Source organism: Lathyrus oleraceus, chromosome 3 (assembly GCF_024323335.1).
Source record: "Lathyrus oleraceus cultivar Zhongwan6 chromosome 3, CAAS_Psat_ZW6_1.0, whole genome shotgun sequence".
Taxonomy (NCBI): Eukaryota; Viridiplantae; Streptophyta; class Magnoliopsida; order Fabales; family Fabaceae; genus Lathyrus; species Lathyrus oleraceus.
Genome location: NC_066581.1, coordinates 207885395 through 207957483, shown reverse-complemented (window position 1 = coordinate 207957483; position 72089 = coordinate 207885395). Strand labels below are relative to the sequence as shown.

Sequence of the window (72089 nt, the reverse complement as noted above, 5' to 3'; positions counted from 1 at the left end):
GCATGCATCTCACCCGTTCGATTGAATGTTCTAAATTTTAAAGTAGATTTTGATTTGTAATTGAAAATACTGAGTTCAAATTGGAGTCATCTGAACCTGATCATATGAAGATGCATGGGACTTCACATAATCATGATCTTCAATCCAAACATTCACTATATGATTTAAAGCATGTGAGCAACATTTTATTAGCCTCCCTTTTAACATCATTACACTGAAAAGAATGGAAATCTAAACTTTTTACAATCTTCCTCATCAAACCAAGGTATGGTTGAATTTTGTTTGTTGAAAACATTACATAGCCTTTTAGTACATTAAGCAAATCCTCAAATTGAATATTCAAGAAAAATGGTAGGCTTTTGGTAACTTTAGGGAGGGAAATTCAGAATGACTTTCTCTCTATCTCTTTCTATCTCTCCTATATTATTTTCTCTCATCATAACTATTATTATTTTTTCATTTATTTATTTCATAAATCACACTAAAATACATTTAAATCGCCATAACTTTTTATCTTTAAAGGCACTCGATTCATTTCCAAAAATAACATGTAGAAAAACTCAGAACATTTCTTAGTCTTAATGTTTAGGAAGCCTTAGGTTATGTTTGGATACGCCAAAACGAACGGAATGCAGCGAACACGTATAAATTTATACCGTCCCGCACCGTCATGTTCCATCATGCCAAAACGAACGGAATGCAGCGAACACGTATAAATTTATACCGTCCCGCACTGTCATGTTCCATCATTCCAAACATAATCTTAGGGCAAATCCTCAATATTAATGCCTTAGCAATCTCAACATCATTTGGAGAATTCCAAACATAATCTTAGGACAAATCCTCAATATTAATGCCTTAGCAATCTCAACATCATTTGGAGAATTGAATTTTATCCAATACTCTTTCAATTTAACATCATTTGGAGAATTGAATTTAATCCGATACTCTTTCAATTTAACCTAATACTCCTAATGTGTACAATTTTATTAAAATATCTCTGATAAAAATATTTGAATTTTTAAAATAAAAGTTAATTTTCTAATTATTGGATTAATATACCAAAATTTTGCAAAATCCTTTTTTTTGGTTTTCTATTTAAGCTTTTACTATGAAATGTATCGGATTTTTGGAAAATTTATGAATATTTACTGGATTTTTGAAAAATTTATGGATATTTACTGAATTTTTGAAAAATCGGTCTAAAATTTTAGATTTCATCTAAAAATTCTGTGTAAAATCATAATTTATTTTAAAAAATTGACTTAATTGCAATTTTGGTCATTCTATTTTGTTTTTTCTGGACATTTTGATCCTCAATTTCAAAAATCACGTTTTTTGATTTTTTTAAAGTTTGTGTTGGATTTTAGTATCTAAAAAGGGAACAAAATTCAATACAAAACTTAAAAAATAGATCAAAATCATAATTTTAAAAATGGGGGATCAAAACTCAAAAAAGATAAATAGAGGAATCAAAATTCCAATTAAGCCTAAAAATTTATAATTTTATACCAGATATTTTAAAAAAATCGATATAAAACAAATTCTTTTATATCAGATTCATAAAAGATATTTGGTAATATTAACTTCGTTTTCGTTTTTTTATTGGTCTATGGAATTTTTTTAAAAATTTGAAAATCAATATGGTTTTACTGAATTTTAATATGTATGTTAAAATGCATACCTGATATTTTATTGACCTACCAAAGTTTTTGTTGGATAAGAAAACTTTTCAGAAAAAAAAAGAGAGATATAAAAATTGAAGATTTCCAAATTAAAAAAAAAGTTGCATGGATAAATTCTCCATCATTTGAGCGGAATATATTCCAGAATACAACATCTATAGCATTCCATTTTAACCTCTTACAACCGCGCCAATGTACCATTAAGGAGATGAGAAGAGACAATGCGGTAGAAATCATAGAGGATTTCTTAATGAGTCATACAAAAATATTAAAATGCTTTTTCAGTTTCTTGAGATTCATCTTCGGACGCATCCCAACATAAACACAACATAAGCCATTCCGACTGATGCCCTATAAGTTGAGTTTATCTTACTCCAGAGATGCATCTCCGAAATATTTCATGTAATATATTCATAATTGATCAGTTCAGTAGAAATTTCGGAGCCACATCTCTGAAAATTCGGGTGCGATTTTGAAATACTGTGTCACCTTTGCATGTCAGATATTTTCGAAGATGCATCTCCGAAATAATCTGATAAAAGACAAAGTTGCATGATCACACAATCATTGTTGCAATTATTTTTCAACACAAACCCTCACCAAAACTCCCTCTATTCTCAATCCATTTTTTCAACCAAAATCTCCAATCTTATGGTTCATCACATCGAAGGGAGCAAAAGAAGATAAAATTTTAAGTAAAGATTCTTTATTTCACACTGCATTGCTCACATTAATCATGCATTTTATCTGAAAAAATGATCATTGTGTCCAGAAATGTAACTCTGGAACGAGTATGAACTTTTTCCGGAGATGCATCTTCGAAACTAGTATGTGTTCATTTTCAAACTCTGTTTTTAGCAATGACGCTTATATCTTGTTATGCTGTCATTTTCAAACTCTCTCTCTCTCTCTCTCTCTCTCTCTCTCTCTCTCTCTCGCAATGACGCTTATATCTTTATCACCCCTCACACACACATACATACACACGCATACTCACACACACTTACATACTCACGCGCGAACACACACACACACTTAAAAATAGTTTTAAACTCTCATTTTGCTAAAATATATTAAAATATCTTGAAAACCTATCAAGATCTGTGTTGGATTAGTTGAAAAGTATTTCTAATTAATTATGGACGTTTTTACATTTCCTAATCGACTAAGGACTTGCTAAAATTGACTAGAGCAGTGAAAAAGACTTCTTTACCAAGCAAAACACTTTTAATTGATTAAGACAATATCCATTATATGGTTTCCTTTTTGAGAATAAAGGTTTCCATATTTTGAAGCTCATAATCGATTAACCTTATGATATAATCGATTATATTTAATTTGGCCCATGAATTATTTTCTTTTTGAGTCAAACTATTTCCTATATAAAGGAGGTTTATCTTCATTCCAAAATACACTAGCATTTAGATTTCTACTACCATTTTCTTATTATTTACTATTTTCATCTCCTTTTTATACTTTAACTAAATTTGTCTTAGTGCCTTATGAGTGAAAAATACTTGTAAGAGTTTTGATTGTATTGTTGTTTGTTCTTAAGTGTTCTTCATCAAGAGTGTGATTCTTATTATGGACCGTCCATAATTTTCAATTGACCAAAGGTCCAATCCATCTCAAAAACCCACTCTACTCGACCCAATATATAAAAACAATTCACATGCTATGAGAAGATGCACAACCTCTGATCTTCAATTTCACTTTACTTATCTTGAATCTTGAACTGACTTAGGCGTTAGAGTGCTAAGGATGCAGGTCCACCCTATTACACCATAAAAGAGATCAAAGCCATCGTCCAAGATCAACAGTTATCCACCTCTCATCATTCATGGTTTCTTCGTGAAGCTGGAACAACCATTTATGGTGCCCAAACGGAACAATGCTTATGTATATGGGAAACGACTTCTGATTCATGTGTTTTCCATGAAAATCATGTTCTCTTTAAAAACGCCATTGAACAAACACAAAAGTTTAAAATTTTGATTCTTGAGGTTCTGATATAGATATTTGATTAACAGTTTGTAACTTCCTTAAGTTACCGAGTTAAAAGCGAATCAAGAGCGAATCAACTATATATTCTTATGTTTTCCTCAAATTCACTTTTATTTTCTGGCTTCGCCATTCACAAATTCCCCAGATCTCAAAATAAAAAAGTGTTAAAGAGCGGAGACGAATATCGATCAACCACCAAATTCGCTATACTTCTTCAAAAACTCAATGAGATAGCAAAAGTAAGAATCTCAACCCCAGATCCAAGGTTACGCCGGGGTCCAAAGACAATTTTCATGAAAGTCTGAATGATGCCTCACAATCCACCATCTAACCTGGTCGGGGTGAATACATCAGAAACTTTAGGAGGATACCATAAGTTCATAGTTAATGACGCTTGGATACCGCAAGTTCGTAGTTAATGTCGGGCGTCGATCCAATACTAGGATGCATATTGTAGATGCTACAGATTTCCACTTGACACACTATGGACCCCTAAGACTAGGTAAAAAAGAAGAGGTCCACCAAGCATACCCGAAGAAAGATACCCCGGACTCTAGCTGCAGGGAGAACGATCAATATCAGAAGTCGGGCCGAAGCTACACTCCCTGTAATAGTCGACCTCCCAAACATGCTTCAACAAACAAATGCAAAACGAAACACTTCGAAACCCTATCCAACCCAAGAAGGTGATATAAAGTGCTAAGTACTCTCAACCCGAAACCCCAGGAAAGGACAATGGCCAAACCCCAAATGTCGTCCGTCGCTCCAAAATCGCCATCGAATTATTTTCCCTGCTATCTCATTATTTACAGCAGTGTTCGCTCCGTGTTGCGATTCTTACCTTTCATTTATTCTTCAACCATTTTCAAATTCAAATCCGATCATTTCTTATTTCAAGTCAACATGAATCAAACCTTGATACATCGAGTGTATTTTCTTAATCAAATTAAAATACCTATTATCTTTTTTATAATAACTTGGATGTAAGTGGATCGATTGGGTGTAGACTTTTTGTTTCCCCGAGTGTTTGGACACTGTTGTAGAACTCCATGTTCGAACACCCGTTTTCCGTATTAAAACATAAAATTTAATTAAATTCAATTGGTTTTCCTATAGAAGAAAAAGGATTGGTTGGATGTAAACCTTCTACTTTCCCAATTATCTGTGCACTGGTTATAGAGTTTGCTATGTGGATAATCGTCTTCCGTTAGCGAACCTTGACTTAATTCGCCATACATTTTTTACAATAAATTGAAAGAAAAAGGATTGATTGGGTGTATACCTTCTCCTTTCCGAGTATTTGGAAATTATTATAGAGCTCATGTTCGAATGGCCGTCTTCTGCTAAAATATTAAACACATCCAACATATCTTTTCTCGCCCCCGCGCGATCGAGAACCTTTTTCATAAACGAAATATGCTTCGTCCATTCCGAGAAGATGAAAATAATGCTTCATTCCTACCATGCGCCAGAAGATAAAACACTTTTCGCTCGAATGCAACGAGAGCACAAATATGTGAGAATCCAGATTGTGTTATCCATTCTGATGTGATGCCATTATTCACCTTTCCATGTTTTGGGTAATAAGTAATGTTTTTTGTTTGAATGCGACTAAGTTCCTTTCGCCAAAATCGACCAACAAGTAAACCTTTTCTACCTAGAACTATAAAACCTTGAGTTCTCCATCGCACATGGAGATACGTAGGAGCTAGACCCGCAATCTTGTCAGGCACATTAATAAAAAACTCTTTGCGACCCATTTTTCTTTTTCCTTTTAAAGTCTTTATCACTCGAATAAAAAACATAAGTTAACATTTCAATTACAAATCTAACTAAATGGTTCCTGTTTAGTATAACGAATGTGAGGGGTAGTAATACCTTTCACTCGCATAGTCGACTCCCGAACCCGAATTTGGTTACGACGATCATTTTCTTTTTCTTTTAAGAGTTTTATAGATATTTTCCATTTCTTTTTGGAATAAATAAAGTTCGGTGGTGACTCTATTATTTCGACCGTGCGAGTATTCGTGGTCATTTTTCCCGCCACATTACCTTAACAAAACAACAACATACCTTAATAATAACTCAAACCCTCTACTAATCTCTACTAAAACAACAATATAAAAACTACAATCTCATCTTAACAACAAGAAAATAATAAACCCTATATTTCATGTATATTTTGACCAAGAAAAACAAGACAAAATATTTTAAAAATAAAAACATCAACCCAAAGAATGTTTCACGAACATATGTTTAATTGAAAAGATATGTGGATAACAGCCAAAAAAATGAGCTACTTGTCTCGCTTGCAATGATTCATGAAATATTTCCTTGATTCATAATAGTGGGAGAAGTTATATTGGAGTTTTGAGAGATTGAGATAAGATGAGAGAAGTTAGGATTTCCTTTGAGCTCAGTCTGTTATGAACTGATATTAGTTAGCTTTTATAACTAATATATTTCACGACGGTTGACAAAAAGAACTGTGGTGAAATGTCATTATATTTAACTACAGTTCTTTATATAGATTATGGTGAAAAGTGTTTAGTTTTTAGTTATAAATAGAAATTAAGGGAACACACCCTTTTTAATGAAAAAAATATAAAATTGAAGGCGTGGGGATTCGAAGCGTGTCACTGCTTCATATATCACAACGTTGTTTTTATGAACTATGGTTATATGTAATTTACAAATAAAAAATATAAAAGGCGTCTAATGAACATACATTACTTCGACTAGTTAAGTGGTTGTAGCAATATATTGTTACAAAATGTGATTTTTGTAATAGTGTTAATCCTAGGGCGTCAGTGGTGGAACCTGAATATGTCCACCTAAATCCAAGCCAAACCTTGGGGGCGGGGATGGGGATCCCACCCTTGGTCGGGAAACAGTTCTCTGTGATGCAGAGCAAAGTACAAAGTATGAATACATAAACTCGAATTTGCTTCACATGTATTGCCCAAGAAAGGGCAAACAAATTGCCAAATGTGGTATATAAATCAGTACACTGCTATGACAAATTCTAAATACATGGAACCAATGCATCAACTAAAAAAGGTAGTTAACATTATTCAATGCACCAAGTTACAAAAAGCTGGAAAAATCTAGGGGCATATCGGCCACCTAGTTACTATCAAATATGATGTTTTTTCCATAAAGTGAACAATAGATGCTCTCACACTCAAAGCAGACATCTCACCTTGGAAATGAACATCAGTGGTCCGACCTAAACTCTAAAGTTAATAAAAACATCACAGATAAAATGAGCAAGTCCGAAGGTATAACAATTCGTAAATAATGACAATATTAAAAAAAACACCGACACAAAGCTCTAAAGTGAATAATATTTGAAGCCTCAAGGTAAAATATCCAATTAAATATTAAATATCGTTACACCCAAGGAATAATAGTCTGGGAAACATTGCAAGAAGTAAATAATTCACAAAATGAAAAATCAAGCCGAGGCACCGGGTCTACCTCCTTGAATCACCCCGGGAACATACTTAAAAGGATCCAACGATTCAGTAGAAATCACATCATCATGGCACAACTTCATTGCTTGATCCACAAATCATTCTCAAACTTTAAGCAAATCCCGCATAGTCTAATCAAAAGCATCAAGAAACACCCACCTTAGGCTGAACACCTCTTCTTGGAGAGCTTTCAAGGCCTATGCATTTTTATGGTACTTTTCCACTTTGAGAGCCTTCTCTTTCAACTCGGTCATGTGAGCTGCCAAGGAAGAAGGAGAGCCTTGTATCGTCATTGCCTCTTGCAAAGAGTTAGCGGCCTTAACTTCCTCCTACAGTGCAAGAAGCTCCTTCTGAAGCTTGGAACACTTTAGTTCCATAGGTTCGTCCTTACCTTTCCCAGTATCCCTTTATTTGAAGGGACTATCTGGGGCCAAGACATCACCCCTCCAGCAGAGATAAGAGAAAAGATAGAAGCATTTTTGAACATTTTGTGATCAAGCTCATAATCCATTTCCATATCGTACCCTTCAGGAAGCTTATGTACGAATGATAAATCTGACGCAAAGACAATATCAAGAATCTCTTTAGGAGTGCGAGGAAGTCGAGATGATAATTATCTAGTATCTTAATGAAAAGATTCACCTACTCAGAAGCATTATCCTCAGTGACACGAGTCCCTTTAGGAGGGGTCTCACCCCGAGAATAATGTTGTCCCTCATCCCAAACTCTCTTGATCGAAGTCAGATGCGAAGTTGGTTCCTTCATTGAGAAAGTGGATGCATCACCCACAAGATGATCCACTTGTAGCGCAGGAGCCGAAGCTTCTACAATTGGGGTTGAAGACGGAATAAGAGAAGTAGCCGCAAAAGGAGCGTGGAAGTAGCAGAAGTACTAGTATTCACTGCATCTCGGATACCCTGGGCATCTGCAAGGTAGTAAAGCATATTTTTCTTTCTTACTTTGTCCATGCTATCTGTAAAATGCAGTCACGCATGTACCAAAAAAATCATGGAGACTCATTTCCTCTCTCACCAAAGATTTCCATCTTCTCCTCAAAATTAACTACACTCGAGATAACATGAATATCAATCTTCCTTTTCCTCACTTCGGTAGGGTACCTCACCAGAACCAAATCCTCCCTCATAACCAAGTCCTAAAAACCAAGATTACATTTCCTACTTCATGTCACCTCGTTAGGAGAAAGAAATCTTGATTGGGTACAATAGTAGCCAACATCTCGTCCAAAGTGGATCTTATACAAGTACTTCGGGTACAAAAAGTGATAATAGCGAGGAGAGTCGAAAAGGGTGTAATAGAAAATAGACTGAGTCATAGAAGTGAGGGGCTTCACCAATGCAAAACGCCTAATGAAATCTCCCCAATCTAGAGTGAATGGTTCGAACAAAGAGAGGGCCGAATAAAGATGAAGGAGTACATGATTACAAAATTTGCCAACGGAAGTATACTTCAGATGAAAAGGATTAAATAAAAAAGCTAAAAGAGGGCTTCCAATATTTGTACCCGCCGCACAGCTGGAAGACCCTCACATACGCCTATGACCTTAGATGAAGATGGAAATGGGCAATCTTTAAACATTTACAGAGAAGCCATGACCATTCAATCATCAAAAGAACTGCATATCATATCCTCATCTAAACACTCTGAAGGATCACTAACCATATTGTCAACATTACTAAGGGAGAACTCAGTGATCAGAGCCGAGGAAGTGTCAACTACCTCTGTGTCTACCCAATCGTACTCCAGTGCATCCGACTGACTTCAAAGATACAAATGTTCCAACACCTCAACATCACTAGTATTATAACCTAGCGTCTATAGGAAAGCCTGAATGATATCTCTTTAAAGATCCCTCCTTTACATATTGGAGCATGCCTTCCCTTTAAACAATATATGAGGGTGAATATGAATCTCAGCATGATTAATTCTCCCACAGACATTGATATAAGGGCGTCTAACAACCCGAAAGAAGAATTGTCTTCCTCTAAGGAATCCCCAAATACCCTTTTGTGATTCAAAATTGTCAGATATGATTGTGAATTTTGGTCCCATGGAATCATTACTCAGATAAGGGTGAAGAGAATCACGAGATGGACCTATTAAGGTTTCCGCCTTATAATTCCTCGCTAAGTTGACAGTGTTGTCACTCATCCTAACTAAGGAAACATGGAATGCTGAAGTAAAAAGATTGAGTTAAAAAGGTACCTAGTTATAGGAGATCGACAAGCAAGAGGAATAAAGGGAAAAAGCTTTAAACAAAAATTTGAATCACTTCTAATGATGTTCTCAATAAAAATGAATGAAGACGTTTTCTGGAAAGTGACTGAAATCTTGAAAACTAAAATGTTGCAAAAACTTATAAATATTTAACTCACCCTACTTATAAGCAATGGAAGTTGAAGAATCAATACCAACTATGAATAGAAATCACAAGATCAACATCTAGAATTCCAATCATGGAAACATGCTAAACTCAAGTGCACTTAAGCACTCTATGAACTGTGCCACACCCTAGTTGGCCACATCATTGCACATGTCATAAATAGGTGATGAAACGTCTAAATGATGAAACCGCATTAAATGTATATACTCCGCATTACTTTTTCAAAAACTGATCACAAACGATTTGGTTCTATTCCACACCGGATTACGACATGGATGCCAATCAATGACACTAAAGGCTTCACCTGATCCTTCTAGTTCCCGATAAAGCCTTGAGGGCAAGTGTTATGGACTAACCATTAGATCCAATTGACTAAAGGCTCAATCCATCTCAAAACCCCACTTTACTCGACCTAATATATAAAAAGTTCACATGCTATGAAGGTACATAATCCATGATATTCAATTTCAGCTTACTCATCTTAAATCTTGAACTGACTTGGACATTGGAATGCTTGAAGGAGAATTGCCATCCAAGGCGCAGCGGAATTTAAAAATTTCTCCATTTAGTGATCCTTACGAATGGGCATGATCAGTGATAGAATCGTTACCTCTTGTGGCGATCACGAACGTTGAACGATGACAACGTCTCTACCCAGTCCACACGAACAGATTCCTTCAATCTCAGTGCTAGCTGGTACGAATGAAGGCTTTGAGTGTGAGAGAGAGAGAGAGGGAAACAAAATTCCAAGTCTTCACTTGAGTTGAGTCTGAGTGACAATGCTTCTACCCAAGGGTTTTATTTATAGAACCACTTGTGTGGGCTTCAAGCTAAAAAGCCCACTTAAGTGTATTTTGGCCCATATCTCATAATATGCCAAAATCACTTAAGTATTTGGTACCTTACCATATTTCGTCTTCCACTTAAGTGCACCGTACCTTACGGTATTCCTTAGTTACTCTACTTCTCATCAATCCGTCCTTTGTGTGTGACCCTGTAGGTTTTCGTGACGTTGGCAATTATATTAAATCACGCATTTAACATAATAAACAGTGAGCGGTATCTAGCAACACATCACTGCTACCCAAGACACGAAAATGTCATGTGATATGACAAAACCTCATGTGATAATGATTATGTGTATAATTACCTCTTTGCCCTTATGTCTATATTGAACACAAGGTATAGACCGTGTCATCCTTGTCCAGTTCAATATTGGGCCCATAGACATTTATCCTGTTACGCAGGATGGGAAAATTCCATCTAGGACACTCATGTCCCTCAGCATGCTTTGTGGAGTACCCATCAACTGTCTTTATGGTTATCCAGTTACGGACAACATTGGATCAACAATAAAGCACTCAACTCTACATCTAGGATCCATAGTGGTTTTAGGTCGAAGAGTGGTATACACCATTATCACCATGAGAATAACTTATGACACTTTGCATAACTTTCTATATAGTATTCTCATAGCGGGTCAATCCGATATAAATATTACTCTTAATATTCATACCTATGTTTAAGACTTGATAACTCTTTATCCATGATCCATGAGATGTGATCATCAGTCTACAAACATAATAGTCTTAATGCTTTAATGTTATCCCACTTCACAATAAAGTTCGACTACGGATACTTTAATAATAGTGTCCCTATGTTTAATGTGCTCTCATGATCAAGTCACACTTGATACATTAAACGGACTATCTATTCCAGGGACTTTATTAAACAACCATAATAAAGAAAAAGCCTTTTATTATTAATAAATAATTCGATACAAGTACCAAAAGTATTGGCCTCTAGGGCTTACACCAACAATCTCCCACTAGCACTAGAGCCAATCAGGCATACCCCTAATGCCCATTGATCTAGTATGACCATCATGCTTCTGCTGCGCAAGAGGCTTTGTCAGTGGGTCAGCAATATTGTCAAGTGTAGGTACTCTACATATTTTCACATCTCATCTATCTATTATCTCTTGAATGAGGTGATAACGCCTAAGTATGTGTTTGGATCGTTGGTGAGATCTAGGTTCCTTAGCTTGTGCGATAGCACCATTGTTATCACAATAGAGACCAATGGGATCCACAATGCCAGGAACTATGCCAAGTTCACTAAGGAACTTCTGATCCAAACAACTTCCTTTGCTGCACTTAAGGCAGCAATATACTCGGCCTCGGTTGTAGAATCAGCAACTGTATCTTGCTTTGAACTTTTCTAGCTCATAGCGTAACCATTTAAGCAAAACACATAACCATTGGAATCATGCATATTAAAGCGTCTCAGCACTTTGTCTATGTATGTACTCTGACTTAGGCCAAGCATTTTGTGATCTATCTCTATAGATTCTGATTCCTAATTTATAGGCTGCTTCACCTAGGTCCTTCATAGAAAAGCATTTCCCCAACCAAGACTTTACTTGTTGCAGGGTAGGGATATCGTTTCCAATGAGTAATATGTTATCTACATATAATACCAGGAAAACGATCATGCTCCCACTAACCTTCTTGTAGACACAAGGCTCATCTTTGTTCTTGATGAATCCATATTGTTTTACTGTTTCATCAAAACGAAGATTCCATGAGTAGGTCACAGGCTCATCTTGATCCATGAGTAATACATCACCTTGATCTGTTATGAGATATTCATATCTCAGGTAGGTGACGTATCCTGCTTGACCTACGTTGGTCTTGTTCTACTTGAGCAGGTTGCTCTTACACAACTACTTGTGTTTTCTGCTCTAATTCCTCCATAGGTGTATCGATGCTTTGTGATTCTTGAATTTCTTCAAGCTCTACTTTCCTCCCACTGATTCCTTTGGAAATAAAATCCTTTTCTAGGAAAACTCCAGTTCGAGCGACAAACACTTTGCCCTCAGAAGGATTGTAGAAGTGATACCCTCTTGTTTCTTTAGGATACCTCACAAATAAGCATTTGTCAGATTTGGGCTCAAGCTTAGTTGAAATTTGTCGTTTCACATAAACTTCGCAATCCCAAATCTTCATGTAAGACATATGTGGTTTCTTACCACTCCATATCTCATATGGTTTCTTCTCAACCTTTTGGATGGAACACGATTAAGTGTATAAGCTGATGTCAATAGTGCATGTCCTCAAAAAGGGGTTTGGAAGATCGGTGTGACTCATCATGGATCGGACCATGTCTAACAGGGTTCGATTTCTTCTCTCAGATACACCATTCCATTGGGGTGTTCCAGGAGGAGTGAGTTGGGATAGGATCCCACACTCTTTTAGATGATCATCAAACTCTAGGCTTAAATACTCACGACCTCGATCTGATCGAAGAGTTTTAATATTCTTACCTAGTTAGTTTTGTACTTCATTCTTGAATTCCTTGAACTCTTCAAAGGACTATGATTTGTGTTTCATTAAATACACATAGCCATATCTACTGAAATCATCAGTGAATGTGATGAAGTACTGAAAACCTCCTCTGGCTGGTATGTTCAGTGGTCCACATACATCAGTATGTATGAGGGCCAAAAGATCATTATCTCTTTCACCTTTTCCTGTGAATGGAGACTTTGTCATCTTTCCAATTAAACAAGATCTGCATGTCTCATATGATTCATAATCAAAAGAGTCCAAGAGTCCATCTTTATGGAGTTTGGAAATGTGTTTCTCATTTATGTGGCCTAATCGACAATGCCAAAGGTAAGTTGGATTTAACTCATTAGGTTTCATCCTTTTAGTATTAATGTTATAAATAGGCATTTCAAGATCAAGGACATATAGTCCATTGTTCATTTGTGCAGTAGCATAAAATATATCATTCAAATAAATTGAGCAACAATTGTTCTTTATTATGAATGAAAAACCGAACTTGTCCAAACAAGAAACGAAAATAATATTCTTGCTAATTGCAGGTACATAATAACAGTTCTCTAACTGAATTATTAAACCACTAGGTAAAGTCAATTCATAAGTTCCTACGGCTAAGGCAGTAACCTTTGCTCCATTGCCAACTCGTAGGTCGACTTCACCTTTTTCCAAATCTCTACTCCTTTTTAGTCCCTGCACATTTGTACAAATGTGAGAACCGCATCCAGTATCTAATACCCATGATGCTGAAGTAGATAAATTAATTTCAATAACAAAAATACCTGAAGTTAAAGTCTCTACTCCATTCTTCTTATCTTCCAGGTACTTTGGGCAGTTTCTCTTCCAGTGTCCGGTCTTACCGCAATGGAAGCAGGTGCCTTCCTTTGCTATGCCTCCACTAGGGTTTAAAGCAGCAACAGTGGGTTTGGGTTTGGCAACTTCCTTGCCTTTCCCTTTATCACCCTGCTTAGTGGGCCTTTTGTTCTGTCTCTTTCCATTTCCGATCATCAGAATGGACTTCCCTTTTGACTTCAGATTCTGCTCGGCAGTTCTTAACATGGCGAGCAGTTCAGGAAGCGATTTGTCCATATCATTCATATTGAAATTTAGGACAAATTGACTGAATCCATCTGGCAACGATTGCAAGATTAAATCAGTCGCAAGTTCCTTTTCGAGGGGAGAACCCAATCTCTCAAGGTTTTCCACATACCCAATCATCTTGAGTACATGGGGACCTACAGGGGCTCCCTCAGCTAACTTGCTTTAAAAAAGGGATTTTGAAACTTCAAACCTCTCATGTCTTGCTTGCTCTTGATAGAGCATCTTCAGGTGTTCGATCATATCGAACGCTGACATGTTCTCATATTGCTTTTGTAATTCTGAGTTCATGGTAGCTAGCATGAGACAAGCAGTTTCATTGGCATCATCGACATGCTTCTTATAAGCATCTCTTTCTGCCTTAGGTGCAGAACAAGGAGGTTCCTCTTCAGGAACAGGTGTCTCCAAGACATACAACTTTTTATCATGTTTGAGGACAATCCTCAGGTTTCAGTGCCAATCCAGAAAATTTATCCCAGACAAATTTTCCTTATCAAGGATTGATCGCAAAATGTTGTTAGAGGTGTTTGCTGTCATGGTTATCTACATAAGGATTAATGAAAATATAAGTATCATTGACATATTTAATTAGGCCTTTAATTAAATATGCTTCCACTATTTTACTCAAAACAAATGACCCTTATCATTTGATTCGGAAAATCCCGTTGGAAGATTTTCTAGTGGGTCGAGATCCATATTTCACTTCGTTCTAAGTCCGCGTAGGCGGATTACACAAAACTAGGTTATTTAGGTAGGAACTCCTTCCAATTGTATCTCATACAACTCTCGAAAATTTCAGTTGGGTGAATAACTCCTTATTCCAATCCATCATATGGATCATTCCCAACTCTTGCTTCTAAACATATATAATAAAATTATAATTAAGTTTGACTCATCGTTTTAGTAGTTGGATATTACAATTATCCCATCGCACCTTAACTAATACAAAACATGCACCTCGCGTAGGCGAAACCAACATTATTCGATACTAGTCTTGATGAGTGCTAAAACTTGGAAAGCAAACATATATAATATTCTTATAATTTGTTTAGTTAAGTTTGACCCATTGTTTTAACAGTTGGATATTACAATTATCCCATCGCACCTTACTAATATATAGATCATGCACCTCGCGTAGGCAAAACCTACATTATCCGATATTAGTCTTGATGAGTGTTAAAACTTGGAAAGCATAAACTTAATATTTAATTTGAGGGAATTGCAATTTTTCTGATCTCACCGGCTTGTTTATCATATAAACCGTCTCTCACATGCATCAACATACATACATACATACATAATGAAACAGTTATGGCCCCTAGCGCAATTGTTCTCCCAAGCCAATGAGAGAACCTAAGCTAACCTAACAACGATCTAAGCTTCTCCAAGCAAGATCTTCAAGGTTGTCCTCTTTTGGCATTAACTTCTTTGCTTTCTTCATATCATTACATTATATAAAAGAAACTCGTTTTACATACGAGGGAGTGAGATGAGAAAAGAAGTTATATTTGGGAGATTAAGAGAGAGGCACGACACGCAGGTCGTATTTTAAAACCCAAAGCAAAATAAAGGAAAACTAAGGCCATAACCGATCACCACAAGACAATAATAAACACTTTATTATTATTATTAATTCCTTTAATTAATTAAAATTAAAGTAAATTTCGACGACCGATCACACTACGCAGAGTTAGCCGGGGGTCCGCTGCCCGGGCAGCGCCCCTGGCCGATAATTTTTAATGAACAATTCATTTAAAATCGACGTTGCTTTTCGCATCAACACTTGATACTTTAAAGCACTGAGTTAGTGAATTTTGCCTTGCGTTAACCGGTTAACCAAATGCGTTAACCGGTTAACACTGTTTGAAATCTGTTTAAAAAATTGTTTTCTGCCTTGCGTTAACCGGTTAACCAAATGCGTTAACCGGTTAACACTGTTTGAAAATCTCTTGGAAAACTGTTTTCCGTCTTGCGTTAACCGGTTAACCAAATGCTTAACCGGTTAACACTGTTTGAAAAGGTTAAAAAAATTTATTTCGTATTGCGTTAACCGGTTAACCATATGCGTTAACCGGTTAACACTGTTCCAAAAAGTGTTTAGAAAGCACAACTCTTGTGCAGTCACAACCCCAATCGCATAACTCTCCGACAACACAACCCTTGTGCCGTCACTAACCCTGATGCACCAATTTCAGACCGTCAAACACATCTCGATTGTTAATTCAGTATGATTGATCAACACGTCATTGCTTCACCATACTAATGTCGGATCAAGAAGCAAACGACCATTCATCGCTCAAAGGAAAACAATCATTGAGTGTTTGAATGAACGAAACGAGAACACTATATCATATATAATGTATTTTGCATCAGGATTATATATATCATATATATAACTTGATCGATCTAAATTTAATATTTGATTCATTCTGTTTTAATCATATTATTACAGAACAAAAACAGTAATCCGATTCATGGTTTCGTAAGTGGCTCTGATACCACTAAAGGAGAATTGCCATCCAAGGCGCATCGGAATTTAAAAATTTCTCCATTTAGTGATCCTTACGAATGGGCATGATCAGTGATAGAATCGTTACCTCTTGTGGCGATCACGAACGTTGAACGATGACAACGTCTCTACTCAGTCCACACGAACGGATTCCTTCAATCTCAGTGCTAGCTGGTACGAATGAAGGCTTTGAGTGAGAGAGAGAGGGAAACGAAATTCCAAGTCTTCACTTGAGTTGAGTTTGAGTGAGAATGCTTCTACCCAAGGGTTCTATTTATAGAACCACTTGTATGGGCTTCAAGCTAAAAAGCCCACTTAAGTATATTTTGGCCCATATCTCATAATATGCCAAAATCACTTAAGTATTTGGTACCTTACCATATTTTGTCTTCCACTTAAGTGCACCGTACCTTACGGTGTTCCTTAGTTACTCTATTTCTCATCAATCCGTCCTTTGTGTGTGACCCTGAAGGTTTTCATGACGTTGACAATTATATTAAATCACGCATTTAACATAATAAACAGTGAGCGGTATCTAGCAACACATCACTGCTACCCAAGACACGAAAATGTCATGTGATCTGACAAAACCTCCTGTGATAATGATTATGTGTATAATTACCCCTTTGCCCTTATGTCTATATTGAACACAAGGTATAGACCGTGTCATCCTTGTCCAGTTCAATATTGGGCCCATAGACATTTATCCTGTTACGCAGGATGGGCAAATTCCATCTAGGACACTCATGTCCCTCAACATGCTTTGTGGAGTACCCATCAACTGTCTTTATGGTTATCCAGTTACGGACAACGTTGGATCAACAATAAAGCACTCGACTCTACATCTAGGATCCATAGTGGTTTCAGGTCGAAGAGTGGTATACACCATTATCACCATGAGAATAACTTATGACACTTTGCATAAATTTCTATATAGTATTCTCATAGCGGGTCAATCCGGTATAAATATTACTCTTAATATTCATACCTATGTTTAAGACTTGATAACTCTTTATCCATGATCCATGAGATGTGATCGTCAGTCTACAAACATAATAGTCTTAATGCTTTAATGTTATCCCACTTCACAATAAAGCTCGACTACGGATACTTTAAGAATAGTGTCCCTATGTTTAATGTGCTCTCATGATCAAGTCACACTTGATACATTAAACGGACTATCTATTCCAGGGACTTTATTAAACAACCATAATAAAGAAAAAGCCTTTTATTATTAATAAATAATTCGATACAAGTACAAAAAGTATTGGCCTCTAGGGCTTACACCAACAATGCTAACCATTCAGGTCCACCCCTAGTTAACATTCCATAAAGGAGATTAAAGTCTCTATCCAAGATCAACAATTATCCACCTCTTATCATTTATGGTTCCTTCGTGAAGCTGAAACATCCATTTATGTTTCCCGAAGGGAACAATTCTGTTGTTTGATTTTGTGGGTTCTTGAGATTGTCTTGTTAAAATATATGTTTGGTTCTTGATATTGTCTTGGTTAAATATTTGTTTAGTTTTGAGATTAGCCGATAAAATATTTTTTTGGTTTGTGAGCTTAGCCGTCAAAAGCTCTGCTTAGTTTGGGGTATTAGCTTGTATAAAACTCTCATATTTTATAATAAGGTTTATGGTCATATCCTTAAAAGCTCAAAATATTAATTTAGTGGAACTCTCAAAAATAAATTTTTAGGGAGAGGAGTGGACCAAGTGGTAGGCGAACCTCTATAAATCATGGTGCAATATCTCTAACCCTATATCTTTAATTTTTGTTTAATTTTATTTCTTCTTTGAATCTTTCTTTCTATTTCCCTCTACTTTATATTTGTGTTAACATAAATTGTACTTCAAAGTAAAATAATTTTTAAATTAATAACGATTTATACACTTCACAATTCATCTCATCCTCTTGTGTTTGGAAACACTTGTTCAACAAGTGGTGTCAGAGCCTAACTCTTGTTCAAAACTAATCTTTCCAGGAGAAAAGGAATGAATTCAAATGATTCACTTACCAAACTCTTATCCTTTAATGGAGAAGGGTATGCTTTACAGAAAAAGAAGATGAGAATCTTCATAGAAGGGATACATTTTGAAATGTGGAAGGCTATGAAAAATGGTCAATTTGTTTCCACACAAAAAGTTAATAATGATATGGTTAACTAAAAGGAAGATAGCTAGAGAAAAGAGGAAAGAGAAAAAGTGCAGCGCAATCTGAAATCCAAAACTATCATCATTACCACTCTTGGTCTTGATGAGTTTTTGTGTGTTTCACACTGTGATACCGCTAAAGAAATATGAGACACCCACAAAGTTACCCATGAAGGTATAACTGATGTAAAGAGGGCAAGAATGAACACATTTACTCATTAATATGAAGTCTTTAGAATAAAACTTGAATATAATAAATATGATATGCATAAAAGCTTTCTCAACATTGTAAATTACATGAGAACCCTTGGGTTTTTTTTTTCAAAATGAGAAATTAGTTGTAAAGGTTCTTAGATGCTTAAATTGTAATTGGAAATCTATAATAACCATGATTTATGAATCTAAGAACTTATCATCCACGAACTTGGCTACTCTATTTGGTAAATTACAGGAACATGAGATGGAGTTGAAGATACTAGCTTATGATGAAGAAGGTGACAAGAAGAAGAAGAAAAGTCTTGCATTAAAACTTACAAACATAAAAGACATGGATTCAGAAGATGAATACTGCCAAAGTTAAAGTAATAAAAACATGGAACTCATGTTTCAAAAATTCAAGGAATTCCTAAGGCACAAAAAACAAACTTTAAAGCTTTAGAAGCAAAGTGAATAAGGATCTTCATTCATTCCTACACGCCATCAATGCGAAAAGAAATGACACGTAAGACCATATTTCCCTCAAAACTAGAACTAGAGAAGAAACCAACATTAAAATCAAAGAAAACTTAAGAAACGTCAAAGATAAGCAAAGAAAGCATATATATCTTAGGATGACAATGCCATATAATCCTCATATAAGGAAGCAACAAACATTTATCTCATGGAAAATCATGAAGAAGATGATGTAACATTAAATTTTTCTTATCATGATTTATTTCAAATTTGTAAGAAATTAAATAAAGAAATAAGTAAACTAAACCATCTTGCCTTTACCTCTAAAACCACTATTTCTTCCCTTGAACTTGAAACTAAAAACCTATTGGAAGAAATATTAAAGAGAGATAGAATGTTTTAATTCAAAACTCTTTCTCTTCTCACGAAGTCTTAGCTTAATATACCAAGTGTGATCATGCAATATTTTGAAAAGTAAAAATGTTGATTTAAAAAACACACATGATAAATTCACGAAAAGAAGATATAACTTGAATATTCTCCTAGGTAATCAAACAACACCATATAATAAAGTTGGTCTAGGTTATGAATCTAAGAACAATGTTAAAAAAATTGGTAACATATGTCATTCCAATAAAACCTCAACATAAAAATATATTGAATGCAATTACTGTAAGAAACATGTCCACGTTGCCCTGGTTTGCTTTATTTAGAAAAGTCATCAGAACAAACATGTTTAATTGATAACACGAAATTATATCACATTTTAAGACTTAATTCAATTAGATTATATTATCATTTACTTTCGGTTTACTGCATTTTATGGGATATTACGTGGTATTTTCTTCCTAATTGTCGCAGGTAGTCTATTTTGAAGAACAAGTGAAAAAGGGAAGAAAAGGAGGTGTAAAAAGGAATAAAAAGGAAACAAATAACAAAGACCAAGCCCAGCCCAAAGAAAGTGCACGTTATGCCTGTGACGGGCGTCACAAGGGTTGTGACGAGCGTCACACTAAAAGCACTCCTGTGACGAGCGTCACACATGGTGTGACGAACGTCACACCAGTCCTCTATATTTTTGGCGCAAGGAACTCAACTGACCACGTTGAAAGCTATTTCCACGCACGCTTAACCCTCGGAACGAGACCACGCACACGGAAACCCTTGAAAAGCAGTTACACCAGCAGCTGTATAAATAGCAGCTAATGGGGAAGTTTCAAAGTCTCGGTTTTTCCACGCTCATATTGCCGAAGCTCTGCCAAATTTTCTTGTCACACCTTTTGCTTATTTTTTCCTTTCCAGCACTTAACATTGTTTATTTTATTTATTTCTTTTGCAAGCTTTACATTCTTTTTCCCTTGCAAAATTTACCTTTCCCGTTTCAGCTTCTAGATATTTTTCGCATAATAGTTTCTACACCGGAAACTATTGTGCAACTTTATACTGGATTTAACCTTACGTTATATTCCAGTTTTATTTCCTTGATTTAATTTACTGTTTAATTGAAGAATCCAAGAACAAATCCTACCGGCTTGTGGTGGAGTGTTCAAGACTATTGTATTACGCATTCAGGTTCTTTAATCATTATTTAATATTTTGTTTTATTATTTATCTATATTATCCGCCTGGAATGAGTCTGTTTATGCATGATATAAATTCTTATTTGTTTAGCATGTCTGGCTAATTTGCCTAGGTATCGGTATGTAAAGTAAGCAGAATAAGGGATCAAGACTGAGTCGGTCTATCTAAACTTAAAATCAAAATCAATCTTTTTACGGTCTCAACTTACAGGTTTAATAACAAGATTTTTTACAAAAGTAAAAGACATAAAGAAGTTAAAATCAATAGAGCGAGAGTTTGAGATTTTAACTGGACAGTGTAAGTTAGGCATTAATTCTAGATCAGGGCGAGAGCAAGTTTTAGAGTTAATTAAATTCTGACCTTTTCCACAAAGTATTTTTAAAGATTGAATGTGAGGACGAGAGTTAAGCATTTGGATTTAATTATATAACCTAAGTCAACAGAGCGAGAGTTTGAGATAAGGGTGTTTAAAACGGTCAGTATTTTCTTAAAAAGAGTTTCTGCAACTTTATTGCTTTCAAAATATGGTTTTTGACTTAATTATAAGTGACAGCAACATTAATATAAAATCATGGTTTATTCAACAGAGCGAGAGTTTGAGATAGAACCTTTAACCAATAAAGTTAACCGAAACGATTCATTTTAAAACCAAGAAGCCGACAAAGACTTGATTCCCTAGTTTTGACGAACTACATACCGATATCCGTTTTATTGATATTTAATCTAGATATTAGTTTAGCTCTTAGTTTTTTCCCAAACAATCAAACATTTTCACCTTAGATTTACGTAGTAACCTTAGATAACGTTATATCGATTCATAAGTCCCTGTGGGATCGATATCTTTTAAAACTACGCGATAGAACTGTGCACTTGCAGTTTGTATCCCAATTCGACTCATAAAGTCGCGATCAAGTTTTTGGCGCCGTTGCCGGGGATTTTTATTCAATCGATATCGTAACTCTTCCGTTACGTTGTAGAGACTAAGGTTTCTTTTCCTTCTATTTTCTTTCTTTCGTTGATTTGTATGCCACGCACTCGCTCTCAAGGCGAACCGCTCTATTTACGAATCAACGATATCGAACTATATCTCCGAGTCTTACGACGAATTCGGGAATATCGTGCTGAAAACAATCTCCCTCCTATAGACCTTCCTGATCTCAAAGATTTTCCTTCTTTAACCGAGATGGCAGAACCAGCTCGTGCTCTTAGAGATTACGCCGCTCCATCGCAAGATGAACCGCATTCAAGTATTGCTCCGCCCGCAATCGAAGCAAACAACTTTGAACTTAAACCTTCGTTGTTGCAGGCTGTGCAACAGAACCAATTCTCTGGAAATCTTACCGAAGATCCAAACCTTCATTTATCCGTATTTGTCCAATACGCTGATACTGTTAAAGCTAATGGTGTCACTTCAGAGGCAATTCGACTTCGTCTTTTTCCTTTCTCATTAAGAGATAGCGCTAGAAGATGGCTTCAATCTCTTCCTTCCAACTCAGTCACCACATGGAACGAGTTGAAGAAAGTTTTTCTTGCCCGATATTTTCCACCAAGCAAAACAGCTATGTTAAGAGCCCAGATAAACGGATTTAAACAGAAAGACAACGAGTCTCTTTTCGAAGCATGGGAAAGATACAAAGACATGATGAGACTTTGCCCACACCATGGTTTGGAAGACTGGTTAGTAATTCACACATTTTATAATGGTCTCTTATACAATACAAGGTTAACAATAGACGCCGCTGCAGGTGGTGCACTAATGAACAAACCTTACGCTGATGCTTACCAGCTTATCGAGAGCATGGCCCAAAACCACTATCAGTGGGGAACCGAACGAACAACGGTGGAAAAACCTCAACCGAAAACTGGCATGTACGAGATAAGTAACCTTGATCACGTCAATGCAAAAGTGGATGCTTTGGTCCAGAAAATTGAAAGTTTAAACGTATCACCTCCAGCCGCCGTGGTTGCTGTAACTCAGAATTGCGAGGTCTGTGGAATCCAAGGCCACACTCCTGCGGAATGTCAACTCTTGACTGGAATCCAAACAGAGCAAGTAAACTATGCTCAAGGAAGCCCCTATTCGAATACCTATAACCCAAATTGGAAGAACCATCCAAACTTCTCATATAAGAGTAATAATGCTTTATACGCACCTGGACAGTCTCCAAATCAAGCCCCATCTATACCTCCGGGATATCAGAAACCGAATCCTAACAATAATACCCCTAGAAAATCCAACTTGGAAATCATGATGGAAAACTTTATAGCTTCCCAACAACAAACCAATAAAGATTTCTTAAACCAGAACATACACACTGGCGAACAACTTAAACAACTAGCAAGCAAAGTAGATGCCCTGGCTACCCATAACAAAATGCTGGAAACGCAAATATCTCAAGTAGCTCAACAACAAGCACCTACTGCTGCACCAACTGGTACATTCCCTGGACAGCCCCAACCCAATCCGAGAAGCCAAGCTCATGCAATTATATTAAGAAGTGGAACGGAAGTGGAAGGACCGTCTGACCCAAGGATAGAAAACCAAAACCCTAAGAAATCTACTGAGGAAAGTGAACCTAAGGAAAAGGAAGAGAGTAATAAGGAAACCCTAGAAAAGAAGGAACCTTATGTACCTCCACCACCTTACAAACCACCTATACCTTACCCTCAAAGGCTTGTTAAAACCAAAGATGTAGGCCAATTTAGAAAATTTGTTGATCTCCTTAAACAATTAAACGTTACAATTCCGTTTACCGAAGCTATTACGCAGATGCCTTCATATGCTAAATTCTTAAAAGAAATTCTTTCTAATAAAGGAAACTTGAGGATAGCGAAACCGTTACACTCCCTGCCGAATGTAGCGCTATAATCCAAAACATGCCCCCTAAACTCAAGGATCCGGGTAGTTTCTCTATACCCTGTCACATAGGAAAATTTGTCATCGACAAAGCCTTATGCGATTTAGGAGCCGGAATTAGCGTTATGCCTTTATCCATATGTAAGAAACTGGAAATGGGAGAATTAAGACCGACCAAAATGTCTGTGCAATTAGCAGATCGTTCCATCAAATATCCTGTAGGAATCCTTGAAAACGTTCCCGTACGCATAGGTCAGTTTTACATTCCCACTGACTTCACAATTATGGACATTAGAGAAGATGATACGACACCTATTATACTAGGAAGACCATTCTTAGCAACTGCCGGTGCAATCATAGACGTAAAACGAGGACGACTCACCTTCGAAGTAGGTGAAGAGAAAATTGAATTCATTCTTTCCCAATTCTTGAAAGCACCTGCAATAGAAGATACATGTTACTTCATGGATATCATCGATGAATGCATAAAAGAAGCAGAGTCAGGAGAAGACAAAGCATCAGACTATCTTTTAGAGGACAAATCTAAACAATGCCTAGCAACAACACCGGATCCTACGCAGTGTCTTAACAAACCAACCCCTGATTTGAAAACACTTCCCAAAAATCTGAGATATGAATTCCTAGACTTAGAACTTGAACGACCTGTGATAGTTAATGCAGATCTAGGAAGACTCGAAACAGAAAAACTCCTACATATCTTAAGAAAATATCCAACCGCACTAGGATACCACATCACCGATCTTAAAGGAATAAGCCCTTCTATTTGTATGCACCGCATCATGTTAGAAGAAGACTGTAAAACCTCTAGGGAACACCAGAGAAGACTAAATCCGATCCTAAGTGAGGTAGTAAAGAAAGAAATAACCAAGTTATTAGAAGCAGGTATTATATATCCTATATCTGATAGCAAATGGGTTAGTCCTGTACACGTTGTACCAAAGAAAGGAGGCATAACCGTTATTGAAAACGAAAAAGGAGAAACTATAACTAAACGAATCGAATCGGGATGGAGAATGTGCATTGATTATAGGAAACTAAACAAAGCAACCCGAAAAGATCATTTCCCTTTACCATTCATTGACCAAATGTTAGAACGATTAGCTAAACATTCACATTTCTGTTATTTAGACGGTTATTCAGGCTTCTTTCAAATACCAATTCACCCTGATGACCAAGAAAAGACAACATTCACATGCCCTTTTGGTACCTTCGCGTATAGACGAATGCCGTTTGGTCTGTGTAATGCCCCTGCAACTTTTCAAAGATGCATGATGGCAATATTCGCCGACTTTCTCGAAAACATCATGGAAGTATTTATGGATGACTTTTCTGTATACGGACAAAGTTTCGAAGAATGCCTTGAAAACCTGGAAAGAGTTCTGGAGCGATGTGTAAAAGTAAACTTAGTACTTAATTGGGAAAAGTGCCACTTTATGGTACAAGAAGGAATTGTTTTAGGACACATCATCTCGAACAGAGGAATCGAAGTAGACAAAGCCAAAATAGAGGTAATCGAAAATCTTCAACCCCCAAGAACTGTGAGAGAAGTACGAAGTTTTTTAGGACACGCCGGTTTTTACCGACGATTCATCAAAGACTTCTCTAAGATAACTAAACCCTTAACCGGACTGTTGATGAAAGATGCTGAATTCATATTCGACGATAACTGTTTAAAAGCATTTCAAACTCTTAAACAAGCATTGATCTCCGCACCCATTATGCAGACACCAGACTGGAATGAACCATTCGAAATAATGTGCGATGCCAGTGACTATGCTGTAGGTGCTGTTTTAGGACAAAGAAAGGATAAAAAGCTTCACGTTATATACTACGCTAGCAGAACCCTGGATGAAGCGCAAATGAATTATGCCACAACCGAGAAAGAACTCCTAGCAGTGGTATTTGCGCTAGATAAATTTCGTTCTTACCTGGTAGGAGCCAAAATAATAGTTTACACCGATCACGCTGCTATCAGGTACCTTTTAACAAAAAGGATGCTAAACCTAGACTCCTAAGATGGATCTTGTTACTACAAGAATTCGACTTAGAAATCAAGGACAAGAAAGGAACTGAAAACGTAGTAGCAGACCACCTCTCTAGACTTGAGAACCTTGAACCGGAAAGAACATCCATTAATGATGATTTCTCGTATGATAAACTCATAGCTACTTTGGAAGAGAACAACTCCGACATGCAAGTAGAAACCACCTTAGCTATATCTGTCACACCATGGTACGCTGATCTAGTCAATTATTTAGCTGCCGGAATAGTTCCACCTACTTTATCTTACCAGCAGAAGAAACGATTCTTCCACGACATAAAACACTATTACTGGGATGACCCCTTACTTTTCAAAAGAGGCCCCGATGGTATTTTCCGTCGATGTATACCCGAAGAAGAGGTAGAAAATATAATCCAACACTGTCACTCTGCGCCTTATGGTGGACACACAAGTACATCCAAGACCTGCTCTAAAATCCTACAAGCTGGCTTTTATTGGCCTACTATATGGAAGGACGTACATGCGGCTATTAAGGAGTGTGACAGATGTCAACGCACGGGAAACATATCTAGACGTGACGAGATGCCACAAAAAGGTATTTTGGAAGTAGAGATTTTTGACGTGTGGGGGATAGACTTCATGGGACCCTTCCCATCCTCTTTCGGTAACAAATACATACTCGTGGCAGTTGACTACGTATCAAAATGGATCGAAGCTATAGCTTCTCCAACAAATGACACCCGAGTAGTAACTAGACTCTTTAAAAATATAATATTTCCGAGATTTGGCATCCCAAGAATAGTAGTCAGTGATGGTGGATCACACTTTATATCCAAGGTACTCGAAAAACTACTACTTAAATATGGAGTGAGACATAGGATAGCAACACCTTACCACCCTCAAACCAGTGGACAAGTGGAAGTATCTAACAGAGAAATCAAGCAAATACTAGAAAAAACGGTCGCCACTTCAAGGAAAGATTGGTCATTGAAATTACCAGAAGCTTTGTGGGCATACCGAACTGCTTATAAAACTCCCATAGGGACGACCCCATTTAAGCTCATTTATGGAAAATCCTGTCACCTCCCGGTAGAATTAGAACATAAAGCCTATTGGGCTATTAGAAATTTAAATTTGAATTATAAAGCCGCCGGTGAAAAGAGAATCCTTGACATAAACGAATTAGAGGAACTCAGAAGAGACGCCTATGAAAATGCCAAAATCTATAAAGAAAGAACAAAACAATGGCATGACAAGCGTATATCAAGGAAAATCTTCAAGCAAGGCGACGCAGTACTTTTATTTAACTCTAGACTAAAGTTATTCCCGGGAAAACTACGATCCAGATGGTCAGGACCTTTTCATATCACTAAAATCTTTCCCAGTGGAGCGGTAGAAATAAAAGGACAATCTACAGAACCGTTCACCGTAAACGGGCAACGTCTGAAACATTATCACTATGTGGAAACCAACGAGGATTCGCAAATTCTACACTTAGACGAAACGCCCCCAGGACTCATAGACTATATTTAACAGTTTATTTGTCGAGCTTGCGACATTTAAACAAAGCGCTTAGTGGGAGACAACCCACAAATAAATTTGTTATTTTATTATTCTATTATTATTATCATTTCCCTATTTTTCTCTTAATTATTCTTTTAATTTCTATTTAGTATTCATTATTGATTTATTAAAAAAGAAAAAAATATATATATATATATATAATAATAATTCTTTTCTTCTTTCGGCATTTGGCCAAATCCTGACTTAAACTCATGTTTCTTTTCTCTAGCTAACACTAACCAGATGGGACATTCTGATCGTATGGGTATCAAGTTCAGAGGAATGGCTCAGAAACAAAAGTTTGAAGAACTAGCCGCTAGAGAGATGCTACCTAGTTTATATGCTGATGATTGGGCTATGACTGCCCTTGGACTGAGACAGAGTGTCCTGTTTTTGCTGAATCAGATAGGATGGGAGACCTCCCCTATCCTGAGACATTTCACCACCTACCGGAGACTCACACTAGAATTCCTTAGTTCATTAATCTATCTACCCAGCCATGGAAAAGGAATTAGCAGAGGTTTTATCCAGTTCAGAATGTTCAATATGGAGTACCAATTTAATATTAGAGACTTCACCAACCTTTTGGGTTTTCCTACCTCCTTTGATACATTCACTGTAAGCCAGGAAGAACTTTTTGAATATAGAGAGCTTGAACACTTTTGGGGTAAGCTGACTGGAAATGATGAGCCCGAAGAACATGAGTTTCTCTCTGGAAACATACATAACCCAGCTTTCCGCTATTTCCATAAGATCCTGACCCACACTTTATTTGGGAAGAAGCCAAATAGTACTTCAGTTTCACGTGATGAACTCTTCATCATATTTTGTGCTTCCCAGAACCGTCCAGTAAACGGTGCTACTTTTATGTTAGCTAATTTGGACCACCTTATCCAGGATGAGCGAGCACCCATTAGAATAGGCGGTTTGATCACTATGATAGGTAATGCTATTGGATTACGTCAGCCTATGCTTGACCTTAGCCCTTTTTGTGGCATTACTACTATGAGTATACCCTTCCTCTTCAACACTATGTTTATAGCAAACATAGGGTCTGATGAGTTTGAGCTTATTATTGATAACCAGGTTCTCTGCCTATTCACCATGCCCGATCCTAGAACTAGTGTTCATAACCAAAGGAACTGGCTCTATAACCTGAATGAAACCCCAACTCCTGCTGGATCCACTGAATCCATCCAGGACTATGAGATTTGTGATGACTATGAGCACTATGTTGACCATATCTCTCAGGCTGAATCTGACCCTCAGACACCTTCCGGCTACTATGATATTGATCCTCCTCCTCAGCCTGTCCTGACCGAAGAATCAGCCATGCCTGATCTCCGACATCATATGCCAGGAACAGATATTAAAACCGTCATTGAAGCTTTGATGTCAGAACAAGACGCCCTTAGGGAAGATTTCCACAACTTGAGACATGAAATCCTAGAATACATGAGCAGCACGGCAAGTCAGTTACGTATGTTACGGCATCGTGTTAACTCTTTTGCTCCTCCGGCCAGAGATCCGAAGATAGATGGAATTTAGTTATTTCTTTCTAAGTTATTTAGTTTTAGGCTAGATTTTTCATTAATGTTATTTGAATTCATGCTCGCATTTATTTTCCTTTCATTTCATTGTTTTCCCTTCCTGTATTACATTATGTTAATTTTATTAAAGCTTTTATTTATTTAATTTATGCAATGGCTATGTTCTCTACTGTTCTACTGTTACTCAGAATGAATTACTATTATGAGAAATAGAATAGCATGCAACACAAATTAATTAGCTAAATTAAATAGAACAATCTAAAAACCAAATAAAACAAAATAATCAAAATAAATTCATCTCCAGATTAATTATGTGAAGCGCTGCTGAATGCCCTGCCAAAAAGAAATGTGTGACGAGCGTCACACACTCCACGACGAACGGCACGCATAACTCCTGTTACGACCGTCACACCCTTGTGACGAGCGTAACGCCCTTCAGACATGTGAACGTTAGGGAGCCGTTGGAGACGAACGTTACACCTTTAATTTTTTTACCTTCCCCACTCACTTTTCATTTAACCACACTTAATTACTCTTCAACCACTTTTTCTTTCTATCTTCCAACCCTTCTCCTATAAATACCTACCAAAACTTCCTTCATTCACCACAAAACAATTCTCTCCTATCAACTACACTTCTTTTTCTTTCCAAATCACCCCTTCAAAAATTCATCACAATGGCGGGAAATCAAAATTTCGGAAATATCATCTTCCGATCCGGAGATGACAACTACCAGAAAGAGCAATTCGAACGTTTCCAACAGCGAGGCGTCGCTTCCACCAGGTACCCCGATTTAACTTGTTTACAACAATTAGGATTACTCCAAGGTATCGAATGGATGCTCCGCCTAGCCGACTTAACCTTCCTTTGCACTCATAATCAACCCACCTACCCATCCCTAACCTTAGAATTCTTAAGTTCATACGACTACACCACTCCCGCCGGTGAAGACGAATTTTTAACCGGTACCGCAACCTTCCGTATGTTCAACACCGAGTACTCCTTAACCCAAAACCAATTGAGTACCATGTTACAATTTCCCATAGAAGGTCAGGTACACCCCAGAATCCCTCCAAACTCAAACTGGAACACAGTTGGCGTTTTTGGCCTTTTTAAGAAAATTACCGGTATAGATACCTACAACTGGGAAGAACTCCTTCTCTCCCATATACATAACCCCACTATCCGGTACTTCATCCGCATCTTGCAAAACACAATTTTTGGAAGACCAAACAACAGCAAGGTCAACTCAAAGGAGCTATTTTTCCTCCAATGCGTCTTCGAACCGGATACTCAGGTAAACGCCGCCTCTTTTCTCTTTCATCACATCCGTACCTTATGTGCTAGAGGCCGGCAACCCTTTATAATTGGTGGATTAATAACATCCATAGCACTTGGCCTGAACCTAGGGGATAAACTCCAAACTTTAGAATCCCTACCTCCCCTGTCTATGGATATCAGCTATTGCCGCTCCAGCCGCCTGATTAAAAACAGAGTAGGCGGAGGATATTATCTTATGGTGAACAACCAGGCTGTCCCAAGCGTTGTTCTACCAAATATCGCCCTAACTGATGTCACAAACCCCGACCGCCACCTCTATGATTTAAACGCTCCTGAAACCACCGAGCCTTTACAAACAAACCCACAAACAGATGAGTTTGAAGAAATGGAACAAGGTGATCATCCTCCTACACAACATTCAGCCCCGCTCAACCCTTCCGGTAATGCAACTGGCCCATCCTCCCAACGTCGTCGACGAAGAAGGCCTGCAACCAACGACGACATTATGGATGCTATCGATGGTATGCAGGCACAGAATGCAGAGATGATGCAGATGATGCGTCAAATGCAACAGCAACAGGATGCCCGGAATGCCATAACCGACCAGCGGTTTACTGAATTGTTCAGCAGGTTCGACAACTTAGGCATACGTCAAAGATCACCAGGTCCTAGAACCAGAGGCGGAAGGCAGCCTTAGTTGTTATTTTCTTTGCATTTCCATTTTGTATTTCTTTCCCTTAAAACATTGAGGACAATGTTTAGTTCAAGTATGGGGGGGAAACAATATTCTTCCTATTTCCATTCTTCAAGTATGTTATTTTCCCTTTCATCGTTATTCTTCCTATTTCCATTCTTCAAGTATGTTATTTTCCCTTTCATCGTTATTTCCCTTCCTTATTATTTAATATTTTGTTTCAAAAAAAAAAAAAAAAAATATTTATAATTCTAAGTTAAGCCCCTAGTGTGAAATATTTCTATTATCTATTCCCCTCGATTTTCTTGAGCCATAACAAAAATTTTTTTTTTAACACACCCAATAAGTATAAAGGTTGCTTACTTTATAAAACTTGAGTGAAATCAAAACAAAATCATTACCATAACAACGCTCTGAGAACCTCAATATGTTAGATCAGGATAAGTACCTATTATACCGATTCCTTGAACTTTTAGTTCTATGGCAACCCCAAGTAGTTTATACAGAAGTCAGCACCGTCTTAATAGCAAACTACGTGGAGAGCCGATGAATATAAGTGAATGATCCCCAAAGTAACATAAAATATATGAATATATCAAGAAATGCACTAAGTAAATTAGGTGATCCTTACCAGATCATTTAATCTAAAGGTTGCAGATCATGCAAAAGCACAATACGAAAGATCCATTATGAGTTGGTTCAGTAAGAATCTGGTACTGAACTTGGTAGGGCGGACTACGGTTCGATCCCCCGCAATTTGCAATGGACTGAATAATGAAGTTATCCGACTTATGTACCAGAACTTCTAGCTAAAAGCGGATCATAATCACTAACCGGTTACTCCACTATGTGCGCGAAAAGATAAAGGGCTTAATGTGATTTCGCTAGAATGAAAACGGGTAAAATAAGACCAAAGGAACCAGGATAGCTATCATAGGGTACTTGAACTGATTTACATAAGGTAGGGTTATCTAAGTTGTAACGGTAGTTGTTGATGTCAAGATTAAACTCAAAGTCCTCCTAAACAAAAACCCATTTGCAACCTAGTACGAATTGATGTGTGCTTTGAAATTTCATCTGGCTAAAACTTTTAACAAGTTCTATACTGAATTTTGCTTGAGGACAAGCAAAGATTTAAGTATGGGGGAGTTTGATAACACGAAATTATATCACATTTTAAGACTTAATTCAATTAGATTATATTATCATTTACTTTCGGTTTACTGCATTTTATGGGATATTACGTGGTATTTTCTTCCTAATTGTCGCAGGTAGTCTATTTTGAAGAACAAGTGAAAAAGGGAAGAAAAGGAGGTGTAAAAAGGAATAAAAAGGAAACAAATAACAAAGACCAAGCCCAGCCCAAAGAAAGTGCACGTTATGCCTGTGACGGGCGTCACAAGGGTTGTGACGAGCGTCACACTAAAAGCACTCCTGTGACGAGCGTCACACATGGTGTGACGAACGTCACACCAGTCCTCTATATTTTTGGCGCAAGGAACTCAACTGACCACGTTGAAAGCTATTTCCACGCACGCTTAACCCTCGGAACGAGACCACGCACACGGAAACCCTTGAAAAGCAGTTACACCAGCAGCTGTATAAATAGCAGCTAATGGGGAAGTTTCAAAGTCTCGGTTTTTCCACGCTCATATTGCCGAAGCTCTGCCAAATTTTCTTGTCACACCTTTTGCTTATTTTTTCCTTTCCAGCACTTAACATTGTTTATTTTATTTATTTCTTTTGCAAGCTTTACATTCTTTTTCCCTTGCAAAATTTACCTTTCCCGTTTCAGCTTCTAGATATTTTTCGCATAATAGTTTCTACACCGGAAACTATTGTGCAACTTTATACTGGATTTAACCTTACGTTATATTCCAGTTTTATTTCCTTGATTTAATTTACTGTTTAATTGAAGAATCCAAGAACAAATCCTACCGGCTTGTGGTGGAGTGTTCAAGACTATTGTATTACGCATTCAGGTTCTTTAATCATTATTTAATATTTTGTTTTATTATTTATCTATATTATCCGCCTGGAATGAGTCTGTTTATGCATGATATAAATTCTTATTTGTTTAGCATGTCTGGCTAATTTGCCTAGGTATCGGTATGTAAAGTAAGCAGAATAAGGGATCAAGACTGAGTCGGTCTATCTAAACTTAAAATCAAAATCAATCTTTTTACGGTCTCAACTTACAGGTTTAATAACAAGATTTTTTACAAAAGTAAAAGACATAAAGAAGTTAAAATCAATAGAGCGAGAGTTTGAGATTTTAACTGGACAGTGTAAGTTAGGCATTAATTCTAGATCAGGGCGAGAGCAAGTTTTAGAGTTAATTAAATTCTGACCTTTTCCACAAAGTATTTTTAAAGATTGAATGTGAGGACGAGAGTTAAGCATTTGGATTTAATTATATAACCTAAGTCAACAGAGCGAGAGTTTGAGATAAGGGTGTTTAAAACGGTCAGTATTTTCTTAAAAAGAGTTTCTGCAACTTTATTGCTTTCAAAATATGGTTTTTGACTTAATTATAAGTGACAGCAACATTAATATAAAATCATGGTTTATTCAACAGAGCGAGAGTTTGAGATAGAACCTTTAACCAATAAAGTTAACCGAAACGATTCATTTTAAAACCAAGAAGCCGACAAAGACTTGATTCCCTAGTTTTGACGAACTACATACCGATATCCGTTTTATTGATATTTAATCTAGATATTAGTTTAGCTCTTAGTTTTTTCCCAAACAATCAAACATTTTCACCTTAGATTTACGTAGTAACCTTAGATAACGGTATATCGATTCATAAGTCCCTGTGGGATCGATATCTTTTAAAACTACGCGATAGAACTGTGCACTTGCAGTTTGTATCCCAAATTCGACTCATAAAGTCGCGATCATTAATCTCCTTCACATTTTTATAGAGAATACCATGAAAGAAAAACAAGAAACATGTATTCTTCATCTTATGTATGTAATGAAAAGTAAAGAGAATTTTTTTATCTAACTAACATTAAAGGATCCAAAAGTGTTGTGTATCAAAGATAAAAAGTCAAGTTGTGATGCAGATATTCTTCATAACTGAAAATTAAAAAGCGTCTATTTGGACCATCCTTCTTATTTTACTCATACAATTGGAGAAGTTTCTTCTTATAGAAACAAAAAAATTAATTTCTTTGGTTTGAGAGATATTACTAAGAGCCCCCAACCTATTATTGATCTATTTTGAGATTGCAACACAATTGACTTAGTATCAAGTAAATTGTGTGACAAAGGTAATATTGTATGTTATGTAATTTCTCTATGTGCAAGTTAATTTAATTCTTGGAAACAATATTTTTATATATCAATTTTTTTATAAAAAGGAATGTGACCATATAGGAACTCACACATGTTATCTTTGATCTAATCCCTTCCATTTTAGAGGTGGAAGTTATTGTATGTGCAAGTATCCTGGAGAAAACATATCTAGAAGATGAAGATCAAGATCAAGATAAAGAAATGAATAAAAGTAAAACTGAAGATACTAAAAACTGAGAAGCAAATATAGATCATCAAAATTTTCCCAATGAATGAAGGGTTGCTAAAGTTCATCCAATCAAGAATGTGATTAGAAATATTTTTAAGGGAGTTACAATTGGCACTCCCTTAGAAAGGTAAGTAACTTTATGACTTTTACTTCCAAAATTAAGCTAAAGGAAGTTGATGAATCTCTCATCGACGAACATTGATCTCTTGCAATCTAAGATAAGTTAAATCAAATTGAGAGAAAAATGTTTGGGAATTCATTCCCAAACCTTCGTCTAATATAGTGGTTGGAACCAAATGTTTAAAGAAATAAATCAAGGCTCATTACAAAAGGGTACAATCAAGATAAACATAGATTTTGATGAGCACTTAGTTATATTAGATACCTTAAGGATGCTCTTAACTTTCTCATGCATTTTGATTTTCAAAACTCTTCCAAATGGATGTAAATAGTGAATTCATGAATGATTACATCCAAGAGGAATTGCATGTTGATAAACCTCTCAATTTTCTAAACTACTTTTTTTTTCTAATCATGCTTTCAAGCTGAAAAAGGCTCTATACTTTTTTAAACAAGCCCCCAGGCTTGGTATGAACATTTGAGCAAGTTTCTTCTTTAAAACAAATTAGAGAGGGGATTTTGATGCAATTATTCAATAAAACCAAGCATGCCATCTTACTTCTGCAAATTGTTATCGATGATATCGTCTTCAGTGCTAATAATAAATTCTGGTGTAAAACATTTTTTGATATGGTGCACAATGTCTATGATGGGAGATTTATGGTAATTCTTAGCTTAAATATTTTTCAATTAGAGAAAGGCTTCCTTAATCTAAAATATGAAGTTGTACATAAACAAATATGAAAAAGGAATGCTTTGCAGTATCAAAGGCAAATTGTCAAATAAAAAAAAGTTTCCAAAATATTTCCTAAAGAGAAATGACTTCATATTCGAAGAAAGAATCTCAGTAAGAAATAAATAGATTCCAGAATTCCATCTCAAGTTAGAGAGATTCAGATAAAATAAAGTTTGGTTCAATAACGAATCAAGTAGAATAAGTCCTTTAAAGCTTAGATACTATTTGGTAAGAGGTAAGTCACTTGGTAGATGATGAACTTGAAAAACTCTAGTTATTCTTATAATAAGTTCTAAATCATCGCATCTTCATTATACTTATTTTTCTACCAACTATGTGTTTAAGTGTGTGCCCAAAAGAAAAAAGGGTAAGAAACTTTAAGGAAGTATGTAAGAAAATTGGGCAAAAGTTCTTATTAATCTAAAGCCATCATAAGGTTATAGGTTTGATGAATTATAATATTCAAGAAAAAAGGGGTCTTAGATAAAAGCAACCACATTGAGCATTCATGCCAGGCTCCAAAGTAACAAACTTCCCAACAAACAATCCCATCAAAGGAATAAGTATGGACGTATTCCCTAATTAATTATGCCTTTCTCAGTGCTTGTTTATTCACATCTTTATCAGGTAACTCATTCATTTGAAACATGGTCTATGTGCTTGTTATATCTACCTATCTTTTTGTTTCCCTCTTTTTTGGTAATACCAAAGGGGAGAAATATACTCTCGGGGGAAGGGGGGGGGTATAGTATATTTTCTAGGGGAACTTTAATCACTCAAATCCTTTATCTTTGCTTCTTTGTTTGTCCATCTCCTTGAGATATGCATTGTCATCAATAAAAAGGGAGAAATTGGACTTATGTGTTTGCATTTACAATATCTACAATAATTGGATGATCTCAATGATTTTGATGATGACAACACAATGATATGAAGTCTTCATATGAAATTATAATCAAGATGATCAAGTTATTTTGCTTATTAGATAAATATGTCAAAACCAATATCTTAAGGACATCACAAAATGTAAAGCGACGTTCAGTGAGATCCCTGATGATCTATGTCAAACAATCTCTAATGATGGTGTCTATCAAATAAGTCATATCAAGCTTCATTAGGTAGAAGATGTCAATTCCAAAATGAAGTGTCGAATCAATGATGAATCAAGGAAGGGATCTTGAAGATTTAGAGTTATTAAAGAGAGGAAGCGTGAAAGCTCATCTGGTCTTGTGTCTGAGTGATCAGTGTATTATAAATATATAATAGTAACCCCTAAGATACTAATACAACTCTTTCTCTCCATCTCTCTCTCTATATATCTCTATCTCTCTCTGTCTCTCTCTCTCACACACACACACATACACACACACACACACACATACACACACACACACACATGAAAATAGTTTTAAACCTCCTTTTTTGCTAAAACACCTTAAAATCTATTGAAAACGTAACAAATATTGTGTTGGATGGATCAAGAAATATTATAATCAATTAAGGAAGTTTTTACATTGTCTAATCGATTAGGGACGTGTTCTAATCAATTAGATCAAGGAAAATGAATTCCTAATTGATTGGAACACTTGTAATAGATTAAGACATTATATGCTGTAGGGTTTCCTATTTGGGAATCATAGTTTCATATTTTAAAGCTCATAATCGATTAACCCTATGGTATAATCGATTATGACATTTAATTTGGCTCATGGATAATTTCCTTTTTGATCCAAATCATTTCATGTCTAAAGAAATCTTTTTTTCATATTCCAAAATACACCAGAACTTGAATCTCTATTATCATTTTCTAATTTTCTACTCTTCTTCTCTCCTTTTTATGTTGTTTAGCTAAAGTTGCTTTAGTACCTTGTGAGTGAAAAATACTTATGAGAATTTTGTTTGTACTGATTTTCATGCTTAAGTGTTCTTTATAAAGAGTGTTACTCTCTTATTTTATTTCTTAGGTTCTTGAGATGGTCCTTGTAAAATCTCGGTTTGGTTCTTGACATTAGCTAGTAAAATCTTTGTTTGGTTCATTATCTTAGCCGACAAAAAGTTCATTATTCTTAATAAGTTCAAAATGTTTTTACATGACAGAATCCCATTAAGAAATCATTTCAACAAGAGAAAGAAAGTTTACATTGTTTTCCATATTAATCCTCTCATTTTTTCCCATGAAATGCTAAATTTTACTCAACTAGATATCTAGTAACATAAACTATCCTAAGTAAGACATTCTTCCGATGCCTTTTTTCATTTCTTATAAGCTCTTGAAGATGTTTATCAATTGTTATATTTTTCTTAAATCTAATTTGTAAGTCAATTCATTTACTCATGAAAGACATGTGTGCACCGTTTGATTCATGTTCTTTAAGTCTTTTATAAATATGTTTCCAATAATTAAAACATTCATTTGCTAAGCGATTCATTCTACAACTTGTACCAAATAATTTATAACAAAAACAAAAAACTCTATCCAAATATTTTGAATAAACAAACCAATTTTCTATCTTGCTCTTCTCCATTAGAATAATAACGAATATGAAATGATGATGAGAAATGCCTACCCGAAGTATCTTTAGGACCATTCACAATTGACACATCTCTTTTAGGATAATTTCTTAGTAATTAATCTCTTAAGTCATTGCTAAGGTTATTCCATGTTCTTGGATCATAAATGTCCAATAAAATAAACTCGTTAGGTTGTTTATCAATAAAAACAGGGATATGCTCATTTTCATTATTATAACCTTCATCATCATCTTCATTTTCATTGTTTCCAACCAAAATATCTTGCTCTTCAATAATCCTATTTAGTTGTTCATTCTCTAAACTCTCAGATTAAAGGTTCAAATTACCTAGATTTGCATAATTTGAAATAGAAATTGTAGGGTGTTTTCCAAAAAAAATATGAATAACACCCTTTTGAGATTTATTATCAATTTAAATTAGTTTCTTTCTTTTTCGTTTTAGATGACCAGACAATTGTTTTCTATGCAATATTTCAAGCAATCAAAGAGATGAAACAATAGTACCTGATGTTGATTTTTAACCTTCAACTTAAATTTGATCAATTTGTTCCAAAAGTATTTGAACACCAAATCAAACTTGATCCTGAAAAGTGAAAATCAACATACAAATTAGCATCTTATAAAAGTTTTTTTTTTGACTAATAAGTAAAACCATATATATGCTTTTCTAGAGAGATGGAGAGATTATAACTAGATTGAGATTTAAGAATTAGAAAGAACACATATTCATAAATTAAGGTAAAGTTCTATGACTTTTGAGTCTTAATAAAGAGTTAGAAATCTGACTTTTCAATGATTCATATTTCCTATATCATTATTTTAATTTTAGTACCCCAATTAGACTTTTTAGTTGCTGCAATTATGAATATATTAATTGATTTTATTCCACTCTATATTTTATTTAAGGGAAATTACATTCATTTATTAATTTTGACTTTGTAGTGCCCCTATGATTTTGTTAGCCAGTATTTTTCAAACAAAAATTCTAACAATATATATATATATATATATATATATATATATATATATATATAATATATATATATATATATATATATATATATATGTGTGTGTGTGTGTGTAAAAAAAATTGGTGCCCCTAAAATTATGGTGCCTTGGGCTCCCACCCCGCGAGTTCGTGCTCAGGGCCACCCCTGTTCTAAAATAAGTCAAATTCAAAAATTTATCATTCATCATGATCATGATCTCACTGAGTATCTCTTAATGGTCAGTGTTTCAATCATAAACTTATATATTCAACATACTATAGTAATACACCTTATATTATCTTTTATAATCAACTTTTACTTTTTAGATTCATTAAATAATTGATATATCAAATATATATATAATCCAAATACATAATTTATTTAATGAACTTAAAAAGTAAAATTTGCTTATAAAAGAGAATGAATGAAGTACTTTGTATTTCGTCTAAGCATTATCATAATATATATCATTTGCCACATATCACTAAGATTTTTCTTTAGATTGTATTGTGGTTGGACTTATAAAAAATATTGGTTTTTCTTTGGATTAAAAACATAAAGCCTAAAGGTAAGAGAGCTTAAATTATTTCTTTTTCACATATGTCTATTTCTTTATTTTCACTTTCTTACAATCATTTATTGGTGCCTATTTTTATTTTAATTTTGTATGCTTGACTTTTTAATTTTATTTTTAAAATTTTGGTCAAATCATTTTTCTTTCTTTCCGAGCGTCACTACTACTTAATTTTCTTTGAAAAAAATTTCCTTTTTCCTTCTTCTCCTCAACTTTTATTTTTACAATATCCTTTGTCATACCTCAATTTTACCCCTCATTCAAAAAACTGATACATCTATCATAGCATTTGTTTCACCTACGTAGCATACCATGTAGTTCATCTCGCATAATGCCTAAAATATCGACCAGATTTTTTTTCTTCAGATTTACAGACATACGGTTGAACTGATTCTCAAATGTACGTAAAATTAGCGGGCAAAAAATTTCAAAATCGAATTTGTAGATGTTAGCATTATTAATCCATGGTTCACGTAGTTTGACCTGACATGCTCATTTTATTTTTTTGAATCCTATCTATTGTACCTCGAAAAATGAGAACACGACCCTTACAATGCGCAATCGCAAGCTCGCGGGATAGACTAAACAGAGTCGCCGATAAAATATATTTATTCCCAAAGGGGGAAAAGGAAAATATAAATAAAACCCCTAAAAGAACGACAATGATTATGATCGTCGCAACCATATCAGGGTTCAGGAGTCAATTACGCAAAGGGGAGGTATTAACACCCCTCATGTTCTTGTACTCAATAGGAACCATTTAGTTAGTTGTGCGTGTTATTTGTTGTGAGATGTGTTTGGAAATGGTATGCTAATGAATATTGAGGAAGGTAGATTGATTCATGGTGGGCTTCTGTGGTTAGTGTTAAGAATGAGGAAGTTTTGTTCAATGACTATGGAAAAGAAGAAAATGAAGTGGCTTTTAGAGTAATGAAGTGGTTTCATAAGAAGAAGAAGCGGATGAATGAAAAAAAAGGGTGAGAGCAAAAGAAAGTATTACGTGAAAATGAAGAGGAATATTTGTGAATTTCCAGTTTTTTTACTTTGTGAAGAAGACCCCTGTCATGTTTTTTCTACTGAACCAAATTTTTTCCTTTTGATATTTCACTAGTGAGAGAGAGGTGATGCTATTGAAGAATGAGACACCATGTTTTTTTTTTCCGATTGGTCCCTCTTGTTCAAAACTTTCAGCAATATTAAGCATATATACTAGGGCCAAATAGGGTTACTAAAGTTTTAAAATGCCAATAGTATCCTTAATATTTATTTTAGAGACAAAATCAATTAAAACTAGTTAAAACTAAATAAAATTAAACACCTTAAAATAATCACAATAAAATCGAGACAAAACTACAATTAATCTTATTTAATTATTTCGAATATTTTGAGAAAAAAATAAAAATAAAAGGACTCAAAAAATGAAAATGAATGCGCTAAAATGATCATCGCAAAATAAACCTCTAGAAAACAGACATGTCTTGACTAAATTTTGAAGTAAAAATGTCTAGTTGAAAAAGCTCAGGATGATCAAAATACAACCGGAAGAGGAGTCCAAAAAAATAAAACTAGCATGCCAAGTTAAACTAAGCGAACTATTGATTAATAATACCGACGTCTGCAAGCTCGATTTTGAAAATTTTCACCCGCTAATTTCACGTACATTTGAGACTCAATTAAACTGGTCTGTTTGTAAATCCGAAGTTTTATTCTGGTTGATGTTTTAGGCATTATGCAAGATTAAATGCATGTTATGGTATGCAGGTGATGCAAATTTCATGATGAATGTATTGATTTATTGAATAAGGGACAAAATTGGGGTATGACATCCTTGCTTTTTGCTAGCTCTCATATACTTAAGATAAGGTAGTGAATATATTTTTTTTTTCAAATTTGGCTAAGGGTTGTATCTTTGAAAGAACAAAATAATTTTTTATTGTATGGCCTAAAGGGATTTGTCAAAGGATTCTCACCCTCACTAGGTAGGCTTTTTAGGTCAAGTACATTTTTCACTCAATACAAATAATGCATTGATCCTTTCCATGATTTTCAAACATATCAAGCAATTAGAAAGACTAGTCAAAAGCCTACTTAGTTATTATGCATGTCTACTCTTATTATTTGGTCAAACATGAGGTTGCACACTTCTCACTTAGATAGACTTTACTATTCCTGACTTACATCGACTTGTTTTCTCTAAATCATAGAGAGAGAAAAAAAATCAAATTTTGAGTAAAACAAATAATTCAGAATCATATTATTTTTCATAGATAGTCATGCATAAATTATGAATCAAGCATTTAAAAGAAAATAACAAAATCTTTTTTCTGTTATTCAGGAAATAATCAAAGACATTTATTGTAAATAATTTACATTCATAGAATAGAAAATTAGTCATTAAGAGCTGTAATTAGTTGTGATTAGTCATTATGAGTTGTAATTACCGACACTATTATATATAGTATCAAATGCAACGAGAAAGGCATCAAGCTAGAATTTCTAACATGGTATCAGAAGGTTCGATCTAACCTGTGAACCTTGTTCTCTTAGCTGAAATAGCGACACCCCACTGGGTCGCTCTTGAAATCTTGTTTCTTGTTAGAATAAATTTGCTGCACGTGTGAGGGCCATGGAAAATGAAAAGAATTTTTGTGTCCATTTTACCGGCAAAAACTATTTTGCATGGGATTTTCAATTCAAGATGTATGTTAAAGGAAAAGGATTATGGAGTCATCTAGATGATGTTTCTAAGGCACTGACGGAGAAAATTGCTTTAGATGCGTGGGAAACTAAAGATGCTCCAATCATCACTTGGATTCTCAAGAGTATTGATCCTCAGATGATCAATAATTTACGCTCTTTTTCAACTGCTCAAGAAATGTGGAATTATTTGAAGCTCATTTACAACCAGGACAATTCGGCAAAACATTTTCAGTTGGAGTTAGAAATAGCCAACTATAAACAAGGTGTTTTGTCTATTCAAGAATACTATTTGGTTTCTTAAATCTCTGGACAAAACACTCTTCTATTATACATGCTAATGTTCCCAAGACCTCTCTCGCGGCTGTTCAAGAGGTTTACAACACCAGTGGGCGAGATCAATTTCTCATGAAATTACGTCCAAAATTTGAGGTTGTCAGAGGTGCCTTGCTGAATAGGAATCTTGTTCCTTCTTTAGATATATGTGTTGGAGAACTTCTAAGGGAGGAACAACGTCTTATTACTCAAGGAGCCATGTCTCATGAAGCTACCATTTCCGAGCCCATGACGGTTGCATATGCTGCTCAAAGTAAAGGTAAATGTCGTGATATGAGATAGGTTCAGTGTTTCTCTTGCAAACAATTTGGTCATATTGCTCGTAGCTGCAATAAGTTTTGTAATTACTACAAGCAACATGGTCATATTATCTCTGAGTGTCCCACACGTCCTCCACGACCAACAAAATGTTCAATACAGGCATTCCGTGCAACTACAAATCATGCAGTTGGTCCATCCACTAATGGGGCATCAAACAATAGTGCTATACAACCTGAATTGATTCAACAAATGGTACTTTCCGCTCTTTCGGCATTGGGAATTCAGGGTAAGTCTTCTAATGTTTCTAGCCCATGGTTTCTTGATTCGGGTGCATCCAATCACATGACAGGTTCTTCAGAGCATTTGCACAATTTACATTCTTATCATGGTAATCAGAAAATTCAAATAGCTGATGGTAATACTTTATCTATTACTGATATTGGCGACATAAACTCTGATTTTCAGGACGTGCTTGTATCACCTGGACTTGCGTCTAATTTATTATCTGTTGGTCAATTGGTAGATAAAAATTATGATGTTAACTTTTCTAATGATGGTTGTCTTGTGCAGGAGAAGGTGTCGGGGAAGGTGATCGCGAAGGGGCCTAAAGTTGGAAGATTGTTTCCACTCCAGTTTATTTCTAATCATATATCTCTTGCTTGTAATAATGTTTTGAACTCTTATGAGGATTGGCATAGAAAATTAGGCCATCCAAACTCTGTTATTTTGTCCCATTTATTTAAAAATGGTTTGCTGGGAAATAAAAATGTTTCTAATGCCTCTATTTCATGTTCTGTTTGCAAATTGGCTAAGAGTAAAACACTTCCTTTTCCGTTTGGTGCTTATCGTGCTTCCACTTGTTTTGAAATGATTCATAGTGATGTATGGGGTATGTCTCCTGTAGTTTCTCATTCTCACTATAAATATTTTGTCACATTTATTGATGATTATAGTCGTTTTGTTTGGATATATTTCCTTCGGTCTAAATCTGAAGTGTTTTCTATGTTTAAGAAATTTTTGACATATGTTGAAACTCAATTTCAAGCAAGTCTTAAAATTTTTCGCTCTGACTCTGGTGGTGAGTACATGTCTCATAAGTTTCAGGAATACCTTCAACAAAAAGGCATCTTGTCGCAACGATCTTGTCCCAATACCCCTCAACAAAATGGTATGGCAGAACGTAAGAATCGTCATTTGCTTGATGTAACACGCACGTTGCTTCTCCAAGCTTCTGTACCATCCCGATTTTGGGTAGAGGCTCTTTCCACAACTGTCTTCTTGATTAATCGTCTTCCTTCTACGGTTATTAAACTTGATTCTCCTTTCTTTCGTCTTTTTAAAATTCATCTTGATTATAGTGCTTTACATACTTTTGGGTGTGTGTGTTTTGTTCACTTGCCTCCTTTTGAAAGGCATAAGCTTGGAGCACAATCTGTTCAATGTGCATTTATGGGATATAGTCACTCTCATAAGGGATTTGTGTGTTATGATGTCACTAACCATCGTTTTCGCATTTCTAGAAATGTGACATTTTTTTATAATCAGTTTATGTTTCCCTGTGTTTCTCTTGCCATTAATGATATTGTTACTCTTCCTAAGTTTTCTATTATGCCTCAATCTATTGAACGTTATAAACCAGGTCATGTATATGTTAGACAAAATAGGCAGCAGGTTCCCACACCCCTTCCTGACGTTGAACCGCCACCTGATCCTATACCGGTTGAACCACAGCGTTCTGGTCGAATATCTCATGCACCAGATAGATATTCACCAGACATATATGATTCCTCACATACTTCTCTGACTGCCACACTTTCTAGCATATTTATTCCTACTTGTTACTCATAGGCTGTTAAGGATGTGCGATGGATAAAAGCAATGAATGAAGAGCTTCAAGCTCTTCAAGAGAATTTCACATGGGATATTGTCTCTTGCTCTCCTGATGTAAAACCTATAGGTTGCAAATGGGTGTATTATGTGAAATTGAATTCTGATGGGTCCCTCAATCGTTACAAGGCTCGTTTGGTTGCGTTAGGAAACAAGCAGGAATATGGAATTGATTATGATGAGACATTTGCACCGGTTGCCAAAACGACAACTGTCCGCACGATCATCTGTATAGCTGCTTCTAATGGGTGGACTCTTCATTAAATGGATGTGAAGAATGCTTTTCTTCATGGTGACCTGGCAAAAGATATTTATATGACTCCACCTCAACGCTTATTCTCTTCATCTAAAGGCGCGTGTAAGCTCAAACGCTCCTTATATGGTTTGAAACAGGCACCTAGAGCATGGTACGAGAAATTCCGCTCCACTCTACTTGGATTCTCCTTTACTCAAAGTCGGTATGATTCATATTTATTTATTCATAGCACATCTGTGGGTATTGTTCTGCTTCTTTTGTATGTTGATGATATGGTTATTACTGGTTCGGATCATGCTTCCATTCAACAACTTAAGCAACAGTTACAAGCATCATTTCACATGAAAGATCTGGGTAATCTACATTATTTTCTTGGTCTTGAGGTTCATTCTACATCCAAGGGCATCTTTCTCCATCAACACAAGTATGCTAAAGATTTGATTTCTATGGCCGGTCTCGAATCGGCTAATCCGGTAGATACTCCTCTTGAGGTTAATGTTAAATATCATCATGATGATGGTGATCTTTTGCCTGATCCCTTATTGTATCGACAACTTGTGGGTAGCCTCAACTACTTGACTATTACTCGCCCCGACATATCTTTTGCTGTTCAACAAGTAAGTCAATTCATGCATTCTCCTCGCCATCTTCATTTGGCTGCAGTTCGCCGTATAATTCGCTACTTAAAGGGAACCTCTCACCGCAGATTATTCTTTTCCGTTGGAATTTCTCTTCAATTGAGTGCTTATAGTGATGCTGATTGGGCAGGGTGTCATGATACTCGTCGATCTGTTACTGGTTGGTGCATGTTTCTTGGTTCTTCATTGATCTCTTGGAAAAGTAAGAAGCAAGCAAGAGTTTCTAAATCTTCTACTGAATCAGAGTATCGTGCCATGTCTGCTGCTTGTTCAGAAATACTTTGGCTTCGTGGTCTTTTGGCTGAACTTGGATTTCCCCAAACATAGCCAACTTCACTTTATGCTGACAATACAAGTGCCATTCAAATTGTTGCAAATCCTATTTTTCATGAACGCACCAGACATATCGAAGTTGATTGTCATTCAATACGTGACGCCTACGATGATCGAATAATATCACTTCTTCACGTCAGTACTCAGTTGCAGGTTGCAGATATTCTTACCAAGGTTGTTCCACGCCCACGAAATCAGTTTCTTGTTAGCAAATTAATGCTCCTTGACCAGCCGCAGGGGGGATGTTATTCAGGAAATAGTCAAACACATTTATTGTAAATAATTTACATTCATAGAATAGAAAATTAGTCATTAAGAGCTGTAATTAGTTGTGATTAGTCATTATGAGTTGTAATTACCGACACTATTATATATAGTATCAAATGCAATGAGAAAGGCATCAAGCCAAAATTTCTAACATTTTCATGCCATTTTATCTCTGACATTTTATAGTCAACCTTTTGTTGATGGTTCCTGATGGGTTGTATCCATAAGTATACGAAGCATGTTCAAGTAATATAAAAGATTATCGATCCTACAGAGACCAATGTCAATCTATCGATTACTATTATTACGTTGTATATCTAAGGCTAATCGGAACAAAGTGTAATGCGTATAGGAAATAAAAACAAAGATTGAATTCAGAGAAATAAGTGATTCACTTCGATCTAACAGTACTCCTATTGTCTAGTAGTAACACTTACGGGGCAATATTTTCTTCTCGAAATAAAAGTTAATTAAACAGGAACCACCGCATTAGCATAATTGGAACCAATTTTTACTCTCTAATTTATACCTTCCATTTGTCACATATGGCCGACGCTTACCGCGTTAAAGTAGTAAACTAATTTTTTAAGGAAATAAACTCTTAGCTCAATTGAAAAGTGATTTTGATTTGAAAGTTTGACTTAAAAGGGTCCCGGGCTTTCGCTCGGATAACCGGATCCTAAATCTATAAACACGTCCTAAAATAGTTTTACAATCGCCTTATAATAATATCAAAATTTCCTAATTAAAGCGATTTCGCTGTTTTTATCAATTAAAAGCTAACCAACTTTTATCTAAAGTATCAGACGACTTTCGATCTTACCCGACGTAATCACGACTATTACGTAAATCGAAACACGATCCCATTTACGTAATGGCCGATCCATTTAAGTTCGGAAAAATTGTTTAAAATCAAAATCAACCCCTAAAGTATTTCTACATAAACAACATATAGAGTACCGTCGAAACGAAGGTCCTCACATCCCAACACAATAATTTTTTTTGGACATGACTATGATAAACATTGCATATAATTGATTTGCAGAATGACTCATTTAGGGATTAAAAATGTGATAAGTGTGTGATTGGTTTCCAAAAGAACGAATGTGTCACTCTTAAGTTCGGTTCGAAGACAAATCCTTTTGCAGTAAAAGAATTTAAAACAAGTAAATCGTGCGATAAAGTAAACAAAGTAAAGTAGAGCAATAATGTAAATAGATTTAAAGCGGGACAGGAAAATAAAGAATGTAAAGCGGTGCAGGAATTTAAATAAAGTAAACACAGTGCGATCTATAATAAATTGTGAATTATAATAAAAACCTGCTCCAAATCAGAGACTTGAATCTGGTACAATGTCGGAAAGTAAATCTGACTTGAAGATAAATTTGACAGGAAAATAAACTTCTATGCTACGGTGCTCTAATCTCTTTTACAACAATAGTGCGATAACCTCTCGATGCGACAAATTATCGCTTTGAATACTGAGTTTATGCCTAATGCTGAAACTAAGACTGGATGATAAAAAATTAAGAATTTAAGACCTATTTATAGTGTAACAATGCCTTGGGGTCCAAGCAGCCCATTTAAAATTCGTGTGAGAGAATTTCTCTGGTCATGGGAGAGTGCTCCAACTGCCTTGACCGAAAGCTTCCTTAAGGCAGATGGCGCCCGCCGTCCCCTACATGGCGCCCGTCATATGTGTAAAGAGGGAGATCATGGCCTTCTGACCATTGGGACGTGGTCAACATATGAAGATGGTGCCCGCCATCTATACTTGGCGCCCACCATGTGGGAAAAGAGTGGGAGACGTGGTCTTGTGACCGTTGAGACGTGGTCAAACCATGACACCTCATGGCGCCCTCCTTGGCCAACTCCATGTGGGATGCCATGTGTGTATTTTTCACTTAAAATCCCCAATTTTTTCTCTTTTCACATCGTTTCTTTGCTAGAGGCTTATTAAGGCACTGTTACCTGAAAATGAAACAAAATACAAGCATAATACAAGAAATTGACAAATAAAGTACAATAAACATGTGCAATCCGAGTCAAATACGCAGTGTGTTTTAGTGTTATCAAATTCTCCCACACTTAAACATTTGCTTGTCCTCAAGCAAAAACTCTTATAAGCACAAAAGATAAATAACAACACACAAGTATTAAATTTGGGCTATAGACTTTAGTTTGATCAATGATGCTTTGATAGGTACTAACTCGTGAACTAAAGACATCGTAGTAACACTTTCTGCGGATTACGGTCATAAGTTTCTTCTCTATACAAACAAATTCATATCATGATATTATATTCAGGCCTACTTTACTCATCTACTTCTTACCCCTTTTTCATTCAGGCGCAGTCACATTAAGCCCGTTATCTTACACTCGCATGGTGAACAAACCTGTTGGTAATCCCAATCCATGATTGTATCCATATTAACTATTCTTGGTAATCCCAAAACCATTCAAACAATGCATTGTAAATTAGTAACTATACATCCAAACAATTCATCCAAGCATATGTGCAATCATGGAAATAAACATAGCCAATTCATGGAAACAATCCTCTATTCAAGCATATGCCGAACATCCCAATTAAAATTCAACAACAACAAGCATTTCTAATCAATTTAACCAACCTATTGACAACTAAATAGCAGCAAACTATCCTTCGAAACTTCACAACACAACAACCATTACGTTTCATTAGAATTTCAACAACAACAAAATTCTGCTAACTCATAGCTAACATCCAAAACAATCAAGCAAGCCAATTTACATTTTCTACTGAATTGGTTCATCCAAATCAAGTTAATAACTAACTTTGTTTTAGCTGCATTCAACAAAAGTTGGACAATGCCCTCAACTACACTCATTTTCATCTAAGCAAATTGACTTCACAACCTCACTTCTTACAACTAACTAACGCTCCCTCTAACATTACTAACATAATTGACTTCTATAATCATTAACTCAACAAAAGATTTGGATAACAGAATTTAGTTCTAACAGAAACTCAACTAACAAATTTAACATATTTAATCCAAACACAACTAACTCAACAGTTTTGAAGCCTGCATTTCAAGGTAATTTGGATTGGATTTGGTTATCATTTAACCTGAATTTCTAACAGAATAAGGAAAGGGATGATGCTATAAATAATGCTCACCTTCTTCAACCTGAGCTCTCGATTTTCTACAAAATTCCTTCGTTCTGCATCAGAGTCCTTTAGCTATGCATTAGATTTTCTTCTCATTAAACATCTAAAGAGCTCACCCTGCATCGAGGTGGAGACTCTGAGGATTCACTAGGTTCAACGACTCTCTATTTTTCACCAAGTTCATCAAACTTCGAACGCTCCCTAACAATCTCAAAAACTTAGTTCAATAACCTTCAACAAAAAAAACTTCTTAAGCAGAAAAATTCATAGCAGAACCTTCAATAGAAACAACACACACAGATAGTGAGAAGAAGAGAGAAAATAGAATCGGGAAGAGAAAAACTCACGATTTGGAAGAGGCTTTGTATTCATCAAGATTCACCGGAGAGCTTCGATAAACCAACTTCAACGATCTTCATTATCCTTATCTCAATACAACAACGAAAAATTAAAGAACGAACAAAAGCCCAACGTCTAAGCGAAATCGGATTTCTCGATTGCTTGGGTATGCCACCGAGGGAGATTCTTCTGGCACCGATGGTGAGTTCTGACGCATCTGATCTCGGTTTTGTTTCACGTTGCGTTTGTGTCTTTGTTGCTGCAATTTCGAATCGTGTTGATGGTGACGGTACATGGTTGATGCGCAAGCCATTGTTTCGTTCGTTCATGTGGTCTTCAACGCGTTTGAAGTAGTTTTGTGTGGCCATGTGTAAGACCCCAATTTTTACCCTAAGATCCCTCATGCTATCTCATCATATGCATTAGCATTGGGATCACACCTTGGCATCCTCCTTACCCCTCATTCATTGTGTTTGCATTGGGAGAGATCACCAAGCATCATGTGATTGTATCATACTTTGTATTTTTATCATTTTACTAACCAAAATACCAAAAATATGTCTTTGTATAAACTAACTCTTTTGTAGGTAGGGCATGTGCTCACCTTTGATCTATCAAGCTCACATTTAGGGTTTAAGACCCTCAGTGCAAGGAGCTCAATCAAGATTGGTTTAATATGCCTCTAAGCATCATATATGTATCCCCGTGGTCTTCACATGTTATTTTCATTAAGAATTCATCAAGATTTTGGAGTTGGTTTGCCTTGGAAACCCTAATTCCTCTGGGTATCTTGTCTAACTTCTTCAACAAGCTTCTTCACCAATTGATAAAATATTTCAAGGGATACTTAAAATTTCATAATCTTATGCATATATGATCCTCCATGAGTCCAAAAAGTCAAGATAATTGCAAGTTAGCAAGTTGGTTAATGGTGGTTGACCAAAGGAATTCATCTGATCAAAACTGGGGTTCCCTAGACCCTATCTCCTACAATTTTTATCATATGAAAATAATTCCAAGAGAAAAGTTACTCTAAATGACATTACAAACACCTTTCATGTTGAGGTCTAGAACTATTTTTGCTTGGAAATTCATTTTTTATAGTGAAAGATTATAGGTCATTTTGTTTAAACCCTAATTTAGAGGTCAACTTCCCAAGGCCATAACTTGCTCAATTTTTATGATATGAAAGATTTCTGAGTTGCACAATCAAATTCAAGATGTCTAATTTAACTTTGATGTTTATAGGAAGAGATAATTCAAATTTTATGAGCATATGATATAAGGATACATTATAGGTCATTTTGGACCAATGCCATTGAATAAGTGATTTTCCTCAACTTCAAAAATACATAACTACTTCATTTAAATCCAAATTAGGTCAAATTTGTGACCATTTTGAAGTATTTTGAGAGAGATACAACTTTGATGAAGGAACATTTCTCATTTGAAGCTCACATAAAAAGTTAGCCAAGGTGGAATAAGTTAACATATGGCTTGGCACTTAGAATTTTTTTTGACATGTTTGATTTTCCCAACTTCCACCTTAAAATTCATCATGATCCAAGCTTCAAATGAAAAAGTGTCCAAAATGAAAGTTGTTCCTCTTGATCTAGCCTTTCCAAAAAGTCCAATTTCATCCATTTTGGACAAGATTTGAATGGGCTGCACATGGCTTGAACATTGCATCATCATTTGGCAAGATTGAACTTCAAACTCCCACACACCAATGCATGACATTCCAACATGATCTCAAACTTGTTTGTATTCAATTATGAACCAAATGACATGATTTCACGGGCTTGTACACGTCCATGTACCCATGCATCACTCATTACTATTTTTGGATTCCATGTTCAAGTGTGCAAATATCAAATCAATTGGCTATAAATAGATACCTCTAGACTCAGAATTGAGGAGCATGCGTGCCATCTTTGACCCCAAGCATTCAAACCCTCCCATTCCAAAGGATAATCTTGATAATTTCCATTTGGAAATTGAGTTTGAATCTCACTGTTTTGAGATTCAAATCTCCAAGGATCCAAAGCCTTTTAATCATTCTATTCTACTCCTTCAAGCATCCTGAGCAAGATCAAGCACAAGCAAGAGCAAGAACCATCGAATTCAAACCTACATTGAAGGTATTTTCCATAAATTTTCATCTCTTCGATTCTCACTCAGTTCTCCATAATTCACTTGGATCTTTCGTTATCTGAAGTCCTACCAATGTACTCAACAAGATTGAGTTACTTTGAGGTTAAATCGAAGCAACTCAGATCGTGCACCTCGAATTTCAATTCCTTGTATCTCTCAATATACTTGGAGTTAGGATAAATTGAGGTCGGATTCGAGCCCAGTGCCATTTTTACTTTAAAATCATGTCCTTCTTTTTAATTTTGGTGATGGTTCTGACTGAACCAGTCTGGTGAGGCTCACCGGAGAAGGAGACCAGAGCTTTGGCTCCGGTGGTGAGTTGACAGTCATTAAAACCATAGGATCCATTTGATTTAATCCAATCTCGCATGTTGGTTTGGATTACCGTTTGTGTGGCGTGCTGACTCAAGACTATGGTGGAAAGTGCGCTGAGAGCCATTTGATCTGCCACCTCAATTAATGAGGGAGATCAAGTGGTCCACGTTTTTTCTTATTTTCTGATTTTCATTTTATTTGGTTTATTTTCATTAATTTATATTAGTTTTAATATTGATCCAAAAAATATGAGAGTTTCACCAAAAAAATTTAAGTGGGTTGAGTGTTCTCCAAACAATGACTTAAACAAAACAAAAGCAAAAGCAATACTAACTTCTAATCAACTAACAACTAACATTTAATTTCAAGCCATTTAGTTTTATGCACTTGAATTTTAAGTCTTATTTCATTTGCCATTATTCATACCATTCAATTTGTTTACTTTTAATGCCATTTTCACTTTGCTCATTTGAGCCATATCTTGTGAATATAGTGTGTTTGTATATACTTGTTTGCGTTTGTGGTCTTTTGACCTTAATATACATAATAACAATAAAAAACCCTAAAAGACATTTTGTGTGGACTGTTGGTTTGCTCTGAGACATTGGACTTCGAATTTCGCAACACTCCCTATGCAAAAGGACTTGGCCAATGCCAACTTTCATGAAACCAAGTGCTTGTGAAGTGAACTTTCATCTGATACAAGTATTGAAGATCCATTTGAGTTCATCCGTAACATATTGAAACTGTTATTTTGAACCTGTACCTAATGCCTATCTTTGAAGTCATCTGATACATGGGGAATTATGAAGAAGATCATGGAGTTGCTAAGCTTGGATGTGACTATCTTTATTTGATACCTTGCTCTTCATCTTGCTATTTGTGTATTGATATTGCTTGATTATAAAATCCAAGGGAAATTTGGGTTTCTATATGACATTCTTGTCTACTGGATTGCAGCCCATCGGTCAAATCTTTTCAACTCTCAACTTTTAAATTGGTGCTTAGGATTAGTATCTTCATCTCCTCCCAATTTCTTTAATTTCAAATCTCTCTCTCCTTTTAAAATCTTCTTTGTTTGTGATTTCCAAACTTTGACCATATTGCAAATTAGAAACTCTGGCCTTATGCCATTGCATTTTCAAACTCACTTTCTTAATCAAACTTGTAAATGAATTTAACTATACTTGACTTAAAATTTCAAAAGCCAAAAAGAACTAACACTCATTCAAACCTTTTTAGGCCTCTTGTGTCTTTGTTAAATTCAAAATTTTGTTAAAAGCAACCTATTCACTTTGAAATTTTTACCACGAACTACGAGGTTTTGATCACTCATTTTTATGTTGGTATGTAGGCACAAGTCCGAAGGTCTTGTCAAACACAAAAATAATTAATGAATTCTTTCCTCATCCCTGCACTCTATTTATTGCAAACGTCATTTTGTACAAAAACACACATGCACACAAAAAAGGGCTCCCTAGGAATACCTAGGACACTTTGGGTGCTAACACCTTCCCTCTGTGTAACCAACCCCCTTACCTGTAATCTCTGGCATTTTATTAGTTTTGATTTTAAAATTCTTATTTTTGGGTTTTGTTCGTACTTTTCCCTTGGAAACAATAAAAGCGCGGTGGCAACTCTGGTTTAATTGACGTCTAGCTTATCCATAGCTTGATGGTCATGAATTTACCGCTACGGAAATTAAGTGGCGACATTGCTGGGGAATAGTCTCCAGTGGGTTTATCCTACTTTTTTGTGTGTATATAATTGTATATTTGATGTATGTATATTTGTTTGTGTGATATAATATGCTTGTTGTGCTTGGTGATCTCTGAGTGGTGAGATATGTTCTAACCCGAACTTGAGTGCAATTAAGATATGAGGATGGTATAGTCATGTTCGACTTGTGTGGAGTAGTCCTTAACAAGTTAGCTTGAGACCCATCTACTCAGTGGATACCCTTTTGGAGTTAGGAATGTCACACAAGTCATTTGTGTTTAGGCATTACTATCTCTGATTTGGGGTCCGAGAAGCTGAGGACCGCAAAACTTGATAATAGTTGTTATGCGATACTACACTCAGACGAGTTTCTCTTGAGAATATTATGGGTTGATGAGTCAGTCATCCTGACCTGTAATATCCGATAGATGGAATTAAGACTCTGGGAACTTTTTAGAACATGATCTACAGGTTTTTATCCTTATCTCACTCCTTTGGGATGGTTCTTACCCAGACTCTATGCTCGTGACTCATAATAAACCCTTGATTCTTGGTTGATCCAATCAAGTCTTGTCAATATCAATGGAACTTGGGTGTTGATAAGGTGAAAACCATAATCCACCAAAATGGATGATTGATCTTGACAATGACTTGATTCATCCCTTGACCTTTGTTTGTTTGCCTTGTGTGTGATCCCTTATTTGTGAATGTTGCATCCATGCATTCATGCGTATCATAACATTCATCACATGAAAATTTCAAGGAACTAAGGTCTTATTTGCAAATATTTTCAGACCATGGATTATGGACGAAGGAACACTAAGAAGTACAGTTTCAGATGTCCTGATTTGAAAGAGTTAAGGAATCTATCATCTTTTGTATTAAATCCCTTGGACTTCAAGCAACGTCATGGGAATCTTCTGTCTATCTTGTCTGCTGATGTGGTTGAAGGACTCCTGAGTGTGTTGGTTCAGTTTTACGATCCTCTCTACCATTGCTTCACTTGTCCTGATTATCAGCCTGTGCCTACGTTAGAGGAGTATGCCCATATCTTGGGAATACCTGTTTCTGACAAAGTGCTTTTTAGTGGATTGGAAGAGATTCCCAGATCTCATATTATAGCTGAAGCTCTTCACTTGAAGAAGTTTGAGATAGAGGCTCGTTGGGTGAAGAAAGGAGGATTGTTTGGATTGACTTCTGAGTTCCTCATCAAGGAAGCTACCGCCTTTGCTCAAGCCGGTAGTGTGGATGCTTTTGAAGCTATCTTTGTGTTGCTCATCTATGGTTTAGCCTTGTTCCCTAACATTGACGGTTTTGTTGATGTTAACGCCATTAGAATCTTCTTGATTGGGAATCCTGTGCCTACTTTGCTAAGAGATATGTATTTCTATTTATATCTAAGGAATTCTAAGGGTGGTTGGACAATCGTCTGTTACGTTCCTCTTCTGTACAAGTGGTTTATTTCGCACTTGCCTCAGACGCCTGCTTTTGTGGAGAACAAACAATGTCTACGGTGGTCTCAGAGACTCATGTCTCTCACTAATGATGATATAGTTTGGTATGATTCTTCATTGGGTAGCTTTGAGATTATCGATTATTATGGTGAGTTCTCTAATGTTCCTCTCATTGGTACACAAGGAGGAATCAACTACAATCCTGCTTTGGCTCGACGTCAACTTGGGTTCCCCTTGAGAGACAAACCTAATAACACTTTGTTAGAAGGTATTTCCTATCAAGAGGGTAAAGATCCCCAATGTTTGAAGCAGAAGATTGCGCATGCTTGGCATAATGTGCATAGGAAAGGAAGATCCGAGCTTGGTCCGTGCAATTGTGTAGCTTTGGAAGCTTACACTTTTTGGGTGAAGAAGAGAGATTTGGAATTGAAGATGCATTATGCTTGTGAGAGACCTATGTCTATGGTTGTGGCTGGGCCATCAACTCTCCCTAACCAAGATGTAGAGGAGTTGGAAGACGCGTTCGCCAAGATGAAGCAAGAGAAGGATATGTGGGAAGAGCGATTCCATGCTTTGAGCATAAAGCATGAGGAGTTGCAACTTGAGTCTAAGGACAAAGATGCACTTATTGAGCTTCTTGAAGACCGAGTAACAAAGAGACAGAGAGAACCAGAGGTTTCATCTTCCTCCAGTATGCCTCAACCTTCTGTCGCTTAAAAGAAGATTGTTGATAAGCTTATCCTTGAGAAGACTCAGATGAGGACTTCTTTTGAGTTCGAGATTCGACGCATCCGAAGGAAGTACACGCCTGCAGCCAGATCTTCTGATATTGTTGTTTGGGATCCTTAGGATAACTATTATCCTTTCCTCTTGTATTCTGTATTTTGGTTTCTGAAATTGTACTCAGTGTAATCCTTCCAATTATATAAATAAAAGGGATCCTTTATGGTCATATCAAATTATTACAATTGTTATTATTTTATATATATTTGCAAATAAAATAGTAAGTTCCTTGAAAATAAAAACAATCTAGCATTGCATTTCATGCATCATTTGCATAACAGGTTTCTCTTTCGCCAGACGTCTTATTGGTATTTCTTCCGTGCTTCAGCCAAGTTGACTCATCGATACAATACTCGCGCTAATCACTCAAGAATCATGGAACATCTAGAGAAAGAGAACATAGACTTGAAGGACGAGATCGCTCGCCTGACTGCCATGATGGAGTCAGTCTTAGCTGCTCATAGCCAATCTTCTCCAACGCCTGCAACTCCTCCTCCTCAGAGGACTGTCATTTCAGAGGTTGCTAGCTCTACCATTCCAGTTGCTGCCACTCATTTTGGACCCGCCATGCCTGCCGGATTCCCGTGGGGAATGCCGCCCAATTTCATGCCTGAGGGTTTCGCACCTACCTTTTCTTCCATGCCGACATCTTGCCCGGTCATGTCTGTGCCACCACCGGTTATTCACACTTTACCCCGCGTTGAGGACACTATATATCATTCTGAGCCGTCTGAGGGTCCGGATGTTTATGAGAAGATGGATGATATGAAAGAGAACTTCCTTGAGCTGCGAAAGGAGTTGAAGACCTTGAGGGGAAAGGATCTGTTCGGTAAGAGTGCTGCAGAACCTTGCTTGGTTCCTAATGTTAAGATCCCAATGAAATTCAAAGTCCCTGACTTTGAAAAGTATAAGGGGAATACATGTCCACTCAGTCATCTCATCATGTATGCTAGAAAGATGTCGATGCAAACTGATAATGATCAGTTACTGATTCATTATTTCCAAGACAGTCTAATCGGTGTCGCTCTGAGGTGGTACATGGGTTTGGATATTGCGAGTATCCGCACATTCAATGATTTGGGTGAAGCATTCGTGAAACAGTACAAGTACAACATTGATATGGCGCAAGATATGGACCAGTTGAGATCATTGTCTCAGAAGGATAAGGAGACATTCAAGGAATATGCTCAACAATGGAGAGAGTTAGCCGCTCAGATCAACCCTCCTTTGGAAGAAAAGAAGATGACCAAGATTTTCCTCAAGACCCTAAGCTCATTTTACTATGAGCGCACGATTTCCAGTTCCCCTAGTGATTTTACCGAGATGGTAAACATGGGGATGAGACTAGAAGAAGGTGTCCGAGAGGGATGGTTATCTAGGGAGGAAGTTTCGTCCAGCAAGAAGTATGGCAGTGGTTTTGTCAAGAAGAAAGAGAACGAGACCAATGCAGTATCTGTTGGGAGGCAGAGGAGGCCTCATGTAAGAAAAAGTCAACCACCCCGTTAACATCATCATCAAGTATCATCTGTAATTCTGATATTTTCTAACAATCAATCAACCCCAACTCAACAACAACGTCAACAACCGTCACCACAACGAACAAACACCCACAACAACAACAAAATTTTGAGAGGAAGAAGGTCTCTTTCGACCCGATTACTATGAATTATTTTGAATTGTATCCATCATTGGTTCTCAAGAACCTTTTGCAACCAACAAATCCGCCTCAGATTCCTGAACCACTTCCATGGTGGTATAAACCGGAACTTCGTTGTGCCTTTCACCAAGGAGCTCCCGGTCGCGATATTGAGAATTGTTACCCCCTGAAGTATGAAGTCCAAAAGCTGGTAAAGAGTGGGATGGTGTCCTTTGAGGACTGTGCGCCTAATATCAAAGCTAATCCACTACCTGCTCATGGTAACCCTTCTATCAACATGGTGGATGGCTGTCCTGGGGAGTTCAAGGTATTTGATGTCCGCTTTACTAGAAGGTCCTTGGTGACGATGCACAAGGATATCTGTTTGGTAAGTGATTGTGAGCATGACCATGATGGTTGTGCAATTCGCAGTGTCAATCCTAGAGGTTATATGGTTGTGAAGAGAGACATCCAGAGGTTAATGGACGAAGGTATGATTCAGATTCTCCAGTCCTGTCACGTGGATGACGATGTGAATGTTATTGTTCCAGTATTTAAGACACCAGAGAGAGTGGTAATCCAGTTCGACAGTAGCAGTAGTAATAGTGTCATCAACTGGTCGGTATCATCGTTGGTTATATGGTTAGCGGGCCCCATCCCATATGCATCCGATAAGGCTGTTCTGTATCAGTATAATGTGACTATGTTAGAGAGAGGTTCCTTTACCTACAACCAGTTCTGTCGTGAGCATTGCTGATGTTACGAAGGTGACCCGTAGCAGTCTTGTTTTTGCGTCGGTGTTCCCAAAGAGTGTAGAAGATATATCTTCCAGCAAGAATGTTGAAGTGCCTGTAGTTGATCCAACTAGTGCTCCAAAGTGCCAGTCTGGTGAATCCAGCAGTTTGAAGCCTAGTGATGATGATGAGGTACTCCGGTTGATTAAGAAAAATGAATTTAATATGGTGGAGTAGCTGCTCCAAACCCCCTCCAAGATTTCAGTGTTGTCTCTGCTTATGAATTCTGAAGCGCACAAAGAAGCACTGCAGAAGGTATTAGAATAAGCTCATATGGAACATGATGTTACGATGGATCAGTTTGATCATATTGTGGCTAACATCACTTCCTACAACAATTTGAGCTTCTGTGATGAGGAACTTCCTGAGGAGGGAAGAAATCACAATTTAGCGTTGCACATTTCAATGAATTGCAAGGAGGATGCTCTGTTGAATGTATTGGTTGACACTGGTTCTTCTTTGAATGTACTCCCGAAATCAACCTTATCAAGATTGTCGTATCAAGGAGCTCCGATGAGATATAATGGCGTGATCGTTAAAGCATTTGATGGTTCTCGCAAAACTGTGATAGGAGAAGTGAACCTTCCGGTGAAGATAGGTCCGAGTGATTTCCAAATTACTTTCCAGGTAATGGATATCCATCCAGCCTATAGCTGCTTGTTAGGAAGGCCATGGATACATGAGACAGGAGTCGTTACATCCACATTGCATCAGAAATTGAAGTTTGTCAAAAATGGAAAGCTGGTTATTGTCGGTGAAGAGAAGGCTTTATTGGTAAGCCATATGTCGTCTTTCTCTTATGTAGAAGCTGAGGATGAGGTTGTAACTCCATTCCAAGCCTTATTTATTGCTAAGGAAAAGAGAGTTGGGGTACCTATGTCCTCCTTCAAAGATGCGCAGAAGATTGTTGAAGATGGTAGTTCTGATCAGTGGGGACAAATGGTAGAAGTCACCGACAACAAGAGCAGAGCCGGTTTGGGATTCCAACGAGGTTCGTCAGAATTTAGAGCTGAAGATGTGCAACCTAGTTTCCGTAGTGGAGGTAATGAACAACACTTAGCTGCCGTGATCGAGGGTGATGAAGATGAAGACTGCACCAATTTTGTGACGCATGGAAAAACTTGTAACAATTGGACTGCTGTTGATATTCCTATTATTATGCATTGATCTAAGTAATTACTTTTATCTGTTTTTGAAAATCCTTCTCCTATGCCTAAGGGAGAAGTGAACATTGTTTGGGCATTTTCAAATTCGATCATCAATAAAATATACTTCTATTCATCCACATCTATGATGTTTTATTTTTACTTTTTGTTTTATTTTGAAAAATGGTAATCGCAAAAAACATAAATCAATAAATAATAATTTTTCCATCTGCATAATATTTGGTCACCAAATCACTTCTCTAAAATCAAAATATCAAATCATTATGCAGGTTGGTTTCTAAACCCATTGAATACAATGATCCTAATCCTTCTCCAAATTTTGAATTCCCTGTGTTTGAGGCCGAGGACGAAAGTGATGAAGAAGTACCTGATGAAGTGTCTCGTCTATTTGAGCACGAGGAAAAAGCCATTTTGCCATTCGAAAAGCAGATTGAGTAAGTAAACTTGGGTTCCAAAGATGATGTGAAGGAAGTCAAGATTGGGTCTCGACTATGCCCAGAAGTGAAGAAGGGGTTGATTGATATTCTCCGAGAGTATTCAGATGTGTTTGCTTGGTCCTATCAAGACATGCCTGGTTTGGATTCTGAGATTGTGGAGCATAGATTGTCGTTGAAGCCAGAATGCCCACCAGTCAAGCAGAAGTTGAGGAGGACTCATCCCGATATTGCAGTGAAGATCAAAGAAGAAGTGAAAAAGCAGATTGACGCTGATTTCCTTGTTACTCCCGAATATCTGCAGTGGGTGGCCAATATTGTACCTGTTCCGAAGAAGGATGTAAAAGTCAGTATGTGCGTTGATTATAGAGATTTAAATAAATCCAGTCCGAAAGATGATTTCCCTCTACCACACATTGATATGTTGGTAGACAATACAACTAAATTCGATGTCTTTTCATTTATGGACGGATTTTCCGGATATAATCAAATCAAGATGGCACCCGAAGATATGGAGAAGACCACATTCATTACACCCTGGGGAACATTCTGTTATAGAGTATTGCCTTTCGGTCTAAAGAATACTGGTGCAACTTACCAGAGAGAAATGACTACTTTTTTTCATGATATGATGCATAAAGAGATCGAAGTCTATGTTGATGATATGATTGCTAAATCCATTGATGAAGAGGAACATGTTGAGCATTTGTGGAAGCTATTCCAGTGTTTGAGAAAGTACAAACTCCACTTGAATCCCAATATATGTACTTTTGGTGTTCGTTCTGGTAAGTTGTTAGGCTTTATTGTCAGCGAGAAGGGTATTGAAGTTGATCCTGCCAAGGTCAAAGCAATACAAGAGATGCATGCGCCCAAAACTGAGAAGCAAGTTAGATGTTTTCTCGGCCGTTTGAATTATATCTCGAGATTCATTTCACACGTTACTGCCACATGTGCGCCTATATTCAAGCTTCTTCGGAAAGATCATTCTTGTGATTGGACCGAAGACTACCAGAAAGCTTTTGACAGTATCAAAGAGTATTTTCTTGAACCTCTGATTCTGTCCCCACCTGTTGAAGGAAGGTCGTTGATCATGTATTTAACTGTGCTTGATGAGAGTATGGGTTGTGTTCTGGGTCAGCAAGACAAAACTGGAAAGAAAGAATATGTTATTTACTACCTTAGTAAGAAATTCACCGACTGTGAGACTCGGTATTCTATGCATGAGAAGACTTGTCGCACATTAGCTTGGGCTGCTAAGCGTCTGCGTCAATATATGTTGAATCATAGCACTTGGTTGATATCCAAAATGGACCCAATCAAGTATATTTTTGAGAAGCCTGCTTTAACTGGGAAGATTGCCCGTTGGCAGATGTTATTGTCCGAGTATGATATTGAATACCAATCTCAGAAAGCAATCAAAGGCAATGTCTTGGATGACTACTTGGCTCACAAACCAATTAAAGGTTACCAGTCAGTGTAGTATGATTTTACTGATGAAGAGATCTTGTACTTGAAGATGAAAGATTGTGATGAACCATTGCTTGAAGAAGGGCCAGAACCTGGTTCCCATTGGTGCATGGTATTTGATGGAGCTGTTAATCAGTATGGTAATGGCATTGGGGCAGTGATTATTACTCCTCAAGGCATGCATTTTCCATTTACAGCTAGATTGACTTTCAAATGTACGAATAATATGGCTGAGTATGAAGCTTGCATTATGGGGCTTGAAGAGGCCATTGATCTCAGAATCAAGTATTTATACGTCTATGGAGTTTCAACTTTGGTTGTAAATCAAATCAAAGGTGAATGGGAGACGAATCAACCCGGTTTGATACCATATAGAGACTATGCGAGGAGGATTTCAACTTTCTTTACAAAGGTTAAGTTTCATCATATCCCTCGAGATGAAAACCGGATGGTAGATGCTCTTGCAACTTTGGCTTCAATGATTATGGTGAAGTATTGGAATGAAGTTCCAAATATGACTGTGATGCGTCTTGATAGCCCAGCTCATGTATTTGCTGTTGAAGAAGTCCAAAATGAGAAGTCGTGGTATTTTGATATTAAATGCTTCCTCCAAAGTCAGATTTACCCGTATGGGGCATCTTTGAAAGATAAGAAGACTTTGAGAAGATTAGCCGGCAATTTCTACCTGAATGGTGATGTATTATACAAGAGAAACTTCGATATGGTTATGCTCAGATGCGTGGATAGACACGAAGCATACCTATAAATGACTGAAGTCATTGAAGGTTCCTTTGGTACTCATTCCAATGGACATGCAATGGAAAAGAAGATGTTGCGAGCAGGTTACTATTGGCTGACAATGGAATCTGACTGTTGCAAGTTTGTGAAGAAATGCCACAAGTGTCAAATATATGCATATAAGATTCACGTTCCTCCGACACTGTTGAACGACATTTCCTCCCCATGGCCCTTCTCCATGTGGGAAATCGATATGATTGGCATGATTGAGACCAAAGTGTCGAATGGACATCATTTCATTTTGGTGGAAATTGACTACTTCACAAAGTGGGTTGAAGCGACATCGTATGCGAATGTAACCAAGTAAGTTGTTGTGAGGTTTATCAAGAATCAGATCATATGCCGTTATGGTGTGCCAAGTAAGATCATTACTGATAATGGTTCGAACTTGAATAACAATATGGTGGAAGCTCTTTGCAAAGACTTCAAGTATGCATATCATAATTCTTCTCCCTACAGACCTAAGATGAATGGGGTTGTTGAAGCTGCAAATTAGAAGATCAAGAAGATCATTCAGAAAATGGTTGTGATGTACAAGGATTGGCATGAGATGGTCCCATTTGCTTTGCACATGTATTGTACATCCATCTGCACTTCAACAGGGGAAACCCCTTTCTCACTTGTTTATGGCATGGAAGTTGTGCTCCCGGTAGAGGTGGAGATCCCATCACTGCGTGTCTTGATGGAAGCCAAGTTGACCGAGGCTGAATGGTGTCAGACTAGATTTGATCAGCTGAATTTGATTGAAGAGAAGAGGTTGACTGCCATGTGTCATGGTCAGTTGTACCAGTAGAGAATGAAGAAAGCTTTTGATAAGAAGGTTAGACCTCGTGTGTTCAGAGAAGGTGACCTTGTGCTCAAGAAGATTTTATCTTTCAAACCAGATTCTAGGGGCAAATGGACTCCTAATTATGAAGGCCCATATGTTGTCAAGAGAGCCTTTTCAGGCGGTGCTTTGATTCTTAAAACTATGGATGGTGAAGAGTTCACTCGTCCTGTGAATACAGATGCAGTCAAGAAATACTTCGCCTAAAAAGAAAAGAACAACTCGCTAAGTTGAAAACCTGAAAGGGAGGCTTAGGAAAAAATGAGCGTCAAGGTTGATTGAACCCGAAAGGGAGATCCAAGCAAAAGTTAGAGACATAAAATAGAAAGAGTTATCCCGATAAATTGAGTACCCCACCCTGGGAGAAATTTATGCAAAAATTAGGGATTTATGGCAAGTAACTGCATTCTGCTGATCTTCGATTTTAAAGATTTATCTTGAGCACATTGTCAGATTTTGGTTCACTATCTCCAACAGTCGCCAAAAGCACAGTGGATATCAAGAGTTGGTAGAAGGATTAGTGATCATTGTATTCAATGTAGCCCTTTTCCATGTAAATTACCATTTTTTAACTTTTGTAAAGATCTATGGAGTCTTGTCATTCACAAACTACCATTCTATTAAATAAAGTTGAGCTTTTATCCAATCATTTATACTCTTGTTTAATTCAGCCAAATAGATTTAAATTTTATTATGATCATTTTTGAAATTAAAAGTTTTAAACAAAAATCATGTTTTCTTAAATATATAAAAGCAGTTATTTTGAGAAATCAATTTCATTTAAGAGGAATATCAACATTGGTTTGAAAGCGATAAGCCCTAAAATGGGGAGCATTATTGGTACTCCCCAGGCGGTAGGCGTGATCCCTGTTTCATCCCCTGGAGTTTTTTAACATCCGATGTTTGTTGGTTTCCCCAGCCAAGTTCATCGTCATCCCCAGTTGTATTTGTTGTCCTCCCTCGGGTTGTAGGCATTTTATTGCAGCAATTTGCATGTTTTCGGAAAATTTTTGTTCCCCCACAAGTTGCCATCAGATTCGTCCCCAGTCAGAGTTTCTGAGCAACTATTTGTGTTCATCCCCTGCAGGGTTGTCTCCCATGTGATATGGTGTTACCCTAAAATTCCCCACAAAGTTGACAATAATTTCCTCAGCGGATCCTCTCCTTTCTTCCCCAACCAGAGTCAAGCCTTCGAGGTGTTCAATCTCTTCTCCAGCAGTTATTTCCCTCTTGTGTGGATTGGCCGAGAATTATATCGATGATTCAAATCACCGACAGTTGTATCATTTACGGTCGTTTTGTCAGCATGATCATCACATATACATATACGCATACATATACATATGCACCATATAACTTGATTATTGCATTATTACACCTTGTGATTCATTGTTATTTTGACTCTCTGCCATGGTGGTACTTTATCCCCATGCAAATTTGGTGTGTCTGTCCTCCTTTAATAGAGTGTCAACCCCTTAAGCAGAAAGACTTTAACCTTTCTCCTATTCCCCACTGAGTTATTTCCTCGTGGATGATTATTATTTCAGTTTCCTCCCCAATCGATTACCTGGATGGAATAACTCCCCTTGAGTTATATCCTCATTGGGTTGAGTCTTGATTGACCATTTCTTTCTAGATCTTCCCTAGATAGATGCCTTTGGTCCTCTAAGAGTCTATTACCCAGTAATTGGTAATATTCTTCTTAGTATGCAGTTTGTTACCTCTGTCCAATACCCGGCAAGAGTAACCCATTTTCTCCCCAGCGGATTCGTTTTTTACGTTTCCCAGGAAGTATATCCTTAATATGTTTATCCTAACCGATGACGGATATTTTCTTCCCCTACTTTGAGTCTATCCTTGATATGTTCACTTTAACCAGTGACGGGTATTCTCTTTCTTTGGTATTCTACCCAGTAAAAAGGTAGTTGTAATCTCTATTTTTCTTTCCCCAGAGAGTTAATCCTTGATATGTTCATCTTAATCGGTGACGGGTTTCCTTCTCTTTGCGGTCTTCTGCCCAATAACCGGTAGTTGTAAATCCTGATTTTCTCCCTTTTGCAAAGTCTATCCTTGATATGTTCATCCTAATCGGTGACATATATTCTCTTTCTGGTATTCTATCCAGTAACTGATAGATGTAATTCATATTCCTCCCTTTGGAGTCTATCCTTGATATGTTCATCCTAACCGGTAGCGGATATTCTCTTTCTAGTATTCTATCCAGCATTCGATAGATATAATTCCTACTTTGTTCAGGCGGTTTATCCTTGATATGTTCATCCTAACCGGTGACAGATATCCTCCTTAAACATCCCCAGGCAAGTTTATCCTTGATATGTTCATCTTAACCGATGACGGATTTTCTTTCCTTTGAGTTTATCCTTGATATGTTCACTTTAATCAGTGACGTATATTCTCCCCCTTTGGTCTTCTACCCAGTAACTAGTAGTTGTAAATCCTATTTTGGCTTTCCCTAGCAATTTTATTCTTACCCAGTAACCGGTAATGAATACGCCTCCTGGATGCCCTCGGCGAGTCATCCTTGATGTGTTTACCCTAATCGATAACGGATGTTCTCCCTGTCAGATTTTGTTATCTCCTTAACCAGTAACCGGTAGTGGATAATATGTTTTTTCTCCTCATGTATTGAAGATCATTTCTTCCCCAGTTGAGTGTGAGTGTATATTTCCTTAGTGAAATTTCCATTTCTTGCTTGGTTCGAGTATTTCAGCTTTTGCTCTGATCTACCCGTTTCCCCTACAAATGTTCCTTTTGTCCCCCGACTGACTTTTTCCATTGATTTATTCTTCATGGAGTCCCTCTAGTCCCCCAACAGTTTTGAGTCGTAGCCTGGCCTACGCACAATCCGTTTATCCCCTCAGAGTCTCTGTCTCCCCAGTGAGTTTTCCCCATGGAATGCGTTGTGCTCCTGCGGATCGTATGTCTCTCCGGATTATTTTCCTTTGTGGCAATATTTCCCCACAGAGATTTATTTTAACATTCATATCATGTGCATTATGAGGTCTCTTAGGGACCAAAATTTGTTTCTATATGTTGTTATTTAAGCCCATTCTGCTGAGTCGATACGAAGATTCTAACCTTCATCTCCTCAGCTAGAATGTCCTTAAATAGGGGCAGCTGTAAGACCTCAATTTTTACCCTAAGATCCCTCATGATATCTCATCATATGCATTAGCATTGGGATCACACCTTGGCATCCTCCTTACACCTCATCCATTGGGTTTACATTGGGAGAGACCACCAAGCATCATGTAATTGTATCATACTTTGTATTTTTATCATTTTACTAACCAAAATACCAAAAATATGTCTTTGTATAAACTAACTCTTTTGTAGGTAGGGCATGTGCTCACCTTTGATATATCAAGCTCACATCTAGGGTTTAAGACCCTCAGTGCAATGAGCTCAATCAATATTGGTTTACTATGGCTCTAAGCATTATATATGGATCCCCGTGGTCTTCACGTGTTATTTTGATTAAGAATTCATCAAGAGTTTGGAGTTGGTTTGCCTTGGAAACCCTAATTCCTCTAGGTATCTTGTCTAACTTCTTCAACAAGCTTCTTCACCAATTGATCAAATATTTCAATGGATACTTCAAATTTCATCATCTTATGCATATATGATCCTCCATGAGTCCCAAAAGTCAAGATAATTTCAAGTTAGCAAGTTGGTTAATGGTGGTTGACTAGAGGAATTCATCTGATCCAAACTGGGGTTCCCTAGACCCTATATCCTTCAATTTTTATCATATGAAAATGATTCCAAGATAAAAGTTACTCTAAATGACATTACAAACACCTTTCATGTTGAGGTCTAGAACTATTTTTGCATGGAAATTCATTTTTTACGGTGAAAGATTATAGGTCATTTTGTCTAAACCCTAGTTTGGAGGTCAACTTCCCAAAGCCATAACTTGCTCAATTTTTATGAGATAAAAGATTTCCAAGTTTCACAATCAAATTCAAGATGTATACTTCAACTTTGATGTTTGTAGGAATAGCTAATTCAACTTTTATGAGCATGTGATATAAGGATACATTATAGGTCATTTTAGACCAATGCCATTGAATAAGTGATTTTCCTCAACTTCAAAAATGCATAACTCCTTCATATTAAATCCAAATGAGGTCAAATTTGTGACATTTTGAATTATTTTGAGAGATCTACAACTTTGATGAAGGAACATTTCTCATTTGAAGCTCACATAAAAAGTTAGCCAAGGTGGAATAAGTGAACATATGGCTTGACACTTAGAATTTTTTTTGACATGTTTGATTTCCCCAACTTCCACCTCAAAATTCATCATGATCCAAGCTTCAAATGAAAAAGTATCCAACATGGAAGTTGTTCTTCTTGATCTAACCTTTCTAAAAAGTCCAATTTCATCCATTTTGAACAAGATTTGAATGGGTTGCGCATGGCTTGAACATTGCATCATCATTTGGCAAGATTGAACTTCAAACTCCCACACACCAATGCATGACATTCCAACATGATCTCAGAATTGTTTGTATTCAATTATGGACCAAATGACATGATTTCATGGGCATGTACACGCCCATGCACCCATGCATCACTCATTGTTATTTTTGGATTCCATGTTCAAGTGTACAAATATCAAATCAATTGGATATAAATAGAGACCTCTAAGCTCAGAATTGAGGACCATGCGCGCCAACTTTGTTCCCAAGCATTCAAACCCTCCCATTCCAAAGGATAATCTTGATAATTTCCATTTAGAAATTAAGTTTGAATCTCACTGTTTTGAGATTCAAATCTCCAAGGATCCAAAGCCTTTTGATCATTCTATTCTACTCCTTCAACATTCCTGAGCAAGATCAAGCACAAGCAAGAGAAACAACCATCGAATTCAAACCTACATTGAAAGTATTTTCCAGAAATTTTCATCTATTCGATTCTCACTCAATTCTCCATAATTCTCTTGGATCATTGGTTGTCTGAAGTCCTACCAATGTACGCAACAAGATTAAGTTGTTTTGAGGTCAAATCGAAGCAACTCAGATCGTGCACCTCGAATTTCAACTCCTTGTATCTCTCAATATGCTTGGAGTTAGGATAAATTGAGGCCAGATTCGAGCTCAATGCCATTTTTACTTTAAAATCATATCCTTCTTTTTAATTTTGGTGATGGTTGTGACTGAACCAGTCCGGTGAGGCTCACCGAAGAAGGAGACCGGAGCTTTGGCTCCGGTGGTGAGTTGGCAGTCATCAGAACCACAAGATCCATTTGATTTAATCTAATCTCGCACGTTGGTTTGAATTACCGTTTGTGTGGCGCGCTGACTCAAGACCATGGTGGAAAGCGCGCTGAGAGCCACTTGATATGCCACCTCAATTAATGAGGGAGATCAAGTGGTCCGCGTTTTTTCTTATTTTCTGATTTTCATTTTATTTGGTTTATTTTCATTAATTTATATTAGTTTTAATATTGATCCAAAAAATATGAGAGTTTCACCAATTTTTTTTTAAATAAATTCCTCTTTCATTTTCTAAATTAAAATTATTTTTTGGATCATTATTAATATTTTTCATGATTTAATTGATTTTGTGAATATTTTTAATTGTTAAAAAATAGTTTTAAGTTTCCAAAAATTATGAAATTTTTTCTCCAATGTCCTTTGACCTTGTTTGACCTATGATAAATCTTATGGCCCTTTCTTTGGTGTTTTGATGAGATTTTAGGAATTTTACAAACCATAATTTAATTTAATGCATTATTTAATTGATTTTAATTGTTTAATGGCAAAGTAAATTGTGTTGAGCATTTGATATTGACTTGTTGAGTTTGACTTGTGTTGTTGGGCCTTGGTCAAGGTGGATTTAACTTTGTTGAGTTAAAATCATTGGATTTAGGGGATTGATGAAATGTACATTTCATCTCCTAAAATGAATGATTGATTTTAATTTAATAAAAGTCCTCCTATGACCAATTTGTGTTGATTCCATTTCCCCTCCCACTTCATCTCATTCCCCTTCTCTATTCATTCATGTCATGGACCTATGATATCTCCATATCCTAAGGCTAGTTGATTGAAAGATCAACATGAGTGTGGATGAGATTAAATCCCCCCTTTTGCATATTGTTTTTTTAAGTGTGGTATGTTTTAGGAGCATGGTTCATAATACCATGTCTCTAACATGCATTAACACTAAAATTTCTATTGCCCGGCCTGAAATAGTTATGACTTCTACATAAGTCCAATTACGATTGCTTAACATAGCGTTAAATTGTTGACACAAAAGGCATAGCATTCTAGTAAGTGAGATTGTAAGTCTCCCCTCTTTCATGGTATTGTATGGAAACTTGGCCTTTTTTCCTTCCTTTGGAAGATGTATTGGTTCAAAGATTCATGCTTTTGATAAGTGGGTTGAGTGTTCTCCAAAGAATGACTTAAACAAAACAAAAGCAAAAGCAATACTAACTTCTAATCAACTAACAACTAACATTTAATTTCAAGCCATTTAGTTTTATGCACTTTAATTTTAAGTCTTATTTCATTTGTCATTATTCATACCATTCAATTTGTTTACTTTTAATGCCATTTTCACTTTGCTCATTTGAGCCATATCTTGTGAGTATAATGTGTTTGTATATACTTGTTTGTGTTTGTGGTCTTTTGACCTTAATGTACACAATAACAACAAAAAACCCTAAAAGACATTTTGTATGGATTGTTGGTTTGCTCTGAGACATTGGACTTAGAATTAGACAACACTCCCTATGCAAAAGGACTTGGTGTAACACCTCAAAATTTGCCCTCCTCTCTTGGGACTAGCATTATCATTTTGCATATCATTTTAGGTCATTAGGCATTGCATATTGCATATCATGTGGTTACATTGTGCAAGCCATTCTCCCAAGTCTTGATCAGAAGATGGGGAAGTCAAAGTGCAAGCCTAGGGTTTTATTGATTGATCATTGGCCATCTGAGGATTGGGCTGTGAATTAGGGTTTTGTGATTCTCAAAGGATATTGATCTTCATCTTGATTGAAGTGATACATCATCATCATCATGGTTTGATTTTATCAGGAGGTTGAAGCTCATTCCTTGAGATTAGGGTTTTAACCACTGGTCAACCCTGATCAGTTGCATTGGGCCAATCAGGGCTTAATCAGAAGATGGGGTCTATGATGGATATGGGGTTCATTCTTTGATTTTATTGAGCTTATTGAGACTAGGGTGTCACCCTTGAGCCATTTCATCAGGAGATTGGAGCTCAGATTGATCTATGCATGGCCAGATTCATCTATCAGTTGAAAAGTCAATTGGGGTCAACTGTACATGATCTGATGGATTTGGAGGTGGAAATGAGTTGGATACACTTCATTCATGTTGGAACAAGTGTTATTTGACATCTCAAAGCTTAAAAATGAAGAAAATCAAGTCAGGACAAGAATTGCCAAAAATAGAAAGTGACTTGTAATTGAAGTTTCCAAAAATGGAAAGTTTTTGACCCCAAAGCCACGTGTCCAAGGAAGCTTCAAATGAAAATTTGTTCAACATGAAAGTTGTAGATCTTGTTCTCACCTTTCCAAAAAGTCCAAGAACTTGAAAATCCCATGTATGGTTGGAAAATTAGGGCTCAGTGAAATTCAAAAATGACCCATAATCAGGAGGCCATAATTTCCACATGGTTGGTCCAAATTGCAAGTTCTTTATATGCACAAACTCCATTTGACATGTACTTTCATGGTGCATAATTGGATTTTTCCAAAAGTGGTCAATGCAAAAAGTCAAATTTCAACTGGACAGTTAAAACGGACCAAGGGCAAAATTGTCCAACTTGTGAAATAATTGGAATTTTTGAGTGGGGATTTTTGCTACACTTCATAAATGGTATTTGAAAGTTGTTGGAATCATCATAACATGCCTAGGCCTTGTGGTTTGGAATTTGGCTTGTAAAATGAAATTGCAAAAATGGACAAAATGCCATCACATGTGGAATTTCCAAAATACTCATCCAATGAGAGTGAAACAAGTTGCAACAGCTCACACATGTCATTTTGAGAGTGTGTGAGCTGTCCATGAGGTGGCAATGAGCTGGCTTTGGAAAGTACCATTTTGCCCTTACTTGAAAATTAGCCATTTCACTAATCAATTCAATTTGGCTAATGAGTGTGATTAAGCTTGGATTAAGCAGGAGTATATAAACATAATCATCCACTAATCATAACAGAAAATCACACATCCCAAGATCAGATCTAAAACTCTTCATTCTCTCAAGTTTCTCTCAAGAACACATTGAACAAAATTGGCAAAATCTTCATCCATTCTTGCTCAATTCTCGAATTTCCTTTTGCATCAATCTTCAATCATCATCCTCTCCATCTGTTTGTGAAGTTTGGAAGGAAAGAAGCACTGATTCTCAACTGTCCAAGCAAGCATCATCCATGGCTTTTGGAATTATCGAGCATTAGAAGCTACCTGGAGCTGAAGCAATCATTCTATTCACCTTCCTCATCATCCTTCTGCATCTGTTTCGTGGAATTGAGCTTCAAAAACTCCAGTTCTACCGCTGCCATTCCAGGTATGCAAAATTCGAATGTCAGGATTTGCTTGATTGGTATATGCGTTTTGTAGCTTGTTTATCATAGATGATGGTGATGCTTTTGGTTTTGCGAATGGATTAGTGCATAGGATGAAATCTAGATTTGAAGTTTTGTAACCAAACCCTAACATGATCGATCTGAGAGATAGAGGAACAGTTAGGTTAAAATAAGTTGATATTTGTGATCCTTGTGCTTAGACGAGTCCAACGGATATACGTTTGCTCATTTTGGTGTTAGTTCATGGATCTTGATGTTCTTGAGTTTCTGGTAATTTCTGGATGAAAAACGATGATGAGAGTGTGTTAGATCTTCAAATCCATTTGAATTTTTGAATAAGGCGTTTACCGCCCCCGCGCTCAAGAATTTACAATCGTGCCACTGGTCATTTTAATTAATTATAT

General features: G+C 36.6%; 3 protein-coding genes and 1 pseudogene across 3 annotated transcripts in view; 3 read left to right on the top strand and 1 right to left on the bottom strand.

The window, feature by feature from the left end:
- LOC127126343 (short integuments 2, mitochondrial) overlaps window positions 1-169 on the top strand; it is a 4691-nt gene extending 4522 nt beyond the window's left edge. Inside the window, exon 6 of the mRNA XM_051055255.1 lies at window positions 1-169. This exon is cut by the window's left edge and continues 581 nt beyond it. The gene's annotated coding sequence lies outside the window, so the exon portion shown is untranslated.
- A 22327-nt stretch (window positions 170-22496) lies between these two features.
- LOC127133792 (uncharacterized) lies at window positions 22497-22596 on the bottom strand (annotated as a pseudogene).
- A 973-nt stretch (window positions 22597-23569) lies between these two features.
- LOC127126342 (uncharacterized) lies at window positions 23570-24240 on the top strand (the record flags this gene model as incomplete). Its single annotated transcript, XM_051055254.1, has 2 exons — window positions 23570-23710; window positions 23755-24240. Coding segments are annotated over 2 exons (627 nt in total), but the record flags the coding sequence as incomplete, so codon positions are not given.
- A 20583-nt stretch (window positions 24241-44823) lies between these two features.
- On the top strand, window positions 44824-45780 carry LOC127130452 (uncharacterized mitochondrial protein AtMg00810-like). The gene has a single exon (XM_051059459.1). The coding sequence runs from the start codon at window positions 44824-44826 to the stop codon at window positions 45778-45780; it is 957 nt and encodes a 318-aa protein (XP_050915416.1).
- Window positions 45781-72089: the final 26309 nt, after the last annotated feature.

Coding starts and splice junctions, on each gene's coding strand:
- LOC127130452 (XM_051059459.1), top strand. CDS start 44,824: ATGGATGTGAAGAATGCTTTTCTTCATGGTGACCTGGCAAAAGATATT.